The following is a 70,183-nucleotide window of genomic DNA, read 5'->3' on the forward strand; positions in this document are numbered from 1 at the left end:
AATTGATGGAGAAATATAGGGAGCAGAAGAAGGACTTGCACATGGTCTTCATTGACCTTGAGAAGGCATATGACAAAGTACCGAGAAATGTCATGTGGTGGGCTTTGGAGAAGCACAAAGTCCCAACTAAGTACATTACCCTCATTAAGGATATGTACAAGGATGCGACGACGTTTGTCCGGACATGTGATGGCAACACCACTGACTTTCCTATTAACATAGGCCTACACCAGGGGTCAGCATTGATCCCTTATTTATTTGCTTTAGTGATGGATGAGGTCACAAGGGATATACAAGGTGAGATCCCTTGGTGTATGCTCTTTGCTGATGATGTGGTGCTAGTTGACGAGAGTAGGGTAGGGGTTAATAGGAAGTTAGAGCTGTGGAGACGCACGTTAGAGTCGAAAGGGTTCAAACTTAGTAGGACCAAGACCGAGTACATAATGTGCGATTTCAGCGCGACTAGGCATGAGGGGGGAGACGTTAGTCTAGATGGGCAAGTGATGGTCCAGAAGGATACTTTTCGGTATTTAGGATCGGTACTACAAAAGGATGACGACATTGATGAAGATGTTAGGTATAGAATTTCAGCTGGCTGGTTGAAATGGCGGCAAGCTTCTGGCATCCTTTATGACAAGAGGGTGCCACAAAAGCTAAAAGGCAAATTCTATAGGACAGCAATTCGTCCGGCGATGTTATACGGTGCTGAATGTTTGCCTACAAAAAGGCGACATGTGCAGCAACTGAGTGTAGCAGAGATGCGGATGTTGCTGTGGTTTTGCGGGCACACAAGGAGGGATAGAGTCCGGAATGAAGTTATTCGGGATAGGGTCGGGGTGGCACCAATTGAGGAGAAACTTACTCAGCATCGGCTGAGATGGTTTGGACATGTCCAAAGAAGGCCTCCTGAGGCGCCAGTGCGTAATGGGGTTCTTGAGCGGGTCGATAATGTAAAGAGGGGTAGAGGTAGACCTAAACTGACGTGGGATGAGTTGGTTAATAGAGACCTTAAGGATTGGAATATCTCTAAAGAGATAGCTTTGGATAGGAGCGCTTGGAGACTAGCTATCAATGTGCCTGAACCTTGAACTTATTTCTTTCGGGTTTCATCTCTAGCCTACCCCAACTTGCTTAGGAAAAAAGACTATGTTGTTGTTGTTGTATAAAGAATTATCTCAGACAGCTTATTAGTAGATAGAAGAAGAAACAGATGTTTTTATGCAGGAGATTACTGAACTTGCAGTTAACTTGCTTATTCTCTTATGCAGGAGATTACTTGTTTGGCATGAAGGGGTAAACTTTGGAATTGTCAGGGCTAATGGCAACAAACTATACAAGCAAATGGACCATGCGTCTGCTCTTTCTTTTACTGCCCTGTTCAGGAGATTAATCTCAGCTAGCATCTCCATAGTTTCCTCTGATAGTTCATCGCTGACCAAGCTTCTCTTGGCAAGGATATCCAGAAGCTTCTCTTGACCAAGCTTTCTCATAGTACCTGGATAATGTATGGATGTAATAGTGGTTCACGAAAATAATGTATGGATGTAATAGTGGTTCACACTGTATACCTGGATCCTTCTTTGCCTGTAACTATTGACCTTCTTCGCTTGTAACTGCTGACAGAATGTGTTACTGAATTCTGAGCAGAAATAATAGTCTAACAATGGTTTTGTATGAGCTTACTGGTAATTACTCACATGCTTCTCCTTGGCTTGCATCCAGCTTTTGTACTCCTGGGTGTCACTTAAAGCATGATTAGCATGTCTAAAGAGTGCCAAACTATTCCTGAATCTCCACATCTTGTACTGCTGTCTTGGATTCTGTGTGCACCCAGATCCACGTATTGTCGGTTGAGATATGGATGTTGCCTGCTTGGTTATGAATGAAATTTCTGTGGTAACTTACTATTGTTAGTACCTGAAGTGCATGCTGGAAGTACAAACGAAGACCAGACTGCATTGCAAGGAGGCTGTGTTACAGCTTTAAACTATGTTTGCTGCCAAGAGTAATTGAAATGGGCTGTGCTTCTGTATAATTTAATTTGCTTTACTAGGTATATATACCAGGCGCCAAGGAATCAAATTAAGTTGTGCTTCTGTGCGTTATGCGTGAGAAATAATTTTAGGTGACAAATAATTTCAGTGAAATAATTTCAGTAACTGAAGTGCGTTACACTTGGTGATTGCACTTGTTCACATTCACACAGACAGGTACTTGATTCAGCCTTCCAGAAAATTACATTCAGGTGACAAATAATTTCAGTGGCAAATATAAATACTGGCAATAGATTCAGAAATAGTACTTTCTGCTCATGATCATTCAGTTGACAATCCACATATACATTCAGACCACAAAATCTCTGAAATGGGAGATACTCAAACATTCAGCTTACAAACATTAGTACCTAAATCTCTGAAATGTTTCAGCCACAAATGCAAAACCTATTCAGCCTAAATCCTTTTTTTTTTGCCACAGCCTGTCCAATAAACTTAATTTATTGCTCAGCTCAGCCTGTCAGCATAACCTGCAAAACAAAACAATCACAGGCCCATCAAATGCAATACAGCATGCATACTAAAAAGAGTAACACAGAATTTCGGTTGCTCAAATATATGCAACTGAACAAAATAGTACTGAACAAAATGCTTCTCTGCAGCATCACTATTAAGAAAACAAAATCTGAACACAAAGAGTAACCCAGAATTTAAGTGAGGATCTCTCATACCTCGGGAAAGTATCACGCGGAGCTTGCGTCATCCCCAGCCGCCCCGCTGGCATGCTCGCTTGCCCCCGAATTGAGTGAGGCAACCTTTGCCGCTGCAACCTGTGCCCTCATCACTCGAACGTTGGCTCTCTGACTCTCGTCCATCGAGCTGAGATCACAGAACATAATCTTTTGCTCTTGCTCCCACATCAACCGCCGCTCCTCTATCTCGAGCCTCTTCTCCTCAAGCCTGGTAGATTCTTCAAGCTTCTTCTCCTCAATCCCGGAACTTTCTTCAATCTTCCTCTCTGCAAGCCTGGTTGATTCTTTCCATCTTTCTTCTTTTTGTTTTGCTTCTTCCACCTTCATCTGAACAAAGATGCCCCAGACCTCTATGCACTCATCAACTCCTCGTCCATTCCTCTTCAGTTTCTCCTTCGACTGTTTTCGACCCGGAGGTCGATCTTGCTTGGCAGGTGTCAAGTCTTGACCTCCTTCATTTTCTTCAGCTTCAGCCGGTGTAGCATGCTTATCTGATGTGCTTGGCCTCTTGGATTGCTTCATGGCCTCTTGCAGAGATAGAAACTTCTCGGTGTGCCTAACCTCCAACCAGCAGTGGATGAAGGCGAAGGACTTGTTTTTGGAGTCACATCGAGCATATAGAGCTTGAGCTTCTTTTATCTGCAAGAAAGAGAAAACAATGAATCAATTATTAGAAGATAATAAGCATTCGAACATTGAAAGTAACAAAGGCGATGTTGGATGCCACTTACATGCTCAGTGTAAGGAATACCACTTGGATGTCGACGCTGATCTCGTCATAGAATCCTTGAAATCTCATGCAATCCTTCAGTATGCCTCCCATTCTTTTCTCGAGCGAAGCAACAGTCCTATTAGACTCAAAACATTTGTTGTCATGGAAGTGGTCAGCGATCCTTGCCCAATACGACTTGCTCGGCTGATCATTTGCAGTGATGGGATCGGTTGTGATGTCGCTCCAAGATCTGCAAAGCTGGATATCCTCATCATGGTGGTAATTGCCACCTCTCTTGCTTCCACTGCCTTGATGTTGCGTCAGCACATCCACCCCCGTCTCAATTTCTTGTGTCTTAAGATTGACAACCTTCTAGGGGTATTGAATCCTACAAAAAAATCGACAAGTTAGAAGGTAATAGAAATGTGAAAACATATAACTGGATTTATGAACTGAAATGGTCGACAAGTTAGAAGGTAATAGAAATGTCGAAACATATAACTAGATTACCTGGGTGGAGTCCGAGGTGGGGGTCCAGTCAAAGAGGTTGGGTGCACTGAAGTCGTCCACGGTGGCCTCATAGTCGAGTGCTGGTGTTGAGGAGGTGCTTTGAGTGTCCCCGTCAGCGGCATGGCCGAAGGATGACATCGAGACTTGGTACCCTGGCAGAGATGGTAGGCGGGCCAGCTCGGAGATGCTTGGCATCAAGGCCTTCATGGTGCTTTGATTGTTGATCCCTGTGACAACAATAAGGAAGATAATTTGAATCAGGAATGCTTATCATTGAAATGCTTATCACTGCTCTGTAGATCTTGTTCTGCAACAGCAATGCTTATCACTGAAAAATGAATTGGAGAATCAGGAACTTTATGATGCATAGTAGATGCAGCAAAGAATAACTGCATTGCGCTACAATTAAGCCTAAACTAACAAGATAGAGTAGACAGAAGACAAGAGTCAGCTGGTTTTTCAGAAGCGAAACGCTCAAGAACACTGCAGCGTCTCAAAAATGAATATCACAAAAATTTGACTTAAAAGATGTAACATTGCACTTGATTGAGCTCCACTTATTGCTGAATGACGACTTTATACATAGATATATTGAATCCATAGGATCATTTCGACCTCCAATAATGATCGATACTGTTCTTGAAACGGTAATCGACAAAGCTACAAATAGTTTGAAGAAAGAAGCTAAAGCAGTAATCAAACAAAAGGAGAGCACCTCTAGTATTGGTATGCTGGAAGCCGCCGGGAGAGTTGTTGGGAAATGGAGGCAGGCCGCCGCTGGTACTTGGTGGAGGAGCTGTCTGTCGGGGAAGCGGTACGACGAAGGACTGGCGCGGTTTCTTGGAAGGGGTACAGGTCGTCGGACAAGGAGGCTTGCGGCCGCTGGAGATGGCGCGGGCCTGCGGCGCCAAGTTCATGGAGCTCGCCCCGACGCCGGTAGCCTGCTGCAGATGGCGTCTTTCCCTGGCTTGGAGGTGCAGCGCGTCGCGCGGCCTGACTTGGGGTGCCGGATCCTGTTGGTCTCCGGCGGCAAGAAGCAGGGGCAGGCAGGTCCGGCGGCGGATCCGGGGAGGACGAGGACCACGGTGTGCTGCTGCTTCGGCGGCGGGAGAGGCGCCGGGGCCGAGAGGGCCCGGTGGCGGCGGCGGGGCGCGGAAGCGCGGGCGGCGGTGGCGTGCGGTGTGCGGCGGCGGCGTCGGCGGGGGCGCGCGGCGTCCGGCCGGAGCCGGGGAGGAGGAGGCGTACTGGAGGCGGGCGGGTGGCGGCGGGATGGAGCGCAGCCGGCGATGGCGGGATAGAGCGCAGCCGCCGCCGGCGGGATCGGGCGCAGGCGAACGAACCGAGAGAGAAGAAGGAAAGGGAAAGAAGTGGGGCCACGCAGCCCAAATAGAGGCCCCAAATTGGGGGTGGGGAGGGGAGAAATTTTAAATGCCTATTAAAATGACAGCCTATTTGTTTCTCTTGCTGGAGTTTGATTTTTTATGTCCACCACTTAAATCTTAATTTGGTAGCCCATTTGCTCATCTTGCTGGACTTGCTGTTAGCTATTAAGGGCATGTTTGGCAGGGCTCCGGCTCCGGCTCCTCGGAAAAAAGCTCCGGCTCTGGTTCCTCCGGTGGAGCGGCTTCTCTGATGGAGCTGGAGCCGTTTTAAAAAATATTTGGCAAAACAGCTTCACCATTGCATTGAGGTTGTAAAATGTCTAAATTGCCCTTATTCTTTTTTTCTTTTCCTTTTTTCTCCTCTCCTTTTCTTTTTCTTCCTTTTTTTTCCTGGACCCACATGTCAGTTTTCTATATTTACCCATAGCCCTCTCCCCTCCCATTCACCCTCTCTCTGTCCAGCGTCGGACTGCTCCGCCGCCTTTCTCCCTCCTCCGCCTGCTCCGCTGCTTCGTTCGGGCCTGCGCCTCCCTCTCCGCGCCCCTCCGCCGCCTCCTCCGGCCTCTAGCTCTGCAGATCGGGCGCGGACGGCGGTGGATCGGGCTCCATGCTCCCTCCGCCCCCATCCCCTGCTTGCGCGGCGGCCGGCAGGCCGGCGAGCCGCGAGCGCGTGGCGGGCGGGCGGGCAGCGAGAGCGTGGCTCGAGGGTGGCTCCCATGGCGACGTCGAGCTCCGCCGCCGCCTCGAGCTCCTCCCTCCCCATCCCTCGCTGCTCGCGGACGCTCGCCTCGGACGCGCGCGGCGGCGGTGGCGCCATACCCCATCTGCGGCGGCGCAGCCCCACCCCGCGCCCTAGTCCCCCTGCGGAGGCGCGACGCGGCCCGTCCCCTGCTCCCTCCCGACCAGCGACCCGCGCGCAGTCCGTGCCCAGGGGCAGAGATGGGGAGGGGGAGGAGGAGCCGTGCAGAGCCACGTTCCCGTGGCTTCGCCTCCCATGTGTAAGCCGAAAACGGCTCCAGGTGCTGCTCCTAGGATGGAGCTGCTCCGTTTCCACCCCTTTGGCAGGGCTCCGCTCGGAGCCGGCGTTGGAGCCGCTCTCGGAGCCCTGCCAAACAGGGCCTAAATGTCTTGGACGCCAGGGACGCCGGCCACTTCCAGTTGCATTGCAGCTCCCATGGGCCATGGCGCACACGGAACGGGGCAGCCAGAATCCTTGGGGCCGACGCAGGCGGCAGCGGGTGCCTCGCCGGTGCTCCTAGTGTTTACTTCAGACCATTCTCCCCTTCGCGGCCTCGCTAGAGGGCTCTCGGCTCGTCAGCAGGCGGCCTTGCCGCCGGACTAAGGGTGGTAACGGGCCATGGCTCTAGTAGATTTTTCACAACCCAATAAGACCTTTAAATTTTTTAGCTCAAAATTATATAGGATTAGAGCCCGGCTCTTTTAGCGTCCGCCCTTTAAATTTTCTAGTTTAAAATATTGAGCCCTTTACCACCCTACGCCGGACACGGTGACTAGGGGGTGGACGGTATCTTAGTCACCGTCCGGGGCGGACCGTATTTCATTGACCGCCCCTCCCTAGGCAGCCGAGGGCCGTTGAATTCGCAACCGACGGCCAGGATAGAACCGATTCGGACTCCGAAGCGAACTGGGCTCTTCCCCGCGGCCCCTCGTCGAGTCGTCGTCCCGCGGCGCTGCCTCGCCGGCCTCCGGCGGCGAGCTCCCGAGCCTTGCGTGCACGAGCCGGTGTCAGCTCGATCCGGCAGTGAAATCGCGATTGCTTCCGGGAGAATTGTTGGATCTCATCGATGCAGACCCTCCTGAACACATCGCAGCTCCTTTCCGCTTTGGGTCCATGGCCGATCGGTCGTCGGATACTCGGATGCTGCCGCCATGGCGAGCTGGAGTAGGACAAGAGCAATTTGTAAACCTTCGACCGGACAAGCATGGCATGGAAATCACTCCTCAAAAACTGCAGATATGCAAACAATTTACATTTACTTCATCTTGCGGTAGTCGAGAAGCCAGAAAATTTTGAGGCAACTTGAGGTGAAAAAACAATCCTTCATAATCAGTTCGTTCACTCTTCTTTGCAAAGACCAGTTGCTCCCCACGCCTCACTCTGCCATGTTCATCCAGTCGAAGTCAATACACATGGAAGCAATCCAACCACTCTCGCATGATGATGACAACAATCCTGAAGTGTAGATTCCCACGTGGCCCTGAAGTCAATACACATTTCCCTGACGAAGTCAAGCCAAAGTATAATACTCAATTCAGTTAAAAAAAATCCCATGTATATGCCAAAGTCCTCCCCACCCTCGGTATCATACTCTTAACTTGATGATGAAATCACCCTGTTATTGACTACTCCATCTGTCCCAATTTATTAGTCGTCTGAGTTTTTTTGTGCATAGACTTTATTATGCATCTAAATATACATTATGTTTGGGTGCATAACAAAATTTATATGTCTAGAAAAAATCAAAACGACTAATAATTTGGACTACTAATTTGGACGAAGTGAGTAATTGCCTGCTGCCTTCTTCTCTGGAAAGTCCATATCACTTTATTTATAGGTGCCATCTTAATTACCACACAACATTACTCTCCACAGATAGCTAGTAACCACTTCCATGAAATTCAATCAAGGGTAGTTTCTTACCGCCCGGTATGCAAAACCTTCCTGAGCAGGGAACGGATGCTACAAGTGCTACAAGTACCGCATTATATTCATCCATGTATCTTACCCGCAAAAAAAAAATATTCATCCATGTATCCAGTGTCTCATGTATACCGGTATGTATTTCTTTTCCCGAGCGACAAGTGCTTCAACCGTCCTAATGGCAGAGGTGGTCAGTTCTGCAGTTGTCTAGCAGACAGTTTGCCAAGTCCTATCCGGTCTGGTTCAGAGGTAACAAGGAATCGTAAGCCAACTAGGGTAACACAACAGCAAAGCCAGTAAATTAAACAGGGGTGGTATAAACCGTCCATGTTCCGTCAAATAAGCACAGCATACACAAAAAAGCTTTCATACAAATAACAAATTTAGAATATCTGTTTGCTCCTCCACAAGCATTTGCCTTTCATTCCTTGTTTAAGTGTGTTCAAGTTTGTCATTTGCTTTCTTGTCCTTTCTTTGTAAAATATCAGTGCTGTCACAACCACCCACCATTTGGTTTTTGGCACGGTTGTTCAGTGTTCACTAATTTATGCCTTTTGGGCAATTCTTTGAGCCAACGTTAAGACTAGCTCTCATGTTTCAGTCAAGTCAAAAAAGCAGTCCTTTCAGTAAAAAGTTAAGATAGAAAAAGAAACAAACCTGCCTTGATCAACAGTTTTCCATTGTACAGGCCAACTGCTCCGCACCCATCACGATCAGACCCATCTATATTAATGATCCATCTACCTCTTTTGGCTCTTAACGTGTTGGGCCGCATTCTCTTCCAACTCCAACACACTTTCTCTTCTCTATACAGAGGTTAGCTGCCCTTCGAACCGCTAAGCTAAATCATCTTTCTCAATGATCCAAAGTTCATCATCTAAGCTCTCATGCATACTATTATATATTAGTTGTTCTGAGCAGGGACTGGAGGCTACAGATGCTTGAATTCTGATGGCGGAATTGGTCAGTACTGCGGTTGTCCAGGAGACAGTTAGCCAAATCCTATCTGGTATTGTTCAAAAATATGAGGAGAAAGAGGAATCAAATGCGAACAGAAACTTGGAGAGGCTAGAGATGGCTCACATCAGGCTGGAGGCTGCTCTTGAGACATCTAATAAGTGGCAGATCACTGATGCATCCTTATTGCGCTGGCGTAGAAAGCTGAAGCGTGCTTCTCAAGAGTGTGATGACACTCTGCACAAATGCAAGCAGAGAATCCTAGAAGATGAACAAATGGAATGGGAGGTAAAGAACTCCTCCCTTCCTAACCGTATTGTGCTGTGGCGAATCTAGCCTAAAAATGTAGAGGGGGATCATGTCCGCTTTCTTCTTCTTTCTCCTCTTCTCTTCTTCTTCCTCCCCTCTTCCTCTTCATTGTTTCATCCAAATAATAAGGGGGGGGAGCTTAGGGGGTATCCATGGGTATTAGGGAGGTAGGGGGGGCTTAATCCCCCCTAGCCCCCCATGTGGATCCGCCCCTGGTATTGTGCATGCTACAAAGTCATTTGTTTTCTCCATCCTTAATCACAACAACAATGAGTTGAGCACATCCATTGTTCAAAGATTTGAGTGGTATGCAAATGGTGCTAGTGAGTTTCTTAGATTCATAGAGATTGGTGGTATACCACGCTGTCACATGTCCTTTGACTCCCTTGTCAAGAACCTTTTTGCAGGCAAGGAACTACACCATAAAATCTTTCGGGGAAACAAGTATCCCTCCTTTCGGTTCATGTTGGTGCCGATCCGTATTTCACATAATGGAGCGAATGTTGTCTTGACATTTGACCAATACGATGGTACACCAGAGGGTCATATATTCTTTAGTTTGATCATACAGCTCTCGGAGATACAGATATACTTGGTGTCGCACTTAGATGCTTGCAGTTTTTTGCCCCACATTTCAAGTGTAATTTTGAAAATATATGGAATGAACTTGCTCAACTTTCCGCTCAAGACTTCTCATGGAGGCCACCTATGTACTTATCATACCATAAGGAACAATGGGAACAATACTACAGCTTCATGTGGCAGTGGGCTCGGCCAAACCCATTTTGTTGCAAGCAGCATGGTCAGCATGAGGTTCGGCGCTTTGGCAACCTATACATGGCAGGATTATCGGAAGTTTTGCTTGAACCAGTAATTAGTTTTTATTTGAATTGTCAAGTCTCAATGTCTGTTTACAGCAAGCAGAAGACCTCACTGTCTGAAGACATAATTTCTACACAAGAATATCCATATTTGAAAGCCGGAATCTCCTTTGCGCCCCATGTCTCTTTAGGGGATATGCTACCAGCGAATAGGAGTTCCGAAATAGCATTGATAGTCCACAAGGAGCAACATTGCTTGCATACAGACATTACCCTGGAACAGCTGGAAGACATTATGCTACCAAAGGCAATAGATTACTTCCACCAGAATGCTGAAGCGACGGTTTGCAAGATGCTTTGGAAGTCTAAACATGGCTATGCACTCATTCAGGTTGAGAAGCCATTCATGGGCACACGGTGATCAAACATCAGAAAACAAAGAACTTTTGGGGGAGCTACTAAAAGGAAGCTATTGCAAGGGCATGACAAAGAGCTAATCAGGAATCGGATACGTGCCTGTCACTTACTCGACTTATGGGTTACACATGCTCCTATCCAGTTGCAAAGGTCCATTATGAACTGGAAGCAGAAAGAAAAGAAATTTCTGTCAGCAGCACGGGATAAGGGAAACAAGAAAACAATAAAGGACCCGAAATAGAATGCTATAGGGAAGAAATCAAATATTAGTAGATTGCCAAACATAACTTCAATGGCAGCTTCTTCATGGAAATCTTCATTATTGCAGCCTGGCAAATCTGGAAGCAACGAAATGGACTCATTTTCGAAAATAGCCCAATCAGCATCAATAGTTGGAAAAATAACTTTGTGGATGAATGCCTCAATCAAGCCCATAGAATGAAAGAGTCACTTAAGATTCCTTTTCTTTCTTGGGTCAACTCCTCTGTATAGCTTTCTTGTACTTAGAGCTCTCTTTTGTAACCTATCTGCTTTCTTCGTACAGCTTAACAAGCGTCTGTAAGTAGTTGTTGTGACTGGTGGTGACCTTTCTCTTTCATTTGTTTTAATAAATTTCTTTACAGTGGGGGCCTCCCTCGCTGTGTTTCCTGTTCAAAAAAAATCAAATATTAGTGTTAATATTCACAAGTCACAACCTAGGACAAAATCTGTCACAAGCTTGCAATGAATTCCCTATTCCATTCTCATATCTTCATTTCTTTGTTTTGCGTTGTAATCACGAATGATAACCATATTTCACGCATTGCAAGCTTCCACAAATAAGACCAATATATCTAGCTCACAAGTGTATGTCTCTTTTTATGTTTATTGAACCATGAAGTCTTGCAATAATGCTTTCAACAATTTGAACTTCAAATGTGCCAAGCCATGAATAGAGACCATTTGATAATATTTCATAAATACTTGTCTCTTGCTTTCCTTCACAATATGCTTGACTTTCAACAATAAGCTTCTCTTTTATTTGATCCTTTTTCACATGAGTCAATGCATAAATGATATACAAACAAGTCCCTGCTCATGATATCTCAAATAAAGTGTTAGTCCTTTAATCATGTTTGTCATTCAATTTACCAAAACCCATTAGGGGCCTAGATGCACTTTCAGGTAGTCTTGTACTCTGTAGTCGATAATATTTTTGAATTTTGCTGACCCACCATCAAAAATGACCAAAATTTGATCATATTTTAATTTCAAAACGACCAAATTTTAGCTTGGCCGGTTGGGATCACAATCCGAAACACTCGCCCAATCTCTTCCACTAACTCACTAAGTGGTGGTAGCCTGGACAAACCCAGAGTCAACATTTTTTTTCTTGTTTTGGTCCAATGTGTTTGCTTCAAATTTCATGGCATTCTTCCGAAATGCTTTGCAAATGTCTCCTGACTTGTTCTAAGTTTATAGCCTTCAACACTATTGTAGGTACAATGGTTCTCAAAACGACGTGCAAATCTTAGTATGATGTTTCTATTTGGAGGCCTAGGATGAGTGTGTTCAACTCACTTGATGGTGCCTCGTGAGTGAATATGATGTCACAGATGCATATATACTTGTTGGCAACTGGGCAGAGATATACATAAATGGTTATTTCTTTTAGAGTTTCAAGGGACAAAAGACGCCGAGGCCTGTTTTGCATTGCACAGGACCAAGCAACATTCAATTTACATCAGAATTCAGCTTTCAAGATGCACACCCAACAGCAGCTAATAAACCAGGATACAGAGTTGAAAAGTTCATCAGACCTCAGGCAAGGTACCGAGCACCCCACCTGCTTGATCCTTTTGTCATGGACCTGAACATCTTCAGAACCAAAACGCATACACCAGAAAACGCCTACCGAGGACATCATATCAATAATAAAGATTTCAATAGCCTCCAGAACCAAAACATGTTTAGATCAATGCAAAACAGAAACATACAAGCGAAGAAATTGAAAAACAGTAAATCACTAACAATGTAACTGTAGATCAGACATATATAAGTCCATAAAGCAACTGGCAATAGTAACTCAAATTTCTTATCTATTCGCTAGAACAGGTCATTTTTATTCTTCTATTGCATGGTCGGAACTTTCAGGTGTAGCTGCAGTGTTTTTTCAGCTTCCAGTTCATGAGCAAGCTTTGCAGCCTGGCAGGTGCATGTGCGCCCCATAAGTCAACCAAGAGAAAGATCAGACGTGTCCGATTCCTAAGGAACTGATCATGTTCTTGCAACACCTTACTTTTTATAGCTCTCCAAAAAGTTCTCCGTGTTCTCATCATGTTTGTGCTGTGTGTCGATGTTAGTCTTCTCAACCTGAATGAGTGCAGAGGCATGTTTAGACTTCCAAATCATTTGGTAGACTGTGGCTCCGGCATTCTGGCCGAAGTAATCTATAGCCTTTGGCAGCATGTTAAAAAAAAACTTGTTTGTGGAACATAGCCACTATTGTTTCAATTCGAGTCCTTAACATTGGAAAGGCATTTAAAAGTGAGGTCAAGTAATATAAAAATGAGGGGGGGGGGTACGAAGTGTCAACTCATTATTGATTCTTCAATGTCTAGATGAAGTTAGCCAAAGGTACCAGTAGATGTTCTGGAAATAAAGTTATTTCCTAACTAGCCAAGTTAACCAGCCGAGAATGATCAATTCTATTTTTTAGTATGACTTGACATGTTAATTATACAGGTGAGCACTCATGAGATTCATAAACAAAAACACTTGACAGTCAGCGAAGTGACAAGTAAACTTTCAGTAAATTAAAATTGTTGCTATCTAGCCACCTCCTCTGAGCATTACCTTAATAGTCCACTTCTTCATCTTCATCATCGTCTCCATCGTCCTCCGAGACTTTGAAGTCCTCATGCTCCACTTCCTCGAAGTCTTCATCTTCATCAGTGTCCACATCATCCTCCTCTAGGTCTTCATCTTCATCTGTGTCCACCTCGTCCTCTTCCTCCTCTAGGTCTCCATCTTCACCACCAACATGGTAGTCATCATGAGAATAATCTAGCACCAGATGCTTATAGAAATTAGTTGTATAGAAAATTTCCTTTTATGATAGCATGCAAGTGCAGATACACAGAAAGGATAAAAACACTATCTAGCAAATACTAAGGAGCACCTTCGTACACTATCCAGCAAATACTAAAGAACAACTGTGTACACTTCTTCATCTGTTTATAAAGAAACCATCCTAGTGCATTCCATGAGTAACAATGCAAGAAAATAGACAGCAAGTTAACTCACCATGTGTTGTGTTCCTTTTCTGATCAGGAAGCAAATCATCCATGCATGGGGTGTAAATGAATGACTCATGGGTAGCTGCAACCTGACTATGGCAGCACCCTGCAGGGTAAAATGTCCCTAGATATTGTAACTTGAAGCTACCTAGGTAGTAAGCAAACCCTTCGAAACGATCGCCCAAGAAAGCGATCTCTTTTCTTGGATGGTATCCCAAAAAGTCCATGCGATAGCTTATATTACAGTACCTATCACCATTGTCGATTCCATCTTCTCCTTCCACACTAATAGCACTATCATCACTAGAGTCCCATCCGCAGTCTACTCGATCATCTGATCCTCCTTTTCCACGGTCCAAGCTCCAGGACGTCCTGATTTCTTCTCTATCTTCTCGCATGTAGTGCCGTAAAAAAGAAGGCCTGATGTCAGCCTTATGCTTCAACTCCCACTCTGGCATTGGACGAGACTCTGATGCTTCACGCAACACCCATACTCATAGCTGGTGCCAAGAAACAGCAGTGTAGTAAATCCCATGCTCTGATTTCCCAAGATGCGTAGCAGGTTTCTCTCTATCCAATGATTCCTGTTCCATTTGAAATTCTCTCAAACAGTATGCCTTACTCCGATATGGTCCTTCTTGGCTCAAAAAATCATTGATATCTAATTTCGGTTGCGTAAACAAATTATCTAAGCTCGGTGTTTTGATCACTTGATACTTGTGCTCTAGCAGTGACAACCTGTACGTATACCATGCATCAGAGATTGTTTAGTAGCAGCAAGCATATTATTAGATCTAATAATACAACATGGATCAAATCAAACAAAACCTCCAATAGCGCGGTGCTTACCTCATGACGAAACCACCATGACAATGGAGGTAGAATGCTCCCCGCCAGAGTACGGCGTTGCGCCGAGGAGCATAGTAAGTCAATGTTTCACTATCTGGTCCCTATGGGTCTGACCAGACGTCGAACAGTGTAACTGCGACTTCGTCTTCCCGGACATAGGCTCTTTCCTCCCACCGGCCGGTCCTTGATGAGAACACTTGCACCGTGTACGTGGAAGGTGGCCATTCTACCGATCCCTTGGTCTCCACTTCCTGATGGTACCTGGCCCTCAGAGATGATGGCAAGCCCTCGATTTCCTCAGCAGTGTATACACTGAGTCATTGGCACCATGATGGTCTTGGGTTGGGATACCAGGCTGGATTGGTAGCTTTGGCTTGCGAGGCACCTTGGAGAAGGAGATCACCTCGTAGTGCAGCGAGACTGTTGGATCGAAGACGAGGTGCGCGGCGTCATCGCCGCTGCCCTCCGGCCGTGGGGGAAGCCGCGCCCACCTCCGTGTCGCGGGGTTGCACACGTACAGGGTGCTCCAATCCATGAAGAGGAGGAGGCCGTCGCAGTGGTGCGCGACTGCTCCCCATTCGATGGGTTCCAGGAAGCGGAGCTCGGCGTCGATGCGCGGCCGGCGCTCGGGCCGGGAGAAGAAGTAGGGGCGGTCCTGCCCGACGTAGTTGATGAAGACGCCGCGCAGGCCGCGGGGCACGCGGCGCGCGAGCACGGCGAGGAGGCACCGGCCGTCGACGACGGCGCGCAGGTCCCTGGACACGCTCCGGCACACGGCGAGGGGACGCGGCGGGAGGCGCCGGAGGATGTCGGTGAGCAGCTCCTCAGGGAGGAGATCCATGGCGGCGGCGGCGGCGTGGTCAGGACGATCTGGGTATCTGGGGGATGCACGTGGTTTTTTGGGATCAGGAAAGCCGAAGAAGAATTGAAAACCTGTACTCCTAGGCCCAAGGCCCAAGCACGCAAGGCCCGTTAGTAATGCTAATTACTAATACACTTTTTTTCTTTTCCTTCCATAAAACAATAATGCTAATTAGTCCTTCCAACTAAAATAATGACGCGAATTATGGGTCCTAACGTAAAACAATAACATCAGTTATTATCCTTCCAAAATAAATAATGATGTAAATTATGGGTGAATCATATGCAAAGGAAGGTAAAGTGTGTGCCAAAGGAAAATAAGAGTAAAATGCACCCTGGGTCCTCAAACTTTTCGCCGGCTCCCATCTACGTCCTCGAACTTTAAAAGTGACTATCAAGTTCCCTTATCTTTTGCCACGGCGCACGGATGGTCCAAAGTGAGCCACGCCAGCTCCATAATCCGATGTGGCCATGCCACCGTGTGTCCGCCCGTGCCCTTTTAACAAAGGGTCAGTTGGATCCATGCCACTACAACTTCTTGAAATTGGATTTCATGTTGAAATCCATGTCATTGAGTGGCATGATTTTCAACGTGAAACCCAATTTCACGGAGTTGTGGTGGCATGAATCGAATTTTCCCTTTAACAAACCCCCCTACTCCCGCCGCTCATTCATTCCCCATTCTCCTCCATCCTCTTCCCCTTTCTCCAGCTAGGGTTCTTGGCTCGTTGTGCCGCCAGTCCCTTGCTGCACGCCGCCCGCACCTGCAGTTCGTGGCACGCATCCTCCTTCGCCACGCCTCTTGCTCGAAGACACAAAGCCCCTTGCTGCACTCGGCAATGACGTTCGGTGGCTCGTCCTCGGCGCAGTTGGTGGTGGCTCCCAAATTTGGGAAGTGCACAGGGCTGCCGCTTGTGCCCTGCCCCAAATGTGGTGAGGATATCATGGAGCTCACTTGCGGTGAATGATATAAGGTTCCGGGTGCCATCTTCTTCAAGTGTCGGCTTCATGAAAGAGATGTAAGTCATGAGGTTCTACCCTTGATGTAGTTGTACATTTGTGGTTAACTTTCTGATTTGGATGAACCCTCCTGTATCTATTGCAGTTGCCTGGGTCTTGCCCATGGTATCTATTTGCTGACAAGTACGAGAAAATGCTCATTGCGAAGGGGATTATTGAGAAGAGTGGGACTGCTGGGGCCGCCATTAGGCCTGACGGATCCTTGCCTGAAGTTGAGCATATGAGGATAGGAATTGGATGCATTGAAGCACTAGTTGAAGCAAACAAGACTGAATTAACACCTTTGCTTGATGATGTAGTATCTCTGAAGAATAGAGTAGATGAGAAGCTAGAAAAGCTTGTACTCATAGGCAAAATTGCAGCTCTGTGCCTTGTAGTTCTTGCTGTTTTTGTTGTTGTGGGTGTAATAATTATGGTAATCAAGTGAAAGTGTGACCTGAACAATAATGCTAATCATGTTGTTTATGTGAATGCAAGTGTGACCTTTCTGTTTTTGCAAGTCAGTGATGACATATGAGCATACCAGTATTTAGAACTTGACAGATTAACTCCCAGAATAATATATGATTACCATATGAGCATACCATTAACTGGAAATTCCCAAACCACATGTCAAAGTCACTGAAATTACTGCACCATAGTTTTGGCCATTCCTACTATGAACATGAAACTGCCAGTAGACCACTATATATGATCACTGCACAAAAGGCAGCCATTTGCTGCTGGACAAAAGGCAGCACTGCTGCTGGACAAAAGAAAATTATAGCTGTTTCACAAAAGGAAGCTATTTGTCATTTACAAAATTATGACCGTAAACTGTCTTCACTTCATTTTTGGATTGGCAGTCTTCTTGGACTTGGTAGGCTTCTTCTTCTTGTCTGCAGGTACCCTGCTAGCCCTCACAATATTGGATGCTGTTGTAAGTCGCATGTGTCTTGCTGGTGGAAGGTTAGAGGTGATGTAGGTAGAATCTGGAGTTGGTTGTGTCACTGCAGTTTGCCACACAGCTTGGGCAGCCTGCAAACAAAAGGGATCCAATTAGTAGTGTTACAAAGGAAAAATAGTGGAAGGAGTTGGGAAGAAGGTGTTGTCTCATCATGCAGTTGTGACACCATTGGGTTCTCCAAAGTTGATATAAGTGGTTGTGTTTCACTCCCTTGCTGGTTCACTTCCTGAAAAACCTAGCACATAAGTTTGATATAATGATTTACTCTGGCATTTAATTGGGTGTGCACAAACCTGGACAGTGGCAGATTGATCTGGCTGAACTGGAGTAGGAATAGGTTGCTTAGCTTTCTTCACTGCTGGTTCTCCACTTTTCTTCCTAGCACAAGTAGCTGAGTTGTGCCCTGGTTCTCAACAGTGGCCAGAATGGATGATGGTGCCATGTTTGGTTAGTCTTGGACCATTTGGTCCACCAACTTCATGTGCTGCTTTCCTTCTAGCTTTACGAGGCCTTCCTACACTCTTCTCATAGACATGTGGTTTCACTTCTGGGCCACCAATATCTTTCCAAGCTGACTTGTCATTGCATATCAAAATGTTCCATCCATATGCTTTATTAAATGCTTCGATGGAGTAACACCAGGGGAGCACTGAATCCTCTGAAATCCTCTCATGCCTCAAGCAAGAAATTGTATGGCTACAAGGTATTCCTGTCAAGTCCCATCTCCTACATTCACAGTGTCTTCCTCGAATGTCAACATTAAATTGCCACTCCCTGTCATGAACTTCAAATATACCATGTCCACTTGGTATTGCATAGCATGTGTTTGCCATATCTGCATGTCTTGCCAATTTCATCATGATCTTTGGACAAATCTGCATCCCTGCCCACTTTTCAGCAACGTCTTTCTGTTTGTTGTAGTGTCGACTCATGAGTTGTCCCTTGATCCTTTGCAAAATGCTCAAGATAGGAAGTTCTCTAGCATCTAAGATATATCTATTGAATACTTCACATGTGTTGTTCAATAGAATATCACATTTTGGGTACTCACTGAAGAATGTCCTTACCCAAGTGTTTGGGGGCCATTGTTTCCAACCAAGCATGGGCATCTTTGTTGAGTACCTTAATTTTCTCCATCTCTTCATTCCATCTGGGAACTGTACTTGCTCTTGCACATGCCCAAAGTTGATTTTCAGATTTTCCCCTTTGAATTTTCCTTGGAAGTTAGAGCAACGATGCCTAACACAAAACCTATGTTCTGAATCTGGGAAAGTTTGTTGCATAGCAGGGATTAAACCCTTCTGTTTACCTGTCATGATGGTCCATGGTGTAGTGTTTTCTATTCTAAGTTCCCCTTTCAAGGTCTCTAGGAACCACTTCCAAGAAGCAAGACATTCCACCTCAACCACTACCATTGCAACAAGAAATATGCAGTCATTTGGGTCTATTTCTACAGCAGTTAGCAACTGACCCCCAAATTTAGTCTTGATGTGACAACCATCAAGACAAATAACAGGCCTGCATCCACTTAAAAATCCCCTTTTGCATGCATCCAATGAGACATACAGTGAACTGAAACAACCATAAAGCAATTTTAGATACAAAGATCTACCTGGATTTGTCTTCCTAAGTTCATGCCCATAGTTCCACAAGTTTGTAAACTGCTGCACTTCATCTTCATTTATCATGTTCCAAGCCAGTCTTCTAGCTCTAGATAATTTGTTCCTAGATGGGGTCAAATTTAACTCTAGCTGCACAGTCCTTGCAAAATTTGTCGAAGTCATCTTCTCATCAGCTTTGAACTTGTCTACATACTTCTTGGCAAGCCATTTTGCAGTACACCTTTTCAGTACCCATTTCCTCTGACAAGTGTGCTCCCCAACATAAGTCTTGATCACAAAACAATTCACCCTTTTGTCTTCTGAAGCATACAAGTACCAAGGACATTCTTCATCACAATGAGCTTTGATTCTTGTCCTATCATTCTTGGGCATCTTTATCTCCACTCTATTCTTGATACCATATTCAGTAATAGCCTTTCTAAGCACCTCTACTGAGTCAAACTTCATGCCAACTTTGAAAATTGAGTTTTGCAAATCTTCTGGTCTAAAACTTCTCATGTTGTGTGCAGCATGACCCTCTTCATCAGATTCTGGTAGCTCTAATTGTTCTTCATCAGAGTCCAACTCATCCCATTCTCTGCCTGCTGGGTCATTGTTTCTCTCAAATGGGGCAAATCTTTTCCTCCCAGCTCTGACTATTATGCCCTTTGCTGCACCCTCATCAATGACCCCTTCATCAACATTGTCACAAAACAGGTCATCGTCATCATCATCAACTGCATTATCACTGTCAACAAAATCCACATCCGAACTGCCTTGACTATCATCACCTTCAGAAGAGACATGCATCTTTCTTGGACTAATCACTTTGGGTAAGGTTGCAATTGGATTCAACACAATGTCCTCCAAGTTGTTATCATCAACAGTGTTGTAATGGTCCATATAAAGCACATAGTTCTTGACCTTAAATGCAACTTGCTTCATTATCTGTGCTTCTTTGTCTGATTCAGTCAAACACAAACCAGTAGACAAGTCCAACTCAGGCAACAACCAAAACACTAGGACACCCAGATCATAACCTAGCAGCAGCGTTATCTCATCAACTACAGTAAAAGACCAGTACTTCACTTTGACATGATCGAACCAATCAACCTTGCCATGGAGGTACACTCTATCTACACCAGTCCCATAGAAAAATCCACCATGATGCACTTCCACTGAAAACTCTTCTTCGTCAGGCCCTAACCAATGCAAATCAACCCTAAATTTAACCACCGAACATGACCATTGCCACCAAAACAATTTCCTGCCTACAAAGACCAACTACTACGGCCCCAAAACAACTGTGATTGGATGCATTGAGCTATAGCTATAGAACTTACCATAGATTGGTGCCGCTGCGCCTTTAGGTCGTCGACCACCTGATGACATGGTGCTGCCGCGCCACAATCCCTATCCGCCGTCGAGTCAGGCCGTCCTAGCACCTCGAGTCACACCGTCGCGTTCATTTCTCCCTACCCGTGACTTCGCCGTCATCTCGCATCGCCTCAACCCGCCCTCGTTATCAGAACAGGAGAAAGGGGAAGAGGATGGAGGAGAATGGGGAATGAATGAGCGGCGGGGGGGGGGGGGGGTGGGGGTTGTTAAAAGGGCACAGGCGGCCACACTGTGGCATGGCCACGTCGGATTATGGAGCTGGCGTGGCTCACTTTGGACCGTCCGTGCCCCGCGGCAAAAGATGAGGGACCCTGATAGTCACTTTTAAAGTTCGAGGACGTAGATGGGAGGAGGCGAAAAGTTTGAGGACCCAGGGTGCATTTTACTCGAAAAATAATATGCAGGTACAAGAGGTGGGTAGATGAATGACCGGTGTAAAAGGAATTAAAATTTGGGTGGAAACATCTTCTTTCTATCAATTTCGTGGGTCTACACCCTCTTTCATCGAACCTTTGCCCTGAAAAGTAGGACCTTTGTGAGGGGTACGGTGGACCTAATTTTAGTGAAAAAGAGTTTTAGTTGTTTCAACTTTTATAGTATAGATATAGATATATCGAGTGCAAATCTGCTAGAAACCTAAATGTACGGATATCGTCGGAGCTACAATTTGTATCAAATGCTCCAAATACAGGGGGCATGGGGGGCAACCCAATAGCATGAAAGGGAGCAAAGTTACATCTCAAAAGGCTGTGATATGTTGTTCCTACAACTAGATAAAATTATGAAGATAATTTTTCGTTACTTCACGTAATTCTCTGTAGCTAGGAATAATTGCATCATATGAAATTTATTTTTCCTGAAATTTCTTAATTTTATGATCTTCTGCGCCTGATAATCTCAGGAAGAAGATGGAGCTGCAGTTTACCCAAGCATGATTTTGGTATGATGCTTTCATTTCTTTTTGGCATCTTCTTGTTGTTTCGCTGTTACCAGAAGATGATGCACTTGTTGTAACTTTTCACAAATTCCAGCATTTTTAGTTCAAAAATCGTAAGTTCCAGCCGGAGTTAAAATCATTGGTACCATTGCCTTTTGTTTTTGGCGCTGCTGTTTGAATGTGAAATGTACTTGGGCCAAGCTGAGCCAGCCTGGCCCAGGTACATTTCTGGATTGTCGCCATGGCGGGCTCAGACAAAGGCCTGACAAAGGCCCCGACCTGAGTGCCCAATTCTTTCGTCTTCCCGTCGTCGGCGAGCCAGTGGAAAGGAGACGACCGGCCGACGATGAGGTCGGCGAGGAAGGTGGTCCCGCGCCGCCGCTGCCGCGGTGACCGTACGGGTGTATCGTCGAGGAGGAAGAGGATTACTAGCCAGCCGTCAGGAGGCACCCTGACGACCTGGCGGCCCAGATGAGGTGTGGCACCACCCGACCTGATCCCATCTCTCTGCCTGTTCCGCTTAGATTTAGTTCCAGTCACCTCCTAGCCGGTTGAGATTTTCAGCGTAGGTTGCGTCGATCACTGGAACTTCTTCCTTTAGTTCCTTTCCTAGGGCGATTAGTCGATTAGAAGGCTGTGAGACACGAGCTCTTCTCCAACAGGGCCACCACAAATGGTCCGTCACTGGCAAGCACAAAAGTCAATGGCACGAAACTGGTATGTTTAGGCTTCTAGCACGGCGTATATGGGGCAAATCTTTTTCCTTTTCAGATATTCAATTTTCCTCAACGATGATTTTACAAGTGAAAAGAGCATCCAGATGTTAGTGCTAATTGTGACTACTAGTTCCTTTGGGAGCATCAGTGTTATATGTTCAGAACCTCCTATGCTGAAACTGAATCCTCAAAGGAAAAATAGGGGCCATGTGGGGACAAGGATAAACACCCAAAACCAATACTAACCACGAAAGCCAACATCCATGACTTGCAAAACACTGGTCAGACAAGCAACACCGATTTGTTACGTTCCCTGCAGGAAGCAATGCAGCTGTCTGCCGCGTTGCAATTTCTGGATTAGAACCTGATAGTGATGTAAACAGTTTTATGATCGTGACACTTGCTGCTGACAATGAGCTTGAGATGGAACTTAGTGGTTCATAACGGTGATCTCGCAAAGTTGATGAGAACTAGCTAATACTTGCAGGAAAAAAAACTTACCTAGCGATGAGCCATACATTTGTTTTACTCCTATACAATCATATCGTTTATTTGTTGGATCTCAATCTTCCTTTGACTTTTGACTTTAGACACACCTGTGTGCTTTGTTGTACACTTGTACAAATAAATAAGATCACCAGAGTGCGACTTCTTAACAACTCTCCTCTGCCTTTCGCATAGCTTTACGAGTCATTTACATTTGTCTTACACCTATACAATCATCCTTTATTTGTTGGATCTCAATCTTCCTTTGACTTTAGACTTTAGACATACCTGTGTGCTTTGTTGTACACTTGTACAAATAAATAAGATCACCACAGCACCGATTCCTGCACTCTATTTGTACACCAACTTCAAGCTTGCTTCATAGAGTTGGTCTCAGCACACTTCGGCACTATACACAACAGTAAGAGGAACAGGTGAGGATTTTGCATTCCAATAGTATGCTCAGCTCGGTACTCAAAAAGGATAATAGTAACCTTATTGTTTTTCTCAGCAGGGAAATCCCAGAAGAGACTGCACTTGTTCCTCATGGATGGAATGGCAACTTCAGCTGTTGTTCAGGAAACTGTCAGCAGAGTGTCTTCGTTCATCTTCAACAAGCATGAGGAAAAAGTATCCAAAGGCCACAACTTGGAGAGGCTGGAAATGGCTCATACCGAGCTGGAACTCGCGATTGAAAGGTCAAGCAAGTTGCCTATCACCGATGTAGCACTGCTTCGTCGCAGGAAGATTCTGAAGCGTGCTTTGAATGAGTGTGGTGATGTCCTGCTGAGGTATAAGCTGCAAGCAATTGAAGATGAAGAGAGCCAGCAAGGAGTAATGGTAACACATCCCTCTTTCCCTAAACGGATTGCTTACGCTACCAAATCATCCATTGCTCATTTGTTTGGCTTGGCAAAAGATGGCCCGAGTGGCTTGGATGTCCAAAGATTTGAATGGTTTGCAGGTTGTGCCGGAAAGTTGGTAAAAGACCTGGAGTCTGGCTGTTCGCTTTGGCAGTACACCTTCTCCAACCCTCTTACCCGGCAACTTCTTGAAGGGAAAACACTCTGGTATGAAATGGAGAAGGGAACTATACAGCGAGGGTTTTTTATATCGCCCATATGCTTTGAGGACCGTGGTTTGGAGGCAGCACTAGCATATCGGTATAAGGATCAAGAAATGCCAGAGAAGAATTTTCGTTTAGCATTGAACCTAAGACTGTCAGAAAGCACAGACATAGTTGGATATGCTATTAAGTGCTTGCAGCCATTGACATCTCAGTTCAAGGTAGTGGCTGAATTTGCAAAGGAAGAACTCACCCTGCTACCTAATTTACAAGATATTTCCCATTCATTTGCTCCTCCAGCTATCATTCAAGAGTCATATACCGAAATCACTCAATCATTCCGCCCAGATCCACTATGCTGCAAAACCAATGGGCAGAGGCCTTTTGCCAACAACATCATGTCATCCGAGTTGGCGCACATATTTCCCGAACAAGTCATTGGCATTTGTCTTACACCCAACATTTCAGCACTAGAATACAGCTTTCATAGCTCAATTGATGGAGCCAGCCGGTACACAGTCACATATCGGCCACCACCACTGGAGTTTGCAGCTTGTTTCATTCCCCATCTCTTGAGCGAAGGTGTGCAAAAGAACTATGTAGTTGAGAGATTGGGAGGCAAAATAGAACATAAGAATGGTGCTAGCATACAACAAACGTGTGAGATGTTCAGATCAAAGACTTTTGATTGTTTTGTCCGCCAAGCAGATCTGACAGATTACTCGGTGTCCTGGATGTCTAAACATGGTGCTGCGTACTTTTGTCTGCGAACCCCAAGCTCTGAGAGAGCAGGTGCGCCCAAAACCAGTGGAAGGTCCAGTACCTGGAAAACTGCAAACAGGACGCAGTATGTCTCATAGTTTGTTTAGGGTTGTTTTCGTTTCCTAGTATAAGTTTGTTTCCATGTTTCATGGCATTGATGGACTCCATAATTTAGACGTTGTATTGGTTGTATAAATATTTCATGGTATATTCAGGTCTTAATTTTCTTTCAGACAAACAGATGTCCATGCTCTTATTGACATTTGCAACATTCACATAGCATTGATTGATATTGATACAGACAGAAAAAGATTATGGGGTGTAGTAACCAGTAGATTGTCCTGCAAATTACAAGTACTCTATATTGCTTCATGTTCAAGTAATTTTCACTAAAAAGGGGAAGATATTTTTTCATTCATCAGATACAGCTTTTCAAAGATAGACCCTGCTGAATAAGCTTACACTGATGCATTATGCATAGATGAAGTTGTTCAGAGTTGTGTTTTGATTTGATTCGTTCTCGGTGTAGAATTGTATAGGGCAACTGGACAATTCTATTCATCATCAATGTGTACAAATATATAGTATACATCAGTGCCCTTGGGCCATGCCGTGATGGAGTCCGGGCAGCAGCTTAATCCGATCCTCTCTCTTCCGCTTCCATGGCGCACTCAGCCCACCCACTCCGGCCTCTCCTCGTCCGACGATGAACTTCCCGTCGCCCCAGCTCCTCCTCTGTGATCCAAGGCATCTCCATCCGTCACCACGTTCCTGTCATCCTTGACATGGACGACGGCAACTACAGTCAGTGGCGCCTCTTCTTCGATCCACCCTCGGCAAATTCGGCCTCAAGGGCCACGTTCGCACCACCACTCCGCCCGCGGACCGCGATGGCGAATGGCGCATGGTGGACTCCTGCATCGTCAACTGGATCCTTGCCGCCGTCTCCACAGGCATCTTCGACATGGTTCGCCGCGATCGCCACGACGCCTTCCTCCTGTGGCACGCCATTGAAGGCATGTTCCGCGACAACAAGCTGCAGTGCGCCGTCCTCCTCGAAACCGAGCTGCGGTCCTTACAGCAAGGAGACATATCCTCGAAACCAAGTTAACTCACCATGTGTTGTGTTCCTTTTCTGATCAGGAAGCAAATCATCCATGCATGGGGTGTAAATGAATGACTCATGGGTAGCTGCAACCTGACTATGGCAGCACCCTGCAGGGTAAAATGTCCCTAGATATTGTAACTTGAAGCTACCTAGGTAGTAAGCAAACCCTTCGAAACGATCGCCCAAGAAAGCGATCTCTTTTCTTGGATGGTATCCCAAAAAGTCCATGCGATAGCTTATATTACAGTACCTATCACCATTGTCGATTCCATCTTCTCCTTCCACACTAATAGCACTATCATCACTAGAGTCCCATCCGCAGTCTACTCGATCATCTGATCCTCCTTTTCCACGGTCCAAGCTCCAGGACGTCCTGATTTCTTCTCTATCTTCTCGCATGTAGTGCCGTAAAAAAGAAGGCCTGATGTCAGCCTTATGCTTCAACTCCCACTCTGGCATTGGACGAGACTCTGATGCTTCACGCAACACCCATACTCATAGCTGGTGCCAAGAAACAGCAGTGTAGTAAATCCCATGCTCTGATTTCCCAAGATGCGTAGCAGGTTTCTCTCTATCCAATGATTCCTGTTCCATTTGAAATTCTCTCAAACAGTATGCCTTACTCCGATATGGTCCTTCTTGGCTCAAAAAATCATTGATATCTAATTTCGGTTGCGTAAACAAATTATCTAAGCTCGGTGTTTTGATCACTTGATACTTGTGCTCTAGCAGTGACAACCTGTACGTATACCATGCATCAGAGATTGTTTAGTAGCAGCAAGCATATTATTAGATCTAATAATACAACATGGATCAAATCAAACAAAACCTCCAATAGCGCGGTGCTTACCTCATGACGAAACCACCATGACAATGGAGGTAGAATGCTCCCCGCCAGAGTACGGCGTTGCGCCGAGGAGCATAGTAAGTCAATGTTTCACTATCTGGTCCCTATGGGTCTGACCAGACGTCGAACAGTGTAACTGCGACTTCGTCTTCCCGGACATAGGCTCTTTCCTCCCACCGGCCGGTCCTTGATGAGAACACTTGCACCGTGTACGTGGAAGGTGGCCATTCTACCGATCCCTTGGTCTCCACTTCCTGATGGTACCTGGCCCTCAGAGATGATGGCAAGCCCTCGATTTCCTCAGCAGTGTATACACTGAGTCATTGGCACCATGATGGTCTTGGGTTGGGATACCAGGCTGGATTGGTAGCTTTGGCTTGCGAGGCACCTTGGAGAAGGAGATCACCTCGTAGTGCAGCGAGACTGTTGGATCGAAGACGAGGTGCGCGGCGTCATCGCCGCTGCCCTCCGGCCGTGGGGGAAGCCGCGCCCACCTCCGTGTCGCGGGGTTGCACACGTACAGGGTGCTCCAATCCATGAAGAGGAGGAGGCCGTCGCAGTGGTGCGCGACTGCTCCCCATTCGATGGGTTCCAGGAAGCGGAGCTCGGCGTCGATGCGCGGCCGGCGCTCGGGCCGGGAGAAGAAGTAGGGGCGGTCCTGCCCGACGTAGTTGATGAAGACGCCGCGCAGGCCGCGGGGCACGCGGCGCGCGAGCACGGCGAGGAGGCACCGGCCGTCGACGACGGCGCGCAGGTCCCTGGACACGCTCCGGCACACGGCGAGGGGACGCGGCGGGAGGCGCCGGAGGATGTCGGTGAGCAGCTCCTCAGGGAGGAGATCCATGGCGGCGGCGGCGGCGTGGTCAGGACGATCTGGGTATCTGGGGGATGCACGTGGTTTTTTGGGATCAGGAAAGCCGAAGAAGAATTGAAAACCTGTACTCCTAGGCCCAAGGCCCAAGCACGCAAGGCCCGTTAGTAATGCTAATTACTAATACACTTTTTTTCTTTTCCTTCCATAAAACAATAATGCTAATTAGTCCTTCCAACTAAAATAATGACGCGAATTATGGGTCCTAACGTAAAACAATAACATCAGTTATTATCCTTCCAAAATAAATAATGATGTAAATTATGGGTGAATCATATGCAAAGGAAGGTAAAGTGTGTGCCAAAGGAAAATAAGAGTAAAATGCACCCTGGGTCCTCAAACTTTTCGCCGGCTCCCATCTACGTCCTCGAACTTTAAAAGTGACTATCAAGTTCCCTTATCTTTTGCCACGGCGCACGGATGGTCCAAAGTGAGCCACGCCAGCTCCATAATCCGATGTGGCCATGCCACCGTGTGTCCGCCCGTGCCCTTTTAACAAAGGGTCAGTTGGATCCATGCCACTACAACTTCTTGAAATTGGATTTCATGTTGAAATCCATGTCATTGAGTGGCATGATTTTCAACGTGAAACCCAATTTCACGGAGTTGTGGTGGCATGAATCGAATTTTCCCTTTAACAAACCCCCCTACTCCCGCCGCTCATTCATTCCCCATTCTCCTCCATCCTCTTCCCCTTTCTCCAGCTAGGGTTCTTGGCTCGTTGTGCCGCCAGTCCCTTGCTGCACGCCGCCCGCACCTGCAGTTCGTGGCACGCATCCTCCTTCGCCACGCCTCTTGCTCGAAGACACAAAGCCCCTTGCTGCACTCGGCAATGACGTTCGGTGGCTCGTCCTCGGCGCAGTTGGTGGTGGCTCCCAAATTTGGGAAGTGCACAGGGCTGCCGCTTGTGCCCTGCCCCAAATGTGGTGAGGATATCATGGAGCTCACTTGCGGTGAATGATATAAGGTTCCGGGTGCCATCTTCTTCAAGTGTCGGCTTCATGAAAGAGATGTAAGTCATGAGGTTCTACCCTTGATGTAGTTGTACATTTGTGGTTAACTTTCTGATTTGGATGAACCCTCCTGTATCTATTGCAGTTGCCTGGGTCTTGCCCATGGTATCTATTTGCTGACAAGTACGAGAAAATGCTCATTGCGAAGGGGATTATTGAGAAGAGTGGGACTGCTGGGGCCGCCATTAGGCCTGACGGATCCTTGCCTGAAGTTGAGCATATGAGGATAGGAATTGGATGCATTGAAGCACTAGTTGAAGCAAACAAGACTGAATTAACACCTTTGCTTGATGATGTAGTATCTCTGAAGAATAGAGTAGATGAGAAGCTAGAAAAGCTTGTACTCATAGGCAAAATTGCAGCTCTGTGCCTTGTAGTTCTTGCTGTTTTTGTTGTTGTGGGTGTAATAATTATGGTAATCAAGTGAAAGTGTGACCTGAACAATAATGCTAATCATGTTGTTTATGTGAATGCAAGTGTGACCTTTCTGTTTTTGCAAGTCAGTGATGACATATGAGCATACCAGTATTTAGAACTTGACAGATTAACTCCCAGAATAATATATGATTACCATATGAGCATACCATTAACTGGAAATTCCCAAACCACATGTCAAAGTCACTGAAATTACTGCACCATAGTTTTGGCCATTCCTACTATGAACATGAAACTGCCAGTAGACCACTATATATGATCACTGCACAAAAGGCAGCCATTTGCTGCTGGACAAAAGGCAGCACTGCTGCTGGACAAAAGAAAATTATAGCTGTTTCACAAAAGGAAGCTATTTGTCATTTACAAAATTATGACCGTAAACTGTCTTCACTTCATTTTTGGATTGGCAGTCTTCTTGGACTTGGTAGGCTTCTTCTTCTTGTCTGCAGGTACCCTGCTAGCCCTCACAATATTGGATGCTGTTGTAAGTCGCATGTGTCTTGCTGGTGGAAGGTTAGAGGTGATGTAGGTAGAATCTGGAGTTGGTTGTGTCACTGCAGTTTGCCACACAGCTTGGGCAGCCTGCAAACAAAAGGGATCCAATTAGTAGTGTTACAAAGGAAAAATAGTGGAAGGAGTTGGGAAGAAGGTGTTGTCTCATCATGCAGTTGTGACACCATTGGGTTCTCCAAAGTTGATATAAGTGGTTGTGTTTCACTCCCTTGCTGGTTCACTTCCTGAAAAACCTAGCACATAAGTTTGATATAATGATTTACTCTGGCATTTAATTGGGTGTGCACAAACCTGGACAGTGGCAGATTGATCTGGCTGAACTGGAGTAGGAATAGGTTGCTTAGCTTTCTTCACTGCTGGTTCTCCACTTTTCTTCCTAGCACAAGTAGCTGAGTTGTGCCCTGGTTCTCAACAGTGGCCAGAATGGATGATGGTGCCATGTTTGGTTAGTCTTGGACCATTTGGTCCACCAACTTCATGTGCTGCTTTCCTTCTAGCTTTACGAGGCCTTCCTACACTCTTCTCATAGACATGTGGTTTCACTTCTGGGCCACCAATATCTTTCCAAGCTGACTTGTCATTGCATATCAAAATGTTCCATCCATATGCTTTATTAAATGCTTCGATGGAGTAACACCAGGGGAGCACTGAATCCTCTGAAATCCTCTCATGCCTCAAGCAAGAAATTGTATGGCTACAAGGTATTCCTGTCAAGTCCCATCTCCTACATTCACAGTGTCTTCCTCGAATGTCAACATTAAATTGCCACTCCCTGTCATGAACTTCAAATATACCATGTCCACTTGGTATTGCATAGCATGTGTTTGCCATATCTGCATGTCTTGCCAATTTCATCATGATCTTTGGACAAATCTGCATCCCTGCCCACTTTTCAGCAACGTCTTTCTGTTTGTTGTAGTGTCGACTCATGAGTTGTCCCTTGATCCTTTGCAAAATGCTCAAGATAGGAAGTTCTCTAGCATCTAAGATATATCTATTGAATACTTCACATGTGTTGTTCAATAGAATATCACATTTTGGGTACTCACTGAAGAATGTCCTTACCCAAGTGTTTGGGGGCCATTGTTTCCAACCAAGCATGGGCATCTTTGTTGAGTACCTTAATTTTCTCCATCTCTTCATTCCATCTGGGAACTGTACTTGCTCTTGCACATGCCCAAAGTTGATTTTCAGATTTTCCCCTTTGAATTTTCCTTGGAAGTTAGAGCAACGATGCCTAACACAAAACCTATGTTCTGAATCTGGGAAAGTTTGTTGCATAGCAGGGATTAAACCCTTCTGTTTACCTGTCATGATGGTCCATGGTGTAGTGTTTTCTATTCTAAGTTCCCCTTTCAAGGTCTCTAGGAACCACTTCCAAGAAGCAAGACATTCCACCTCAACCACTACCATTGCAACAAGAAATATGCAGTCATTTGGGTCTATTTCTACAGCAGTTAGCAACTGACCCCCAAATTTAGTCTTGATGTGACAACCATCAAGACAAATAACAGGCCTGCATCCACTTAAAAATCCCCTTTTGCATGCATCCAATGAGACATACAGTGAACTGAAACAACCATAAAGCAATTTTAGATACAAAGATCTACCTGGATTTGTCTTCCTAAGTTCATGCCCATAGTTCCACAAGTTTGTAAACTGCTGCACTTCATCTTCATTTATCATGTTCCAAGCCAGTCTTCTAGCTCTAGATAATTTGTTCCTAGATGGGGTCAAATTTAACTCTAGCTGCACAGTCCTTGCAAAATTTGTCGAAGTCATCTTCTCATCAGCTTTGAACTTGTCTACATACTTCTTGGCAAGCCATTTTGCAGTACACCTTTTCAGTACCCATTTCCTCTGACAAGTGTGCTCCCCAACATAAGTCTTGATCACAAAACAATTCACCCTTTTGTCTTCTGAAGCATACAAGTACCAAGGACATTCTTCATCACAATGAGCTTTGATTCTTGTCCTATCATTCTTGGGCATCTTTATCTCCACTCTATTCTTGATACCATATTCAGTAATAGCCTTTCTAAGCACCTCTACTGAGTCAAACTTCATGCCAACTTTGAAAATTGAGTTTTGCAAATCTTCTGGTCTAAAACTTCTCATGTTGTGTGCAGCATGACCCTCTTCATCAGATTCTGGTAGCTCTAATTGTTCTTCATCAGAGTCCAACTCATCCCATTCTCTGCCTGCTGGGTCATTGTTTCTCTCAAATGGGGCAAATCTTTTCCTCCCAGCTCTGACTATTATGCCCTTTGCTGCACCCTCATCAATGACCCCTTCATCAACATTGTCACAAAACAGGTCATCGTCATCATCATCAACTGCATTATCACTGTCAACAAAATCCACATCCGAACTGCCTTGACTATCATCACCTTCAGAAGAGACATGCATCTTTCTTGGACTAATCACTTTGGGTAAGGTTGCAATTGGATTCAACACAATGTCCTCCAAGTTGTTATCATCAACAGTGTTGTAATGGTCCATATAAAGCACATAGTTCTTGACCTTAAATGCAACTTGCTTCATTATCTGTGCTTCTTTGTCTGATTCAGTCAAACACAAACCAGTAGACAAGTCCAACTCAGGCAACAACCAAAACACTAGGACACCCAGATCATAACCTAGCAGCAGCGTTATCTCATCAACTACAGTAAAAGACCAGTACTTCACTTTGACATGATCGAACCAATCAACCTTGCCATGGAGGTACACTCTATCTACACCAGTCCCATAGAAAAATCCACCATGATGCACTTCCACTGAAAACTCTTCTTCGTCAGGCCCTAACCAATGCAAATCAACCCTAAATTTAACCACCGAACATGACCATTGCCACCAAAACAATTTCCTGCCTACAAAGACCAACTACTACGGCCCCAAAACAACTGTGATTGGATGCATTGAGCTATAGCTATAGAACTTACCATAGATTGGTGCCGCTGCGCCTTTAGGTCGTCGACCACCTGATGACATGGTGCTGCCGCGCCACAATCCCTATCCGCCGTCGAGTCAGGCCGTCCTAGCACCTCGAGTCACACCGTCGCGTTCATTTCTCCCTACCCGTGACTTCGCCGTCATCTCGCATCGCCTCAACCCGCCCTCGTTATCAGAACAGGAGAAAGGGGAAGAGGATGGAGGAGAATGGGGAATGAATGAGCGGCGGGGGGGGGGGGGGGGTGGGGGTTGTTAAAAGGGCACAGGCGGCCACACTGTGGCATGGCCACGTCGGATTATGGAGCTGGCGTGGCTCACTTTGGACCGTCCGTGCCCCGCGGCAAAAGATGAGGGACCCTGATAGTCACTTTTAAAGTTCGAGGACGTAGATGGGAGGAGGCGAAAAGTTTGAGGACCCAGGGTGCATTTTACTCGAAAAATAATATGCAGGTACAAGAGGTGGGTAGATGAATGACCGGTGTAAAAGGAATTAAAATTTGGGTGGAAACATCTTCTTTCTATCAATTTCGTGGGTCTACACCCTCTTTCATCGAACCTTTGCCCTGAAAAGTAGGACCTTTGTGAGGGGTACGGTGGACCTAATTTTAGTGAAAAAGAGTTTTAGTTGTTTCAACTTTTATAGTATAGATATAGATATATCGAGTGCAAATCTGCTAGAAACCTAAATGTACGGATATCGTCGGAGCTACAATTTGTATCAAATGCTCCAAATACAGGGGGCATGGGGGGCAACCCAATAGCATGAAAGGGAGCAAAGTTACATCTCAAAAGGCTGTGATATGTTGTTCCTACAACTAGATAAAATTATGAAGATAATTTTTCGTTACTTCACGTAATTCTCTGTAGCTAGGAATAATTGCATCATATGAAATTTATTTTTCCTGAAATTTCTTAATTTTATGATCTTCTGCGCCTGATAATCTCAGGAAGAAGATGGAGCTGCAGTTTACCCAAGCATGATTTTGGTATGATGCTTTCATTTCTTTTTGGCATCTTCTTGTTGTTTCGCTGTTACCAGAAGATGATGCACTTGTTGTAACTTTTCACAAATTCCAGCATTTTTAGTTCAAAAATCGTAAGTTCCAGCCGGAGTTAAAATCATTGGTACCATTGCCTTTTGTTTTTGGCGCTGCTGTTTGAATGTGAAATGTACTTGGGCCAAGCTGAGCCAGCCTGGCCCAGGTACATTTCTGGATTGTCGCCATGGCGGGCTCAGACAAAGGCCTGACAAAGGCCCCGACCTGAGTGCCCAATTCTTTCGTCTTCCCGTCGTCGGCGAGCCAGTGGAAAGGAGACGACCGGCCGACGATGAGGTCGGCGAGGAAGGTGGTCCCGCGCCGCCGCTGCCGCGGTGACCGTACGGGTGTATCGTCGAGGAGGAAGAGGATTACTAGCCAGCCGTCAGGAGGCACCCTGACGACCTGGCGGCCCAGATGAGGTGTGGCACCACCCGACCTGATCCCATCTCTCTGCCTGTTCCGCTTAGATTTAGTTCCAGTCACCTCCTAGCCGGTTGAGATTTTCAGCGTAGGTTGCGTCGATCACTGGAACTTCTTCCTTTAGTTCCTTTCCTAGGGCGATTAGTCGATTAGAAGGCTGTGAGACACGAGCTCTTCTCCAACAGGGCCACCACAAATGGTCCGTCACTGGCAAGCACAAAAGTCAATGGCACGAAACTGGTATGTTTAGGCTTCTAGCACGGCGTATATGGGGCAAATCTTTTTCCTTTTCAGATATTCAATTTTCCTCAACGATGATTTTACAAGTGAAAAGAGCATCCAGATGTTAGTGCTAATTGTGACTACTAGTTCCTTTGGGAGCATCAGTGTTATATGTTCAGAACCTCCTATGCTGAAACTGAATCCTCAAAGGAAAAATAGGGGCCATGTGGGGACAAGGATAAACACCCAAAACCAATACTAACCACGAAAGCCAACATCCATGACTTGCAAAACACTGGTCAGACAAGCAACACCGATTTGTTACGTTCCCTGCAGGAAGCAATGCAGCTGTCTGCCGCGTTGCAATTTCTGGATTAGAACCTGATAGTGATGTAAACAGTTTTATGATCGTGACACTTGCTGCTGACAATGAGCTTGAGATGGAACTTAGTGGTTCATAACGGTGATCTCGCAAAGTTGATGAGAACTAGCTAATACTTGCAGGAAAAAAAACTTACCTAGCGATGAGCCATACATTTGTTTTACTCCTATACAATCATATCGTTTATTTGTTGGATCTCAATCTTCCTTTGACTTTTGACTTTAGACACACCTGTGTGCTTTGTTGTACACTTGTACAAATAAATAAGATCACCAGAGTGCGACTTCTTAACAACTCTCCTCTGCCTTTCGCATAGCTTTACGAGTCATTTACATTTGTCTTACACCTATACAATCATCCTTTATTTGTTGGATCTCAATCTTCCTTTGACTTTAGACTTTAGACATACCTGTGTGCTTTGTTGTACACTTGTACAAATAAATAAGATCACCACAGCACCGATTCCTGCACTCTATTTGTACACCAACTTCAAGCTTGCTTCATAGAGTTGGTCTCAGCACACTTCGGCACTATACACAACAGTAAGAGGAACAGGTGAGGATTTTGCATTCCAATAGTATGCTCAGCTCGGTACTCAAAAAGGATAATAGTAACCTTATTGTTTTTCTCAGCAGGGAAATCCCAGAAGAGACTGCACTTGTTCCTCATGGATGGAATGGCAACTTCAGCTGTTGTTCAGGAAACTGTCAGCAGAGTGTCTTCGTTCATCTTCAACAAGCATGAGGAAAAAGTATCCAAAGGCCACAACTTGGAGAGGCTGGAAATGGCTCATACCGAGCTGGAACTCGCGATTGAAAGGTCAAGCAAGTTGCCTATCACCGATGTAGCACTGCTTCGTCGCAGGAAGATTCTGAAGCGTGCTTTGAATGAGTGTGGTGATGTCCTGCTGAGGTATAAGCTGCAAGCAATTGAAGATGAAGAGAGCCAGCAAGGAGTAATGGTAACACATCCCTCTTTCCCTAAACGGATTGCTTACGCTACCAAATCATCCATTGCTCATTTGTTTGGCTTGGCAAAAGATGGCCCGAGTGGCTTGGATGTCCAAAGATTTGAATGGTTTGCAGGTTGTGCCGGAAAGTTGGTAAAAGACCTGGAGTCTGGCTGTTCGCTTTGGCAGTACACCTTCTCCAACCCTCTTACCCGGCAACTTCTTGAAGGGAAAACACTCTGGTATGAAATGGAGAAGGGAACTATACAGCGAGGGTTTTTTATATCGCCCATATGCTTTGAGGACCGTGGTTTGGAGGCAGCACTAGCATATCGGTATAAGGATCAAGAAATGCCAGAGAAGAATTTTCGTTTAGCATTGAACCTAAGACTGTCAGAAAGCACAGACATAGTTGGATATGCTATTAAGTGCTTGCAGCCATTGACATCTCAGTTCAAGGTAGTGGCTGAATTTGCAAAGGAAGAACTCACCCTGCTACCTAATTTACAAGATATTTCCCATTCATTTGCTCCTCCAGCTATCATTCAAGAGTCATATACCGAAATCACTCAATCATTCCGCCCAGATCCACTATGCTGCAAAACCAATGGGCAGAGGCCTTTTGCCAACAACATCATGTCATCCGAGTTGGCGCACATATTTCCCGAACAAGTCATTGGCATTTGTCTTACACCCAACATTTCAGCACTAGAATACAGCTTTCATAGCTCAATTGATGGAGCCAGCCGGTACACAGTCACATATCGGCCACCACCACTGGAGTTTGCAGCTTGTTTCATTCCCCATCTCTTGAGCGAAGGTGTGCAAAAGAACTATGTAGTTGAGAGATTGGGAGGCAAAATAGAACATAAGAATGGTGCTAGCATACAACAAACGTGTGAGATGTTCAGATCAAAGACTTTTGATTGTTTTGTCCGCCAAGCAGATCTGACAGATTACTCGGTGTCCTGGATGTCTAAACATGGTGCTGCGTACTTTTGTCTGCGAACCCCAAGCTCTGAGAGAGCAGGTGCGCCCAAAACCAGTGGAAGGTCCAGTACCTGGAAAACTGCAAACAGGACGCAGTATGTCTCATAGTTTGTTTAGGGTTGTTTTCGTTTCCTAGTATAAGTTTGTTTCCATGTTTCATGGCATTGATGGACTCCATAATTTAGACGTTGTATTGGTTGTATAAATATTTCATGGTATATTCAGGTCTTAATTTTCTTTCAGACAAACAGATGTCCATGCTCTTATTGACATTTGCAACATTCACATAGCATTGATTGATATTGATACAGACAGAAAAAGATTATGGGGTGTAGTAACCAGTAGATTGTCCTGCAAATTACAAGTACTCTATATTGCTTCATGTTCAAGTAATTTTCACTAAAAAGGGGAAGATATTTTTTCATTCATCAGATACAGCTTTTCAAAGATAGACCCTGCTGAATAAGCTTACACTGATGCATTATGCATAGATGAAGTTGTTCAGAGTTGTGTTTTGATTTGATTCGTTCTCGGTGTAGAATTGTATAGGGCAACTGGACAATTCTATTCATCATCAATGTGTACAAATATATAGTATACATCAGTGCCCTTGGGCCATGCCGTGATGGAGTCCGGGCAGCAGCTTAATCCGATCCTCTCTCTTCCGCTTCCATGGCGCACTCAGCCCACCCACTCCGGCCTCTCCTCGTCCGACGATGAACTTCCCGTCGCCCCAGCTCCTCCTCTGTGATCCAAGGCATCTCCATCCGTCACCACGTTCCTGTCATCCTTGACATGGACGACGGCAACTACAGTCAGTGGCGCCTCTTCTTCGATCCACCCTCGGCAAATTCGGCCTCAAGGGCCACGTTCGCACCACCACTCCGCCCGCGGACCGCGATGGCGAATGGCGCATGGTGGACTCCTGCATCGTCAACTGGATCCTTGCCGCCGTCTCCACAGGCATCTTCGACATGGTTCGCCGCGATCGCCACGACGCCTTCCTCCTGTGGCACGCCATTGAAGGCATGTTCCGCGACAACAAGCTGCAGTGCGCCGTCCTCCTCGAAACCGAGCTGCGGTCCTTACAGCAAGGAGACATATCCTCGAAACCAAGTTAACTCACCATGTGTTGTGTTCCTTTTCTGATCAGGAAGCAAATCATCCATGCATGGGGTGTAAATGAATGACTCATGGGTAGCTGCAACCTGACTATGGCAGCACCCTGCAGGGTAAAATGTCCCTAGATATTGTAACTTGAAGCTACCTAGGTAGTAAGCAAACCCTTCGAAACGATCGCCCAAGAAAGCGATCTCTTTTCTTGGATGGTATCCCAAAAAGTCCATGCGATAGCTTATATTACAGTACCTATCACCATTGTCGATTCCATCTTCTCCTTCCACACTAATAGCACTATCATCACTAGAGTCCCATCCGCAGTCTACTCGATCATCTGATCCTCCTTTTCCACGGTCCAAGCTCCAGGACGTCCTGATTTCTTCTCTATCTTCTCGCATGTAGTGCCGTAAAAAAGAAGGCCTGATGTCAGCCTTATGCTTCAACTCCCACTCTGGCATTGGACGAGACTCTGATGCTTCACGCAACACCCATACTCATAGCTGGTGCCAAGAAACAGCAGTGTAGTAAATCCCATGCTCTGATTTCCCAAGATGCGTAGCAGGTTTCTCTCTATCCAATGATTCCTGTTCCATTTGAAATTCTCTCAAACAGTATGCCTTACTCCGATATGGTCCTTCTTGGCTCAAAAAATCATTGATATCTAATTTCGGTTGCGTAAACAAATTATCTAAGCTCGGTGTTTTGATCACTTGATACTTGTGCTCTAGCAGTGACAACCTGTACGTATACCATGCATCAGAGATTGTTTAGTAGCAGCAAGCATATTATTAGATCTAATAATACAACATGGATCAAATCAAACAAAACCTCCAATAGCGCGGTGCTTACCTCATGACGAAACCACCATGACAATGGAGGTAGAATGCTCCCCGCCAGAGTACGGCGTTGCGCCGAGGAGCATAGTAAGTCAATGTTTCACTATCTGGTCCCTATGGGTCTGACCAGACGTCGAACAGTGTAACTGCGACTTCGTCTTCCCGGACATAGGCTCTTTCCTCCCACCGGCCGGTCCTTGATGAGAACACTTGCACCGTGTACGTGGAAGGTGGCCATTCTACCGATCCCTTGGTCTCCACTTCCTGATGGTACCTGGCCCTCAGAGATGATGGCAAGCCCTCGATTTCCTCAGCAGTGTATACACTGAGTCATTGGCACCATGATGGTCTTGGGTTGGGATACCAGGCTGGATTGGTAGCTTTGGCTTGCGAGGCACCTTGGAGAAGGAGATCACCTCGTAGTGCAGCGAGACTGTTGGATCGAAGACGAGGTGCGCGGCGTCATCGCCGCTGCCCTCCGGCCGTGGGGGAAGCCGCGCCCACCTCCGTGTCGCGGGGTTGCACACGTACAGGGTGCTCCAATCCATGAAGAGGAGGAGGCCGTCGCAGTGGTGCGCGACTGCTCCCCATTCGATGGGTTCCAGGAAGCGGAGCTCGGCGTCGATGCGCGGCCGGCGCTCGGGCCGGGAGAAGAAGTAGGGGCGGTCCTGCCCGACGTAGTTGATGAAGACGCCGCGCAGGCCGCGGGGCACGCGGCGCGCGAGCACGGCGAGGAGGCACCGGCCGTCGACGACGGCGCGCAGGTCCCTGGACACGCTCCGGCACACGGCGAGGGGACGCGGCGGGAGGCGCCGGAGGATGTCGGTGAGCAGCTCCTCAGGGAGGAGATCCATGGCGGCGGCGGCGGCGTGGTCAGGACGATCTGGGTATCTGGGGGATGCACGTGGTTTTTTGGGATCAGGAAAGCCGAAGAAGAATTGAAAACCTGTACTCCTAGGCCCAAGGCCCAAGCACGCAAGGCCCGTTAGTAATGCTAATTACTAATACACTTTTTTTCTTTTCCTTCCATAAAACAATAATGCTAATTAGTCCTTCCAACTAAAATAATGACGCGAATTATGGGTCCTAACGTAAAACAATAACATCAGTTATTATCCTTCCAAAATAAATAATGATGTAAATTATGGGTGAATCATATGCAAAGGAAGGTAAAGTGTGTGCCAAAGGAAAATAAGAGTAAAATGCACCCTGGGTCCTCAAACTTTTCGCCGGCTCCCATCTACGTCCTCGAACTTTAAAAGTGACTATCAAGTTCCCTTATCTTTTGCCACGGCGCACGGATGGTCCAAAGTGAGCCACGCCAGCTCCATAATCCGATGTGGCCATGCCACCGTGTGTCCGCCCGTGCCCTTTTAACAAAGGGTCAGTTGGATCCATGCCACTACAACTTCTTGAAATTGGATTTCATGTTGAAATCCATGTCATTGAGTGGCATGATTTTCAACGTGAAACCCAATTTCACGGAGTTGTGGTGGCATGAATCGAATTTTCCCTTTAACAAACCCCCCTACTCCCGCCGCTCATTCATTCCCCATTCTCCTCCATCCTCTTCCCCTTTCTCCAGCTAGGGTTCTTGGCTCGTTGTGCCGCCAGTCCCTTGCTGCACGCCGCCCGCACCTGCAGTTCGTGGCACGCATCCTCCTTCGCCACGCCTCTTGCTCGAAGACACAAAGCCCCTTGCTGCACTCGGCAATGACGTTCGGTGGCTCGTCCTCGGCGCAGTTGGTGGTGGCTCCCAAATTTGGGAAGTGCACAGGGCTGCCGCTTGTGCCCTGCCCCAAATGTGGTGAGGATATCATGGAGCTCACTTGCGGTGAATGATATAAGGTTCCGGGTGCCATCTTCTTCAAGTGTCGGCTTCATGAAAGAGATGTAAGTCATGAGGTTCTACCCTTGATGTAGTTGTACATTTGTGGTTAACTTTCTGATTTGGATGAACCCTCCTGTATCTATTGCAGTTGCCTGGGTCTTGCCCATGGTATCTATTTGCTGACAAGTACGAGAAAATGCTCATTGCGAAGGGGATTATTGAGAAGAGTGGGACTGCTGGGGCCGCCATTAGGCCTGACGGATCCTTGCCTGAAGTTGAGCATATGAGGATAGGAATTGGATGCATTGAAGCACTAGTTGAAGCAAACAAGACTGAATTAACACCTTTGCTTGATGATGTAGTATCTCTGAAGAATAGAGTAGATGAGAAGCTAGAAAAGCTTGTACTCATAGGCAAAATTGCAGCTCTGTGCCTTGTAGTTCTTGCTGTTTTTGTTGTTGTGGGTGTAATAATTATGGTAATCAAGTGAAAGTGTGACCTGAACAATAATGCTAATCATGTTGTTTATGTGAATGCAAGTGTGACCTTTCTGTTTTTGCAAGTCAGTGATGACATATGAGCATACCAGTATTTAGAACTTGACAGATTAACTCCCAGAATAATATATGATTACCATATGAGCATACCATTAACTGGAAATTCCCAAACCACATGTCAAAGTCACTGAAATTACTGCACCATAGTTTTGGCCATTCCTACTATGAACATGAAACTGCCAGTAGACCACTATATATGATCACTGCACAAAAGGCAGCCATTTGCTGCTGGACAAAAGGCAGCACTGCTGCTGGACAAAAGAAAATTATAGCTGTTTCACAAAAGGAAGCTATTTGTCATTTACAAAATTATGACCGTAAACTGTCTTCACTTCATTTTTGGATTGGCAGTCTTCTTGGACTTGGTAGGCTTCTTCTTCTTGTCTGCAGGTACCCTGCTAGCCCTCACAATATTGGATGCTGTTGTAAGTCGCATGTGTCTTGCTGGTGGAAGGTTAGAGGTGATGTAGGTAGAATCTGGAGTTGGTTGTGTCACTGCAGTTTGCCACACAGCTTGGGCAGCCTGCAAACAAAAGGGATCCAATTAGTAGTGTTACAAAGGAAAAATAGTGGAAGGAGTTGGGAAGAAGGTGTTGTCTCATCATGCAGTTGTGACACCATTGGGTTCTCCAAAGTTGATATAAGTGGTTGTGTTTCACTCCCTTGCTGGTTCACTTCCTGAAAAACCTAGCACATAAGTTTGATATAATGATTTACTCTGGCATTTAATTGGGTGTGCACAAACCTGGACAGTGGCAGATTGATCTGGCTGAACTGGAGTAGGAATAGGTTGCTTAGCTTTCTTCACTGCTGGTTCTCCACTTTTCTTCCTAGCACAAGTAGCTGAGTTGTGCCCTGGTTCTCAACAGTGGCCAGAATGGATGATGGTGCCATGTTTGGTTAGTCTTGGACCATTTGGTCCACCAACTTCATGTGCTGCTTTCCTTCTAGCTTTACGAGGCCTTCCTACACTCTTCTCATAGACATGTGGTTTCACTTCTGGGCCACCAATATCTTTCCAAGCTGACTTGTCATTGCATATCAAAATGTTCCATCCATATGCTTTATTAAATGCTTCGATGGAGTAACACCAGGGGAGCACTGAATCCTCTGAAATCCTCTCATGCCTCAAGCAAGAAATTGTATGGCTACAAGGTATTCCTGTCAAGTCCCATCTCCTACATTCACAGTGTCTTCCTCGAATGTCAACATTAAATTGCCACTCCCTGTCATGAACTTCAAATATACCATGTCCACTTGGTATTGCATAGCATGTGTTTGCCATATCTGCATGTCTTGCCAATTTCATCATGATCTTTGGACAAATCTGCATCCCTGCCCACTTTTCAGCAACGTCTTTCTGTTTGTTGTAGTGTCGACTCATGAGTTGTCCCTTGATCCTTTGCAAAATGCTCAAGATAGGAAGTTCTCTAGCATCTAAGATATATCTATTGAATACTTCACATGTGTTGTTCAATAGAATATCACATTTTGGGTACTCACTGAAGAATGTCCTTACCCAAGTGTTTGGGGGCCATTGTTTCCAACCAAGCATGGGCATCTTTGTTGAGTACCTTAATTTTCTCCATCTCTTCATTCCATCTGGGAACTGTACTTGCTCTTGCACATGCCCAAAGTTGATTTTCAGATTTTCCCCTTTGAATTTTCCTTGGAAGTTAGAGCAACGATGCCTAACACAAAACCTATGTTCTGAATCTGGGAAAGTTTGTTGCATAGCAGGGATTAAACCCTTCTGTTTACCTGTCATGATGGTCCATGGTGTAGTGTTTTCTATTCTAAGTTCCCCTTTCAAGGTCTCTAGGAACCACTTCCAAGAAGCAAGACATTCCACCTCAACCACTACCATTGCAACAAGAAATATGCAGTCATTTGGGTCTATTTCTACAGCAGTTAGCAACTGACCCCCAAATTTAGTCTTGATGTGACAACCATCAAGACAAATAACAGGCCTGCATCCACTTAAAAATCCCCTTTTGCATGCATCCAATGAGACATACAGTGAACTGAAACAACCATAAAGCAATTTTAGATACAAAGATCTACCTGGATTTGTCTTCCTAAGTTCATGCCCATAGTTCCACAAGTTTGTAAACTGCTGCACTTCATCTTCATTTATCATGTTCCAAGCCAGTCTTCTAGCTCTAGATAATTTGTTCCTAGATGGGGTCAAATTTAACTCTAGCTGCACAGTCCTTGCAAAATTTGTCGAAGTCATCTTCTCATCAGCTTTGAACTTGTCTACATACTTCTTGGCAAGCCATTTTGCAGTACACCTTTTCAGTACCCATTTCCTCTGACAAGTGTGCTCCCCAACATAAGTCTTGATCACAAAACAATTCACCCTTTTGTCTTCTGAAGCATACAAGTACCAAGGACATTCTTCATCACAATGAGCTTTGATTCTTGTCCTATCATTCTTGGGCATCTTTATCTCCACTCTATTCTTGATACCATATTCAGTAATAGCCTTTCTAAGCACCTCTACTGAGTCAAACTTCATGCCAACTTTGAAAATTGAGTTTTGCAAATCTTCTGGTCTAAAACTTCTCATGTTGTGTGCAGCATGACCCTCTTCATCAGATTCTGGTAGCTCTAATTGTTCTTCATCAGAGTCCAACTCATCCCATTCTCTGCCTGCTGGGTCATTGTTTCTCTCAAATGGGGCAAATCTTTTCCTCCCAGCTCTGACTATTATGCCCTTTGCTGCACCCTCATCAATGACCCCTTCATCAACATTGTCACAAAACAGGTCATCGTCATCATCATCAACTGCATTATCACTGTCAACAAAATCCACATCCGAACTGCCTTGACTATCATCACCTTCAGAAGAGACATGCATCTTTCTTGGACTAATCACTTTGGGTAAGGTTGCAATTGGATTCAACACAATGTCCTCCAAGTTGTTATCATCAACAGTGTTGTAATGGTCCATATAAAGCACATAGTTCTTGACCTTAAATGCAACTTGCTTCATTATCTGTGCTTCTTTGTCTGATTCAGTCAAACACAAACCAGTAGACAAGTCCAACTCAGGCAACAACCAAAACACTAGGACACCCAGATCATAACCTAGCAGCAGCGTTATCTCATCAACTACAGTAAAAGACCAGTACTTCACTTTGACATGATCGAACCAATCAACCTTGCCATGGAGGTACACTCTATCTACACCAGTCCCATAGAAAAATCCACCATGATGCACTTCCACTGAAAACTCTTCTTCGTCAGGCCCTAACCAATGCAAATCAACCCTAAATTTAACCACCGAACATGACCATTGCCACCAAAACAATTTCCTGCCTACAAAGACCAACTACTACGGCCCCAAAACAACTGTGATTGGATGCATTGAGCTATAGCTATAGAACTTACCATAGATTGGTGCCGCTGCGCCTTTAGGTCGTCGACCACCTGATGACATGGTGCTGCCGCGCCACAATCCCTATCCGCCGTCGAGTCAGGCCGTCCTAGCACCTCGAGTCACACCGTCGCGTTCATTTCTCCCTACCCGTGACTTCGCCGTCATCTCGCATCGCCTCAACCCGCCCTCGTTATCAGAACAGGAGAAAGGGGAAGAGGATGGAGGAGAATGGGGAATGAATGAGCGGCGGGGGGGGGGGGGGGTGGGGGTTGTTAAAAGGGCACAGGCGGCCACACTGTGGCATGGCCACGTCGGATTATGGAGCTGGCGTGGCTCACTTTGGACCGTCCGTGCCCCGCGGCAAAAGATGAGGGACCCTGATAGTCACTTTTAAAGTTCGAGGACGTAGATGGGAGGAGGCGAAAAGTTTGAGGACCCAGGGTGCATTTTACTCGAAAAATAATATGCAGGTACAAGAGGTGGGTAGATGAATGACCGGTGTAAAAGGAATTAAAATTTGGGTGGAAACATCTTCTTTCTATCAATTTCGTGGGTCTACACCCTCTTTCATCGAACCTTTGCCCTGAAAAGTAGGACCTTTGTGAGGGGTACGGTGGACCTAATTTTAGTGAAAAAGAGTTTTAGTTGTTTCAACTTTTATAGTATAGATATAGATATATCGAGTGCAAATCTGCTAGAAACCTAAATGTACGGATATCGTCGGAGCTACAATTTGTATCAAATGCTCCAAATACAGGGGGCATGGGGGGCAACCCAATAGCATGAAAGGGAGCAAAGTTACATCTCAAAAGGCTGTGATATGTTGTTCCTACAACTAGATAAAATTATGAAGATAATTTTTCGTTACTTCACGTAATTCTCTGTAGCTAGGAATAATTGCATCATATGAAATTTATTTTTCCTGAAATTTCTTAATTTTATGATCTTCTGCGCCTGATAATCTCAGGAAGAAGATGGAGCTGCAGTTTACCCAAGCATGATTTTGGTATGATGCTTTCATTTCTTTTTGGCATCTTCTTGTTGTTTCGCTGTTACCAGAAGATGATGCACTTGTTGTAACTTTTCACAAATTCCAGCATTTTTAGTTCAAAAATCGTAAGTTCCAGCCGGAGTTAAAATCATTGGTACCATTGCCTTTTGTTTTTGGCGCTGCTGTTTGAATGTGAAATGTACTTGGGCCAAGCTGAGCCAGCCTGGCCCAGGTACATTTCTGGATTGTCGCCATGGCGGGCTCAGACAAAGGCCTGACAAAGGCCCCGACCTGAGTGCCCAATTCTTTCGTCTTCCCGTCGTCGGCGAGCCAGTGGAAAGGAGACGACCGGCCGACGATGAGGTCGGCGAGGAAGGTGGTCCCGCGCCGCCGCTGCCGCGGTGACCGTACGGGTGTATCGTCGAGGAGGAAGAGGATTACTAGCCAGCCGTCAGGAGGCACCCTGACGACCTGGCGGCCCAGATGAGGTGTGGCACCACCCGACCTGATCCCATCTCTCTGCCTGTTCCGCTTAGATTTAGTTCCAGTCACCTCCTAGCCGGTTGAGATTTTCAGCGTAGGTTGCGTCGATCACTGGAACTTCTTCCTTTAGTTCCTTTCCTAGGGCGATTAGTCGATTAGAAGGCTGTGAGACACGAGCTCTTCTCCAACAGGGCCACCACAAATGGTCCGTCACTGGCAAGCACAAAAGTCAATGGCACGAAACTGGTATGTTTAGGCTTCTAGCACGGCGTATATGGGGCAAATCTTTTTCCTTTTCAGATATTCAATTTTCCTCAACGATGATTTTACAAGTGAAAAGAGCATCCAGATGTTAGTGCTAATTGTGACTACTAGTTCCTTTGGGAGCATCAGTGTTATATGTTCAGAACCTCCTATGCTGAAACTGAATCCTCAAAGGAAAAATAGGGGCCATGTGGGGACAAGGATAAACACCCAAAACCAATACTAACCACGAAAGCCAACATCCATGACTTGCAAAACACTGGTCAGACAAGCAACACCGATTTGTTACGTTCCCTGCAGGAAGCAATGCAGCTGTCTGCCGCGTTGCAATTTCTGGATTAGAACCTGATAGTGATGTAAACAGTTTTATGATCGTGACACTTGCTGCTGACAATGAGCTTGAGATGGAACTTAGTGGTTCATAACGGTGATCTCGCAAAGTTGATGAGAACTAGCTAATACTTGCAGGAAAAAAAACTTACCTAGCGATGAGCCATACATTTGTTTTACTCCTATACAATCATATCGTTTATTTGTTGGATCTCAATCTTCCTTTGACTTTTGACTTTAGACACACCTGTGTGCTTTGTTGTACACTTGTACAAATAAATAAGATCACCAGAGTGCGACTTCTTAACAACTCTCCTCTGCCTTTCGCATAGCTTTACGAGTCATTTACATTTGTCTTACACCTATACAATCATCCTTTATTTGTTGGATCTCAATCTTCCTTTGACTTTAGACTTTAGACATACCTGTGTGCTTTGTTGTACACTTGTACAAATAAATAAGATCACCACAGCACCGATTCCTGCACTCTATTTGTACACCAACTTCAAGCTTGCTTCATAGAGTTGGTCTCAGCACACTTCGGCACTATACACAACAGTAAGAGGAACAGGTGAGGATTTTGCATTCCAATAGTATGCTCAGCTCGGTACTCAAAAAGGATAATAGTAACCTTATTGTTTTTCTCAGCAGGGAAATCCCAGAAGAGACTGCACTTGTTCCTCATGGATGGAATGGCAACTTCAGCTGTTGTTCAGGAAACTGTCAGCAGAGTGTCTTCGTTCATCTTCAACAAGCATGAGGAAAAAGTATCCAAAGGCCACAACTTGGAGAGGCTGGAAATGGCTCATACCGAGCTGGAACTCGCGATTGAAAGGTCAAGCAAGTTGCCTATCACCGATGTAGCACTGCTTCGTCGCAGGAAGATTCTGAAGCGTGCTTTGAATGAGTGTGGTGATGTCCTGCTGAGGTATAAGCTGCAAGCAATTGAAGATGAAGAGAGCCAGCAAGGAGTAATGGTAACACATCCCTCTTTCCCTAAACGGATTGCTTACGCTACCAAATCATCCATTGCTCATTTGTTTGGCTTGGCAAAAGATGGCCCGAGTGGCTTGGATGTCCAAAGATTTGAATGGTTTGCAGGTTGTGCCGGAAAGTTGGTAAAAGACCTGGAGTCTGGCTGTTCGCTTTGGCAGTACACCTTCTCCAACCCTCTTACCCGGCAACTTCTTGAAGGGAAAACACTCTGGTATGAAATGGAGAAGGGAACTATACAGCGAGGGTTTTTTATATCGCCCATATGCTTTGAGGACCGTGGTTTGGAGGCAGCACTAGCATATCGGTATAAGGATCAAGAAATGCCAGAGAAGAATTTTCGTTTAGCATTGAACCTAAGACTGTCAGAAAGCACAGACATAGTTGGATATGCTATTAAGTGCTTGCAGCCATTGACATCTCAGTTCAAGGTAGTGGCTGAATTTGCAAAGGAAGAACTCACCCTGCTACCTAATTTACAAGATATTTCCCATTCATTTGCTCCTCCAGCTATCATTCAAGAGTCATATACCGAAATCACTCAATCATTCCGCCCAGATCCACTATGCTGCAAAACCAATGGGCAGAGGCCTTTTGCCAACAACATCATGTCATCCGAGTTGGCGCACATATTTCCCGAACAAGTCATTGGCATTTGTCTTACACCCAACATTTCAGCACTAGAATACAGCTTTCATAGCTCAATTGATGGAGCCAGCCGGTACACAGTCACATATCGGCCACCACCACTGGAGTTTGCAGCTTGTTTCATTCCCCATCTCTTGAGCGAAGGTGTGCAAAAGAACTATGTAGTTGAGAGATTGGGAGGCAAAATAGAACATAAGAATGGTGCTAGCATACAACAAACGTGTGAGATGTTCAGATCAAAGACTTTTGATTGTTTTGTCCGCCAAGCAGATCTGACAGATTACTCGGTGTCCTGGATGTCTAAACATGGTGCTGCGTACTTTTGTCTGCGAACCCCAAGCTCTGAGAGAGCAGGTGCGCCCAAAACCAGTGGAAGGTCCAGTACCTGGAAAACTGCAAACAGGACGCAGTATGTCTCATAGTTTGTTTAGGGTTGTTTTCGTTTCCTAGTATAAGTTTGTTTCCATGTTTCATGGCATTGATGGACTCCATAATTTAGACGTTGTATTGGTTGTATAAATATTTCATGGTATATTCAGGTCTTAATTTTCTTTCAGACAAACAGATGTCCATGCTCTTATTGACATTTGCAACATTCACATAGCATTGATTGATATTGATACAGACAGAAAAAGATTATGGGGTGTAGTAACCAGTAGATTGTCCTGCAAATTACAAGTACTCTATATTGCTTCATGTTCAAGTAATTTTCACTAAAAAGGGGAAGATATTTTTTCATTCATCAGATACAGCTTTTCAAAGATAGACCCTGCTGAATAAGCTTACACTGATGCATTATGCATAGATGAAGTTGTTCAGAGTTGTGTTTTGATTTGATTCGTTCTCGGTGTAGAATTGTATAGGGCAACTGGACAATTCTATTCATCATCAATGTGTACAAATATATAGTATACATCAGTGCCCTTGGGCCATGCCGTGATGGAGTCCGGGCAGCAGCTTAATCCGATCCTCTCTCTTCCGCTTCCATGGCGCACTCAGCCCACCCACTCCGGCCTCTCCTCGTCCGACGATGAACTTCCCGTCGCCCCAGCTCCTCCTCTGTGATCCAAGGCATCTCCATCCGTCACCACGTTCCTGTCATCCTTGACATGGACGACGGCAACTACAGTCAGTGGCGCCTCTTCTTCGATCCACCCTCGGCAAATTCGGCCTCAAGGGCCACGTTCGCACCACCACTCCGCCCGCGGACCGCGATGGCGAATGGCGCATGGTGGACTCCTGCATCGTCAACTGGATCCTTGCCGCCGTCTCCACAGGCATCTTCGACATGGTTCGCCGCGATCGCCACGACGCCTTCCTCCTGTGGCACGCCATTGAAGGCATGTTCCGCGACAACAAGCTGCAGTGCGCCGTCCTCCTCGAAACCGAGCTGCGGTCCTTACAGCAAGGAGACATATCCGTGAACGACTACCGCACCAAACTCAAGCGCCTCGCCGACAAGCTGCGCGACATTGGCCATCCCGTCTCCAAGCCAAGCCAGGTCCTCAACCTCCTCCATGGCCTCAACCCCCGCTACCGCTACGTCAAGCGGGTGATCACCTCCAAGTACCCGCCACACTCCTTCCAGAGCGCTTGCTCTTTCCTCATCCTTGAGGAGCTCGGTGCTCAGCACGATGCCAACGCTAAGGCCAGCCAAGCACTCACCGCGACGCATGCCGACTCTAACTCAACCTCCACTGGCGCCAAGGACGGATCGTCTTCCTCATCTTCGTCCCGATCCAACAGCGGCGGTGGTAAAAGTGGTGGTAGCAACTCCCACACCAACAACCGATCTGATCAGCGCCGCGGTCAGGGTCGCGCCAACGGCAACGGCAATGGCAGCGGGCCACGCTCCAACACCCAGTCCCGCACCAACACTCAATTGGCACCATGGGCCGCGGGCTACAACCCTTGGCAGGCCATGGTGCAGACCTGGCCAATGCCTTCCCGCGCGCCCGACGCTGGCGTTCTGGGCCCCCGCCTACCATTCCAGCCGCAGCAAGCGATGACGGCCGCCCACCAACCTGCTCCACCACCCGGCGGCACCTTCGACACCAGCGGTCTCTATGCCGCCCTACAGTCCACCGGCGTCCAACATCAACCACCCAGTGCCTTTGACTGGTACTTTGACACCGGCGTGTCGTCGCACATGTCCGCCTCCCCTGGTAACTTTAACCCCTTCTCCATTCGATCCTCCTCCTCCAGCATCACAGTAGGCAATGGTGCTCAGTTGTCAGTCACACACCAAGCACACACCCTCATTCCTACTACCACTTCTCCTCTCCACTTAAATGATGTTCTTATTTCCCCTCATCTCATTAAGAACTTGATCAGTGTTAGCTGCTTAACTCGTGATATGTCGTTCACGGACATGTCGCCTTGCTGTAAGGAGCGCAGCTTGGTTTCGAGGAGGACGGCGCGCTGCAGCTCGTTGTCGCGGAACAGGCCTTCAATGGTGTGCCATAGGAGGAAGGGTGGCGATCGCGGCGAACCATGTCGAAGATGCCCGTGGAGACGGTGGCAAGGATCCAGTTGACGATGCAGGAGTCCACCATGCGCCATTCGCCATCGCGATCCGCAGGCGGAGTGGTGGTGCGAACGTGGCCCTTGAGGCCGAATTTGCAGAGGGTGGATTCGAAGAAGAGGCGCCACTGACCGTAGTTGCCGTCGTCCATGTCAAGGATGACAGGAACGTGGTGACGGATGGAGATGCCTTGGATCACAGAGGAGGAGGCTAGGGCGACGGGAAGTTCATCGTCGGACGAGGAGGAGAGGCAGGAGTGGGTGGGCGAGTGCACCATGGAAGAGGAAGAGAGAGGATCGGATTAAGCTGATACTATGTAGAATTGTATAGGGCAACTGACCAGTTTTATTCGTCATCAATGTGTACAAATATATAGTATACATCAGTGCCTTTGGGCCATGCCGCGATGGAGTCCGGGCGGCGTGCAGCCGAGGAGTACGGGCGCGCATGCAGCGAAGGAGCGTGCTCAGCGGACGCGGGGTGCGCGACGTGCGCTGGTCGTTGGAGATCCGCAGGACGCGGCCAGGCTCTAGCCGTTAGCGCTGGAATTCCCTTGTCAGTCATCCAACCACCCTCCTCTTCATTTTCCACGAAACTGAAGTCCTGGAATCCTACGTGGCAGGACACAAGGTTGCTCTCCAAGCTATCCCAATACTACGGTAGGATAGCTTTGACTCAAGGGCTCTGTTTGGTTCATTCTTGTGCTAGGAATAGTAATAGTTTGATCCTAATGAGGTCTTTGACCACGCGATTAGAAGATAATTACTGTAACATTATTGTAGCCAATCATCGATTAATTAACGTCATTAGATTCGTCATGAAAAGTTACACTCATTTCTAAAGAGGTTTCGCAAATATACTTTATTTAGTACTCTATGCATGCGAGATTTTTTTATCGGGAAACGTGCGCACTAGGTTCCTAGCAGGAACCAAACACGGCCAAGAGAAGCAGAGCACCAACGTTGAGTTATTTTGGTCTTTGTTGCTTCTAAATCAGGAACCAATGTAAGCGAAGTGTAGCATTCGAAATGTGTGTTCGGTGTGTGGCGGTGTTTGCTTCCACCAGTTGATCTTACTGGGGCAGTTTCATGGTTAATGCATCTTATTTGTTTTTAATTGCACTGTGACTAAACATATATAAGTTGCACCTCCATGGTGGATGAAACTTTTATTGTAGTTACCTACCCATTCCTAAATATTTATGAACGTTTTGCTTTGGATCATGTTGTTTGACTATTCATCTTATTCACAAATTTTAACGCAGACATGTGTAAAAATATAAGTCACGTTTAAAGTATCTTTTAAGGGAAAAGTCTATTTTATACACTCGAACTATCACAAAAGTTTATTTTTCAACCTTCAACTACAAAACCAAATAACAGAGGCCATCCAACTATCGAAATTGGGCAAGTTCGGCCCTTAGAGTAGTTTTAAAGGTGGTTTTTTTTATTTTATGACAATTTAAAATATTCAAATTTAAAACAAAAATTTATAAGTAATTTATTTCAAATTAGAAAATATGAAACTAGTACCAAGTTTTTTCTAAAAATTTAACCTATCTATTGGCACTCTACTTCTCAATTATTTGGATCCATTTTTTCATATTTCTAGTATTTTTTGCTTGTAGTTATGACTATTATTTTTGAATAAATAAGATTCAAATAGATCAATAATAGATATGTTATATTTTTAGAAAACTTTACCCATTTCATATTTTTATAATTTAAAATGAATTAATTTTGATTTATAGGTCTAATTAGAATTTTTAATTTAATTTTTAAAAATACAAAATCACCCGTCAGTGTTTTACGGTCAGGTCTACCTAAAGATATCCTCAGGTAGAGAGATGATCGTGGGGAATCGTCGAGATCAGGAATACGATGGTGCAAGCAACACAAGGGTTAGACAGGTTCGGGCCGCAGATGTCACGTAAAACCCTATGTCCTGTGTGGTTTGTATTGCCTTGGAGGAATAATGATCTGAATGGAGGGGTCCCTGCCCGCCCTTATATAGGCCAGGGGAGTAGGGTTACACAGAAGGTTCTAGGTCGGTTTATCTCCTAGATCTTATCCCAAGTAGTTTTTGGGTAGATTCTAACTGATCTGACTAGTATAAGATAAGTTACGGGTGGTTACATGTTACATGCGATATTTCCTACTCTATATCTCGCACAGGACCATACCACATGACATATCCTGTGACCCGGGGTCTGACACCATCTTTGAAACCCCACTAACCGTCAAATGTGTCTGGTTTCGACAGTTGGATAGCCCTCGTTATCCAGTTTTGTGAAAGTTGAAAAATCAAACTTTTATGATAGTTCGAGAGTGTAAATTGAACTTTTCTATCTTTCACGTTAAAACGAGGCACAAAAATAAGAAATTTATATTTATATAATATTCTAAATAGGAAGATTGGTCAAACGTCATATGCTGGACATCTATGACAATTAACAAGCATTTATAAACGAAAGAAGTAGTACCATTTTAGCCATTACAACAGAAAAAAAAAACTAACTAACATGTACAAGAAGCTAACTTAACGTGTACAAGATTTGATGAAGCTAACAGCCTGCAATTTGATCCACTTGCTGGCGTTACTGATTACTGAATCGGCCTGCACATTCACTTTGACTGGAAACTGCCGATTGCAAATTCTCTATATAGCAGGTGGGAACGAACTTAATCTTCCCTTACAGCGGCGTCATCGTCATCGCCTGTGACATCCGTCCACTTTTTTTTAAATAAAAGGCAGGAGCACTGCCACATTATATAAGAAGAAGAAGCAATTGTACATAACGCGCCGAAGCGAACACCACCACCACACGCAAACAACGCACACAACAAAACACTACACTGCCACAACCTGGGAGAGGAGCCAAAAGAAATCACCCGCGGACTGTGCCGTCGTCACTAACGCTGTGCCACGCCAAATGCCGCGGCCCGCTGCAGGCCTGAGCGGCAGCTCGAACTCCTTCACCATGGGACTATCACCCTCAAGCCGCGCACACATGACCGTCGATCCCCCTGCTCCAGTGATGCTTCAGCATAACACTCCCGTCGCAGCGCCGATGGAAAACACTGAACCTGGCCACTCTGCGTGGGGGCCTCGCCTTACCCACCACCTCACACTCCTCTGCCAATGACTCAGATATCTGAAACCGCTCTGCCAATACGTGGGTGGTAACACCAACCGGGACAAAAGGGGTTCTTTTGTTCCGGTTGGTGTTACCACCCGGGACTAAATGTCTAGAGCCTTTTGTCCCGGTTGGAGCCACCAACCGGGACAAAAGGCCACTGTCCCCCCCCCCCCCCCCCCGCGCGCTGGCCTGGCTAGCCGTTGGACCCGGGACAAAAGCCACCTATTGTCCCAGGTCCAAAAGCAGCCGGGACAAATGACCTGGAACAAAGGCCTATTATGTAGTAGTGAACCTCTGCCCAGTCGTCTCCGGGATCACCACTGCACCATGTGCGCCAGCTTAAGACCTCCAGCACCCATGGGTCCTCTGCACATCCCTTGCAGCATGGACCATGCGCACCTCCTCTGCAGCTGCGCGCGGGCACCACCACCAACCAACCACCACCGCAGCCTAGACAAGGCGGAACTCCAGATGCGGCGCCTCCAACGAGGGCACGACACCAATGGCGCTGCCGTCGACCGTCCATACAGGAGGAACATGGTGCCTCCTAATGGTGCGCCCAGCAGGGGGAACAACGCCACAAGGGCGCCGCCACCATCGTCACCGACAAAAGCATTAGTGAAGGCTTTCGCCTGACTCGACACCCTACCTGCCGCACAATCTTGGACAAGCCTGTAGTCTGCTCCAACTCGCCTTCGCAACGCCTCCACCGGAAGAAGCCCGGCACAGCCCCCCAGCCCCACCACCAAAGCGGCGCCGGACCAGCATCGCCGTCGAGGAGAAAGGGAGCACCAGCCACCTCACTACAACCTCCGTCACCCGAGCGCAGGTACGCCCCCAGCCCCACCCTCTCCAAGCCGCATGCCCCAGAACAAGCGGAGCCGGCGGCACCTGGCAGCAACCGCCACCACCGCGACAGCCACAGATCCGGCGGGACCCGGCTGCAGCCGCCCCATGCGCCAACACACTGGCAGCCACCGAGCCGCCGCCGCCGCGGCCGCCAAATCCCAGCACCGGCCGCCACCCCTCCACGCACGCCCACGCGCCCCAGTCACGCAGCCAACAGATCCGGCCGGGGCGACGCCAGATCTGGTGGCCCTAGCATCCGCCACCGCGAGAAGGACCGCCGGCGACGAGGGAGCTCGGGAGGGGGGGGGGGCGCCCGCCCCGAGCTACCGGAGAAGAAGGGGAAGAGCCTCGCCGCCGAATTCACCGCGAGCCACACGAGCCACCGGCGGCCCGCTAGGGCGGCGGCGAGGCAGGAGGAAACGACGACGGGGGTGGCGGCGGCAAGGGTTTGGGGGCCGCTCAGTCGTTCGCGCGGGGGGCGATGCGAGCGGAGCGGCGCGGTTATGAGGAACCCATTTACACACATCCGTCCACTATCGTTACCACCACACCGTGCGACGCGCCGACGCCTCCTACTACAACCAGCGTCTGCGACGACAGGGGCATGTTGGCTTCTCTAGTCGACCGGTCATCGCGCACACACATGCTCGAGGGCGGGCGGCGAGGGCTCTGGGCTGGGAGGAGAGTAGCTGCGGAGGCTAGCGGCGGTCAGCGGTCGGCCGGCGACCGCGTCTCCCTCCCGGTCCCGGGTGTCCACGGCGTTGATGTTGAATGACGAGGAGGAGCTCTGTGTGTGGCTTGCGCCATGTCTGGCATGTTGGAACTAGCCCTAGGATCACTCACGCTCGCATACGGACGCAAGGAGAAAGATAATGAGCAGAAGACACTCAGGTTTGGCGACGAACGCCGCGGCCGCCGAACGGCTGTATCTTGGCTGTTTACTAAACTCAAAGGACTCGAACAACCTGAACACACGGGTTACATCCGGCTTTATAGCCACGACAGCACACCACGCACGCAACCACTAAGCTGATCTCCATGCGCACGAACGCGAGTTCCTCGCCCAGCCGTTGCTCTCCACGGGACTCGATCTCCAGCTTGACTGCGCCCCCTTGTGCGTGCTGCATCCCGTCTTCATCGCCACACGCACGAAGACTTGGCCTTCCCTGCAACTGCATGCCGCACTAACAGCACACGCCGTACGCCATGATGCACGACCGATCTGGACGCACGACGCGAGCTCACACACGCGCCATGCCGCCATCACACACACGAGCACGAACTCGTGCATGGACCTGCTACTCTACCGGTCGACTAACACATGCTAACTAACTAGCCTGAACCTATGCACGCACACACGCGCAGCTAACAAGCTAACAACCTAAACAGAACATGGCCATCAACGTCCTGGACTCAACACTGGACGCGAGCACAAGCACCAACTCGTGCGCCAGCGAACACAACACACGCGCACGCCACGGCCACGAACACCATGGCGTGGTTTATTCCTAACATGGCATGCCGCGCCCAGCATCGCGTCGGCCCTCCGCCTTCCACAAACTGACGAGGAAGATGCATGACGGAATCTAGGGGCGGGCCGAGTGTGGCACTCCTCCGGCGGCGGCGACCGGCATGCCGTCCCCTGAAAGGCCCCGATTGAAAGACCCCGGGTGGACGGTATTTCAAACACCGCCCCTGGTAGCACGCCCCTGGTAGCTACCAGCCGTCCGATCGGCCCATCTCGGAAGGCGTCTTCCACATCAGGCGCGCGCGCCCTGCAGGCGGTGGCCGTGGTCCGTTGGCCCAAGAGCTACAGCGGCTTGCTCGCATCTCATCGGCGATGCCGGCGGCAGGAGGCGGCGCGGCGCATCGTTGCGCGAGCGCGGCCTGACGTGTTCGTGGGAATAAAACGCCCGCTTGGGGCGGAGACGAGGGTTGTCCTGGTGCCACCGTACGTGTTGATGGGGTTTCTCGGCCAGCCGGGGGAGGAGAGGCAGGGTGCAGTGCACGGGGAGCGGCGCCGTTGAGGCTGAGCGGCCGCCGATGGCAGCCAATGCACCGAGCCACCGACCCCCACTGCAGCCGCGGTCGGGATTCAGCGAAGGGATGCTGTACATCAGGTGTAGCGCCCAGCTGCTTAGTGCTTACGGCGGCGGGCGGCCACCATCGCCGCCGGCCAACACGGCCGAGACCTCGTTCATTGTTGCCCGCGACGCCTGTTCCTGCAACCAGCGTCCGCGTCATCAACAGGGACAGCGGCAGCGGCGGAGCGGCCTGTGCGGCTGTGCCTCCTCTCCGGTCGACCGGCCGTGCACGCGCGTACGCGAGGGACCGGCGATGGTCAGGCAGCCGGCCGGGTCTCTCTCCCCGGTACCCACGACGACGTCGGTTGAATGTCACGAAGGAGCCGACGACGTCGCGGCGGAGCTCGGTGCTCCCGCCATGCATGTCTGGCATTGGCATGCCGTCCCGCGCGCCGCGCCCAGCATCCCGTCGGCCCCTCCTACTTCCAAGCTAGCTTTCACGAACCGGCCGGCGGCGAGGCGCCCACGACTAAGGGGCCCACGAGGAAGGGGATGTAATCGAAGCTAGGGGACTGGCCAAGTGCGCCGCTGCCGCCGCGCCATGGCGTGAAGGCATGGGAGGACGGTATTTGAAATACCAACGAGGCGGACGGTATCCGAAATACCGTCCACCCCCTGGGCACCTGCCAGCCGTCCGATGGACACCGTGCGGTCAAGATCGGCGCGTCGCGGACGTGGAACTGTAGAAGGCTTCTTCCTTTCCACCGTGTCAGGAACTCAGGTGCGCGCGGCGCGCGGCAGCCGGTGGTCGTGGTCCGGGTCCGGCGGCTCAGGAGGTGCGGCGGCGGGAGGCGCCAAACCGTGGCGCGAGGCGCGGCCAGCCGCGTTCTTGGAAGTGCCACGCTCGCTCGGGCCTCCGGCGAGGGTTGCGCCGGGCTCCCGGTGCCGCCGCGTTGAGAGGAGCTCGGCTGGCCGGGGAGGAGAGGGACGGGGGCGGTTCCGCCGTGGAGGACGAGGACGAGCGAACGCGGATGGCCGGCGGTGCGCCGTCTCTCACGACGACGGCAGCGGTCGGGGTTCAGAGGCACGCTCGATTTACTCCCCGACCGCATATGCCGCGACCTGCGGTCGGGCGTTTCCTCTGCGTCGAGGGCGTTTCCTGGCAGGCGGCGCGACGGCCGCCATTACGGCAGCGCGCAGGGAGGTAGGCTCGATTTTACTCCCCCCACCTGTCCCCGCGTCTCGAACTAGAGCAGAGTATCCTGTTAGTTCAAAAGTCCGATGCCACAATCTTCAGGTTCAACAGTGCTACTATCAGTCCTCTGTACTTTGGTGCATCAAATGCACTTCTCTGGACTAACAAACTCAAGCTGAAAGAGGGGCTGCAAACATAGAAAAGCAAGATGTAAGGAAAATGTCGGTGAATCTTAGACTTCAAAGTTGCGAGCGGCAGGACAAGGGCAGTTTCAAGCTGTCTCGTTCATCTGGCAAAGGGCAAGACTTTTCTGAGTTCTAGTTCCCTGTACCATGAGGAATTGATGGATGAAAGATGGTCCAGTTGACATATTTCACTCTGTTCTCGATCGTCATCAGTTAGCATAGCAGCCTCCGTTTGATTCTTCGTGCAGTTTGAAAGCACCACTTCACTGCTGATTGAAGCCGGATGTCCCTTCTTGAATCAGCATTTTCCTCCTCTAGATAGACACCAAATTCTCCAGACCGTCTTGCTGTCACTCCTCTGTTACTGAATAGTCTGCCTATTTCTGATTCCTATAAGTCCTGGACCACACTATATCTTCTTCTCAAAGTTTGTATCCTACCTTGCAGTTCAAAGGTAGACACCTTCATACACAAGACAGCTGACACCACTTCCTTGTGATTCTATCAAAGGTACATTTCTTACAACCGCTAAGCTAAATCTATTCTTGTGATTAAAAGTCCATATATTTAGTCTCTTGTGTATATACTGATACACTTTTATATACCGCATTTCCTGAGCAGGCAAGGGATGCTATAGATGCTTGAATCCTAATGGCGGAGATGGTCAGTTCTGCTGTTGTCCATGAAGCAGTTAGCCAAATCGTATCTGATCTCATTAATAGGCATGAGGAGAAACAGAAATCAAAGACCGACGAAACCATGGAGAGGCTAGAGTTGGCGCACATTAAGTTGGAGGCTGCTCTCGAGACATCTGAAAAGTGGCAGATTGTGACGGAACCGCCAAATTAAAACTCTAAATTAAACGTAATGGTCGTCATTTGAACACATCAGGCGTATTAGCTTAATGGCTTAATTTGACGGTCTTTTCTCAACCCACGGTCCAATCGAAACATCACCGGTAGTCTCACGTGAAGGTGAGCGCAGATGGTACAAGCACGACATAATACTTAAAATACAAGTACAATACGATTATAAAACATTAAGTTTTACATACCATTTTACAGATATTTACATAATTTATAAATTTTTACAACATAAGAAACCTAAGTTTGGAAATAAAAAGGTCTACCCCTCCTTCATACTGACCAAAAGCGTGCACCCCGCCAACTCCAGGAACTACTCCTCAGGCTCAACTACTACCCAACCTTCTACATCTCGACGGATAAACTTGGCACGGCAGGGACAGAAATCGACGTGGGAAGTACCTGTAATAAATTTTGCAGCAAAGCCATGAGCAACTAATACTCCGCAAGACTTACCCGCCTATTGGGTATAGTTAGCCCAATATCTAGACATGCATGACTATCTGGCTAGTGGTTTGTTTTGCAGAAAAATCATCTATATGTGGATCCTTACTTTCCATGTTTTATCCGCATATTTATATAGATAGACTATCAACAATTGTTTGCATATCTAAAGCAAGCATGTTGGAGCATTCAATAATGATTCAAATTAGTATCATCATGTATCACTAACATTCTAGCTCATTTCTACAAGGAGACAAAGAGATCAAGGCCCTCATATCCGCGAGACACGGCGAATCGATCCATTTTAACCTTGCAAGGTGGACCTAACCAACACGGCACGCATAAGCCCCGTCGGACCACATGCACCAACCATTCCCCTCCCTGCCTCTAACTACAGGACCGCCCCACCATCATATAGTCAGTCGAGCTCAACGTGAGACCACCAAAAGTAAATACATGCATCCCATTTCTCCGCGACTACTCGACTACCCTAGGAGATGAGTTGGAGTCATGTACTTTCGAAGCGAGGCAGTACTAGGCTTACCGGTTCCGACTACCTCCTACTCCCGGCATGCGGTTAATACAATTCAATCCCCGATCAGCACTGCCACAACGACCGGTCCTTAATCGACACAGACGGGGCTAAGACAACTAGGAACCCTATCTTGCTGCCATACCTATACACCATCTTCATTCCTCGTCCGGTCTCAAATTTCCATCAACTTCACATTTGCATTCCACAACTCACTACTCAAGTACATAAATAATTAAACGTCTTGCGAGTAACCAGAAATTACTCGACTTCTGAAACATCCTATATCTCGCGAGTGACAAGAAGTCACTCGGCTTCTACCGAGTCCTATTAAGCATTGTATCGCTAGCGACCCCTATATACTAGTATAAACTCAAGGTATCCTATGGATCATGCAATTATGGTTCCAATTAACTCCTAAAACATAATGCACAAGCAATACATAAACATATATATAGTGAATCATAAGTTGAACTAATAGGACATGCACCGGGGCTTGCCTTCGGGCTGCTGCTCGACACTGAGCTCAGCTGGGCCTTGGGCCGGGTGCTCACAATTCTCCTGCTGAACTTACCCCTGCTGCTCATGTGGCCCGGCGATCACCTCGTACATGGCTCCCTCGGCGGCAGTGTCTACACGTATGCAAATGATATTAGAATGCATGCAATATAATTTGTAACTTTGAAATAAACCTTAACCGATCATAAATACTGCTAATCGAACAACCCGACGCCCAACAGTTCTGCAGAATCCGGATAATCCGGATTTTATATCCAGAATATCTGGATTTTCCGGAGTATCCGGGTTAATACCCGGAGTATCCGGGTTTTGCACAGCTTTCGCCTCCAAAACTGAAATTCTGATTTCTAGCAAAACCAACCTACAAAAATCGAAACCCTTCTAGACCCTAATAGAGGGACTCGTATGGAGATGATTGACCCAAAAGAAATCGCTTAAAACATCCGAGAACGATCACTCCCTTAAACCCTAGCTCGAGTACCTTGAGTAGGTTTCCCTTGCACCAAGAGCTTGAACCGAAGCCACCCCAAGGTGAAGCTCATAGAAAGGATGATTCCCCACGCTGGTAGAAACTTGTTGGGCCTTGGAATGGATTTGTAAGGAAGGATTTGGAGTTTAGGGCTAAGGAGAGAGGGAGAGCTCGTGGGGGAGTGAGGAAGAGAGAAAAGCTGATGTTTTATCGTTTGGAAACAGTAAAAGGACCCTAACACGTGATATAGGATTTCAAGTCCGAACTATGCGGAAGAAAATCCGGATTATCCGAGTTAATCCGGAGTTTCCGGGTTAAAACCCAGAGTATCCGGGTCCACCCGACTCTAGAAAATAAATCTGAGTTTTGATTCGATTTGTGACTCGATTTGCGACGAAACGAATTACTTGCTAAGTATCTAGTTAATCCCAAGTTTAACACTCGAGTGTTACACAGATCACCGATGCATCGTTGTTGCGTTGGCGTAAAAAGCTGAAGCGTGCTTCGCAGGAGTGTGACGGCACGCTGCACAAATGCAAGCATAGAATCCTAGAAGATGAGCAGATAGAACAAGAGGTGAGAAATTCAGCCTTTCCCAAACGGATAGCACATGCTACCAAGTCATTTATCTCCTCTGCCTTTGGCCACAATAACCAGTTGAGGAGATCAATTGTTCGAAGATCAGTTGAGGAGATCAATAACCATCTTCCAGATGGCCACAATAACGCTGCAAATGCCACCTTCACCTCCCGCGGGGCCTATCAGGCATTGCACCCGATCGCCTCCTCCTCCTCCGACTTCATGTACATCTGGAAGATGAAGCTCCCCAATAAGGTCAAGTTTTTCGGATGGCTGCTCTTCCATGGGCGCCTCAACACCCGCGCGCACCTTCACCACAGGAACCTCCGCCGGTTGGATGAGTCAAAATGTGAAACGTGCCCCTCTGAACTGGAAACGGATACACATATTTTCGTTGGCTGTCCCAGGGCACGCGCTGTTTGGCTCCGCATTGGTCACCTGCCCCTGCCTGGTCAGCACCGCATGCACTGGACCCTCGGCTGTAACCTCCCTCCCCCGGATCGGACACGCCCTGATGTCATGCTCCTCCTTCTTTGGCATATCTGGAAAGCTCGCAACACCTTGATCTTCAACCACGACAACCTATCCACCATGGACGTCCTCCGTCGGGTTCTCCATGACCTTGAAGTCTGGACGTGCAGATACGGCCGCCTCTCCCCTGCCATTGACCTTTGGAAGAACTGGATCCGCTCAAAACTGTAGTCTACAAATTGTACTCGATTGTCTCCTCTTGCTTCTCGATGCCCTTGTAATTCTCAGCCTGGAATGCCAGGTTCTACCTTGTACCATTTGACTTTGCCTTCGATCAATATAATTCAGTAGGTGGGGCGTCTTGCCCCCCCCCCCCCCCCCCCCCGGATATTGCTCAAAAAAAAAGATTTGAGTGGTATGCAGATGGTGCTAGTGACTTCTTGAGATTCATAGAGTTTGGTTGCACATCATACTGTCATATGCCCTTCAACCCTTTTATCGAGAACCTTTTTGCAGGCAAGAAGATGCAATACAAAATCGATCAGGGAAATGAGCGCACTTTTTTTGTACTGTGGTTACCCTTCAGTAATGCAGAGCATGGAATAGAGGCTACCCTATTTTTCATCCAGAAAGATGGTAATGCACCAGAGAACAATTTTTACTTCAGTGTCACGCTACAAGCTTCCGAGAGTACAGACATACTTGGGATTGCGATTAAGTGCTTGCAGTTGTTTACACCTCTCTTCAAGTCTAAAGTTGAAATTATTAGAAATAAAATTATGCAACTGCAAACACACACTACTACAGAATACATCATCGCAAACGCCCCGTCACCGCCGGTTTGTTTCGAACCGGCGGTGATAGTCTATCACCGCCGGTTCAGCATCACCGCCGGGTCGTATTACGAACCAGCGGTGATATGTTAGCATCACCGCCGGGTTGTAATATGACCCGGTGGTGATGTGTTCTCCACCTATTTTAATTTTTCTCTTCCTCTCTTTCACTCATCTCCCTTCTCCTCCCCTCTCCCACAGCGCACGCCGCCCCTCTCCCATCATTCCTTCTCCTCCCTCTCATTCCCCATCTCCTCCCCTCTCTCCTCTTCTCCCTTCTCTCCCCAGTGGCGGGGAGATCCACGTGCGGCCAGCCAGCCGCCGCGGGAGCTCGACCGCAGGCCGGCGTGGGAGCTCGGTGCAGGACATCCACGCGCGGGAGCTCGATCACGGGCATCGCGGGAGCTCGACTATGGCCGGCGCAGGAGCTCGGCGCGGCCGCAACCACGGTGGCCGGCGCACGGGCCGTTCCCCGCCGACCCTTCCCCTTCCCTCTCTGCTCCTTTCCCCTGCTAGCTCCAACGCTGGCTCCCCTCCGTCCCTTCCCGCTGCTTCCCCTAGCTCTCTTACCCTACAGATCTGCAGCGGCGGCAGGAACGGCAAGCTCACGGCGAGCGTGGCGGCGTCGGAAGTGACGAGCGCGGCGGCGGTGGGAGCGGCAAGTGCGGCGGCGGGAGCGGGGAGATCGGATGCAGTGCCGTGCGAATCGACCTCTGTGAGGTGCGGTGCCCCTCCCCTCCTCACGACTGCACCTAACCTCGCCTCCCCTCTCTTCCCCTGCAGGTAGGGACTAGCCGCGGCTACCCTGGTTTTGCCCTTCTCTGCCGGGGCCGGCAGCAGCAGCGCAGGAAGCGGCGAGCGCGCAGCAGCAGCGGCAGCGGCGAGCTCGCAGCGAGGGCGGCGGTGGCGGGAGCGGCAAGCGCGGTGCTGCAACGGCGGCTGCAGCAGCATGACGAGCAGCGAGCGGCGAGCAGCAGCAACGCGGCGGCAACAACGCAGCCTATTTTTTTTTTGTTTCCAAACGGGGCAACACCGCCGGGTCTCAAACCGGCGGTGATAGTTCGGACTATCACCATAGGGTCTGAAACTGGCGGTGATGGCCCCGTCCATCACCAATGAGTTAAATCCAACGCCCCCCAAAACCGGCGGTGATGGGGGGCGCTGGAGTAGTGACAAGACTTCTCATGGGTGCCATTTGTTGATTCACGCCAGAAAGAACATTGGGAAAATCTGCACGGCTGTGTTTCTCAATGGTATCGTCCAAACCCATCATGTTGCAAGAAGATTGACCAGCATGAAGTTTGCCATAGCAGCAATACAGACAGCAGATATTTCCCTAGAACCAGTTATTCAAGCGCATTTGCAGTGCCAAGTCTCACTGGATGAAGGCGAAATTTGTCTGCAAGATTCACAATGTCTGATTGCTGGACTCCTCTTTATGGCGCACGGCTCTTCAGAGGACCAGCCGCTTGCTGATAAAAGTTCTGCTATAGTGGTGAATCACAGGTATGAGCAACATTGTGTGCATACCAACATTACCTTGGCACAGCTGGAAGGGATCATCCTGACAAAGGCAGTAGAGTACTTCCTCCAAAACGCAGATGCATTAGTCTATCAGATAGTTTGGAAGTCTAAACAGGGCACTGCATACATTCTAGTTGTGAAGGCAAGAAGGAAGATGCAAAGCACACAGCGAATGATTCAGGGAGGAAAGATCGTTCAACGACAGGATGGGGAGCTGCAGAACTGGCCATATGTGATCCCTCACTTCCTCAACTTATGGGTTGCACATGCGCCCATCCGGCTGCAAAGCTCGATCATGAACTGGATTCAGAAAGATGACAAAAAATCAGTTTGCAATTTCACCACTACGCCTGACATTCTAGATCATTAACATGCATCAATAATTTTTTTTGGAAATGACCTGGCAGGAGAGCTGCCTGTTATATTAAAAAGAAGGAGAAAAGCCAAACAAGGCTAACGGTACAATAGGTGTACAGAAACGCCATCTATTTACAGCGGAAGCAAAGCGAGACAAAACTTTTACGATCAGCACTTAAGCTCTGCTCACTAAATTAGCCAGATGCTTTGCTCCAGCAAGACTCCAAGTCAAAATTTCATCTTTAATCTTTGCTATGACCATGAAAGAAGGTGCCTCCAAGCGATCGAAACTCCGTGCATTACGTTCTACTCCGTGCATTACGTTCTTTCCAAATCTCCCAGCATATGAGGATGACTAGAGATTTAATCCCCTTTTGCGAAACTCCCGTTGTCCTCGCTAGTGCTGTCCACCATGTGTGATGTGAGTTGACAGGAAGTAGTGGTGGCGCCGCTATCCAGCTAGCAAGATCAGTCCAAATATGTCTCGTAAATCTGCACTCAAAGAATAGGTGGTTTCCAGTCTCACGTGCTCTTCGACACAGCGAGCACACCGGGTTGTGGGGCCAGCCTCTCGAGTGCAGTCTGTTAGCCGTCCAAAGTCTATTTTGAATAGCTAGCCAACTGAAAAACTTGCATTTCAGAGGCGCCCAAGCAGGGGTGAAGCCAGGAATGGAAGGTAGGGGGCTGGTGACCCTTCTTCTTCCTTGATCCCCCCCTTCCTTCATCAATGGCTCCAAAATTTTAGGGTGGGCTGTGGGGGGGCTCCATGGCGTTTTGGGCACTAGGGGGGCTGGAGCACCCCCCTAGCTCCGCCACTGCGCCCAGGCTCTCCAGATGAGTTCAGTGAAGTTTGTACTACTAGCACCCAAGAATTGTGCATGGTAGGCTGAGCTTGCCGAATATTGCTTGGATTCAGTTAGCTTCCAAGCAATTTCATCCTGTACACCTGGCCTTAGATGTATTTGCTGCGTCTCTTTCCAAACCTGCACGAACTCGGCAAAATGATGAGCTGAGAAGGATGGGTGCTGGAGATCAATGTCTCGGATCCAAGTGTTAGCATGTAAAGCTTCATATAGTGTTCCATTTTTTCTCTTTGAAATTTCAAACAATGATGGTGCCACATCCCTTGGCCTGTGGCCTTGCATCCATGCGCAGTCCCAAAACTGTGTTTTCCTCCCATGTCCCATCCCCAATTATAATAGTTGTTGCTGCAGCAAAAAGAAGTCGATCCGTGTCAGTGCAAGGGATCTCTTCTCCTATCCAAGGCTTATTATCCGGCTTCCAAGCTCGCCACAACCATCGTAAGCGGAGTGCTCACGCAATTTTTTCAAGTGTAGAACACCTAAGCCTCCATTCTTCTTTGATCTTGCCGTCCTTATCCAATTGACTTTGCACTTTCCACCAGTTAACCTTTCTGTGCCGGCCCAGAGAAATTGTCTTCGTTTGTTGTCAATCTCTTCCAACGTAGCTTTCGGGGGCTTTAGTGCTGACAAGCAATAAATAACTTGAGGTGTTAGAACCGACTGGACCAAAGTGAGTCTCCCAGCATGACTCAGATTTCTCCTGTTCCAACCATTGAGCTTTGCCACTGTTTTTGTCTACAAGTGGTTGAAAGTAACTCCTTCTTAGACGAGCAGTGGTTAGAGGTAGGCCCAAATATTTGATTGGAAAATGAGATTGCTTGGCTGGCAGTTGTCCTAAAATGGTGGCCATATTTAAACCAGCGCAGTGGATTGGCACCCTGTGGACTTGTGAAAATTTGTCTTCAGTCCAGTTGCTTCCCCAAATAAGGTGAGTAGCTCGGCCACGGCAGACACCTCATTTTGCCTCGGCACTAGGAACAATGCCGCATCGTCCGCGTACATCGAGATTCGAATGCCTAGTGTTCGGCCTCTGATTTTACTGAGGAACATGCATCAATAATGGAAACAAGCTTCAAAAGAAGAATGGAAATGGAATTGCCAAGGAATCGATTAAATGTTGGGAATTTTACATAATTAGATTATCCTATATGTAATAAAAATAGAGGGAGTATGTTCTACCATAGGAATCTATGAAAGTGTTACAAAGTTAGATCATCACATGCTTGGAAATTGGAATTACATGACTTACTAGATCAACTAATTGGTAAGTGCAGACTATTTACTTTGTATATGAATATTTAGCATATTCTTATGTACCACGATCAAATAAAGTTGACGATAAATTATAAATCTTGTTGTCACAACCCAGAAAAAAAAAGGAAAAAGAAAATGAAAATCCCCGCCGGGCCCCACCTGTCAGCCTCTTTCTCCCTTCTCTCTGTTTTGCTCCGTGCGCAGCCCGCACGCGTCGCCGTCGCCGGCCATCCTCGGGCCACGTGCCGGCGATCCTCGCTTCGCGTGCATCCTTATCCGCACGGCCGCCCGCTCCCCCTCGCCCTCTAGCTCCCGTGCCCGACCGGCCTTCCTCTCCAACCCTAGCGCCCGATCCCCTTCTCCATCGCCGCCGCCCGAGCTCCCTCCCCATCGCCGATTCACCCGCTCCGGTGAGCGCCGCCGCAATTCCTCGCTTGGGGAGCTCCCTCGCGTCGTCATCCTCCGATTTCGCCCCTAATCCGGCCCTTTCCCCTCCCCTGCAGGGCCGCCGGCGAGAGCCTTCGCCCGCCGCCGCCTCTGTTTGCTGCGCCGCCGCCTCGCCACCGTTTCCCGCTGTCCAAGCCGCCGGTGAGCTTCGCCATCACCTAGGGCACGCCATGCGCCCTCGCCCTTCGCCCCTCCAGCCTTGCTCCGCCGCGCCGCCGTTCGCCGGCGCCGCCGCGCGCGCGTGGGCGCGCCCAGGTGCGGGGTCAAGGCAGGCCTTGGCCTTGACCCGGCCTGGTGGTGCCGCCCGGCCCCCTGGGCCCACCTGTCGGTGGCCGGGGTGGCTACCTCGGGTAGACCTAGCGTTTTAGCTAGGGTTTTATTAGGTTTAGTTTTTCTGCAATCTTGCAAAATCCATAGAAAATCATGTGTAGCTCCAAAAATTATGAAACTTGTTTTGTTGAGTTCCTCTAGCTGAGATCTACCTAGGAAAAATATTATTGTACATGGTACTTTGCTGTAGATTTATCTATTGTTTTATCTTGCAAAAGTGAGTTTATTGCTTAGTTATTTGTGTACTGCTTGAAAAATGCCAAACCAAATTTTGTTAGACTCCTTGTGAGGTTTAGTTTCCAGTGGTGCAGCTTGTTCATGTGTTTCCTTGCTGTTGGTTAGGGTTTCATTTCGTTTTCGTGCTTGCTGCCCAAAATATGGTTTATTATAGAACTTTGTGCAGGAAAGTGATAAAATTGCAAAACCAGTTTTGTTAGCCTTGTGTTCCTGCCTAGTTTCCATTATATTTTTCTTAGATTTGTTTAGTTCAGTTTGCATGCTTTTCCCGATTTATCTTGTTTAGAGTGGCTGAAAGCTAAAATATTTATGGTTATTTATAGGAAAATGTTTTTCCTGCAAAACCAATTTTCTTGAGTTCTTTGCATCATCCTCTGCATGTTTAATTTGTTTCATGATTAATGCTTGTTGTTAAGTTCGTTTCTTAATTCGTGCATCGCATTCATGCATTTTAGTGACCGGACCGTCGGAGAACGAACCCGTGGAACCAGCCGAGTCCGTGGAGCCTGAACCTGGAGTCCCGTTCGTGGTCGAGTCGGAAGTGAACCCAGGCAAGCAGCTAAGCATACTCCTTGCACCTATTTAATCTGATTTAGTTAGCTATCTCACCGGGTAATGTTGGGTTATATATTATCTATGTATTGCATGCTTGTACCTACTTTGATGCATTCTCCTGCCTTGATTCGTTTATTCATATCCTTGGCACTAGTTAGATAGTTAATAACTTAATCTGACTAGATGCTTAGCCATGCTTAGAATACTCTTTTTCTTGCTAGAAAGGATTGGATTGGAGTATCACATTTACCTGATTATCCTTGATCGCACTTGAGCATCTGGGGCACGTGGAGTGCAGTATCGAGATTCGAGCGGAATGTTAGGGCCTAGAGAATGAAGTCACATGGGCATAGTCCGCTTGGATCGATTAAGGACCGAGTGGACGACGTCGGTTTTGAGCACCTTTCCGTGCTACCACATATCCAATATAATGGAACGGATAAGCCAATTACCTTCTTTGACTTGCTCATTGATGTGCAGTCCTAGCTACGTGGCTACAGGCTATGCAGAGAGGCTTAGTGTGTCCCCAGGTGGACTTATGTGTAGGAAAGTTTAGAGATGTCCCTGGTGGAACTAAGTCTCTACTCGTAAGCTAGGTGTGAGGTTCAATGATCGAGCCATGTTGAGAACGGTTGACGTGAGTATCCCCTTGCCCGGCGTGATCGGTTGGGTGAGTCGTATGGTCCTCGCGTCGTGTGGGTAAAGTAGTACACCCTTGCAAGGTTAAATCAATTCGAATTGCCGCGCTCTCGGTTATGAGCACGCTCTTTAACCCATGAACTCCTCATAGATTATCGTTTATGTTGAGAATGGTTCATGTTTTAGCTATGAACAGTTATAGTTTATTTTACTCTCTTAATCAACTAAAATTGTTTGGGTTTGGGCAAGATTAATTAAGTTTGCTAGGTGATAGTCTAGGCAGCTTATGCTTATGCAATAAGTACTTAAACTTAAAGCTTTTCCTTGAGCCTTTGCATGATCCTTGTTTATTTAATCGCGTAAGTCTTGCGGAGTACCTTTTGTACTCAGGGTGCTTTCTAAACCTAGTTGCAGGTGAGCCAGAAGTGGTGTTCGGCCATTTCTACCCCGCTGATCCTAATGCGGGGGAAGAGTAGGCTGTTGCTGCTGTGGTGATGTCCTTGAGCAAGGCATCATCATCTTAAGTAAGTTTTATCGTAGCTGAGCTTCGGGAGAGCATGTACTTTCAATAAGCTCTAAATCTCTGTTTAATATGACTCGCGTGAGCCCAAGGCTTGTAAAGTGAAGCGTGAAACCCACCTATATTGAACTTGTAATATTAAGTCTCGAACTCTGGTTTTATATAACTGCTCTTTGTGGATTGTTGGCTATGTATTCGATTGTATACGGTATGTGCATATGCTGATTCTGGGCGTATGTTGGAGCACATACCGGGACTACCGGATTTGGTATTATTTTGAATAAATGTCGTGTCGGTTATTCGTGTCTCTAGATGTGGGATAACACGTGGCACGCTCTACGGCAAGCACGTGTTAACTCTCATCTGGGTGATAATGACCGGCGGTTCGTTTAAAATAGTATCAAATTGGGCGGTTCTCACAACGGGTATCAGAGCTAAGTTTCCATGAAGTGAACCAAAAATTGGCTTAGTGGGTTGAGAGTCAAATAAAATTTGACTACCTGCACTAATGTTTACTTTTGCTAAAACTTTGAACTTAAGGCTGGTTGCTACCTTTCTTCCTTGGTCTTAGAGCTATTTCTTCCTTACTGCTTCACTCGTTTAATTAAGAAGTGCTTAACCTCTCTTGTCTGCATGAGTAGCGAGAGCGTAGGAAAGCCCTTTCACCCTCTGGAAACCTTTTGAGCCTTTTTACCGGAGTTGAGAAGGTGGGAATCACCCATTGTCCTGAGCGCTAGTAGGTGGGTTGTAGCGCTGTTGGACAATGCGGTTGTTGCGGATCGTAAGTGAGTGTTAGAACGTTAAGGCGTGCTCACGCTGTGAGGAGACGTCATGTTGCATTCATACCTCGCATGCATGCATATTTTCTTGTGGTTTTCAAACCTGCATCTAACTAATCTAGTGTGTCGTGGTCTAGTTTTCGCTGATCTCGTTCTTGCTAATCTTAGTGGACCAAATCTGCTCTATCTCTTAGAGTTGCTATTCCGGTGTTGATCATGTGTTAGATTTTTATCTACACATTGTCTTTCCACCCTGCCTTTGTGTATCATCCTCTATCTTTCATTCCTGACCGCTAACCGTTTTGTTTATTAGCAGGATGGTGTTGCGTTCGGGAAATGAAAGGGATGGTGCCAGTGGTTCGAGTGGTAATAACCACCGCAACAACGAGGATCCCCTTCCTAATCCTCCAGTTCACCCAAACCTCGCGGACGTCCTG

At 47.3% G+C, this 70,183-nt stretch overlaps 7 protein-coding genes and 1 long non-coding RNA gene across 8 annotated transcripts; 3 read left to right on the top strand and 5 right to left on the bottom strand.

Annotated features, from left to right (window-relative positions):
• Window positions 1-2,197: 2,197 nt before the first annotated feature.
• LOC120659272 lies at window positions 2,198-5,325 on the bottom strand. The gene is made up of 5 exons (XR_005668962.1): window positions 4,684-5,325; window positions 3,969-4,195; window positions 3,478-3,846; window positions 2,726-3,385; window positions 2,198-2,524 (listed from the first exon to the last, which is right to left on the bottom strand). It is a non-coding gene; the product is annotated as an uncharacterized LOC120659272 (long non-coding RNA).
• Window positions 5,326-13,352: 8,027 nt separating this feature from the next.
• On the bottom strand, window positions 13,353-14,252 carry LOC120659090 (acidic leucine-rich nuclear phosphoprotein 32 family member B-like). The gene is made up of 2 exons (XM_039937151.1): window positions 14,051-14,252; window positions 13,353-13,561 (listed from the first exon to the last, which is right to left on the bottom strand). The coding sequence occupies exons 1-2, from the start codon at window positions 14,250-14,252 to the stop codon at window positions 13,353-13,355; spliced, it is 411 nt and encodes a 136-aa protein (XP_039793085.1).
• On the bottom strand, window positions 13,586-15,512 carry LOC120659273. Its single transcript, XM_039937353.1, has 2 exons — window positions 14,644-15,512; window positions 13,586-14,532 (listed from the first exon to the last, which is right to left on the bottom strand). Exon 1 carries the CDS (start codon window positions 15,482-15,484, stop codon window positions 14,912-14,914), a length of 573 nt encoding a protein of 190 aa, XP_039793287.1. The 5' UTR covers window positions 15,485-15,512; the 3' UTR covers window positions 13,586-14,532; window positions 14,644-14,911.
• A 6,190-nt stretch (window positions 15,513-21,702) lies between these two features.
• LOC120659274 lies at window positions 21,703-24,671 on the top strand. The gene is made up of 2 exons (XM_039937354.1): window positions 21,703-23,042; window positions 23,123-24,671. The coding sequence occupies exon 2, from the start codon at window positions 23,155-23,157 to the stop codon at window positions 24,532-24,534; it is 1,380 nt and encodes a 459-aa protein (XP_039793288.1). The 5' UTR covers window positions 21,703-23,042; window positions 23,123-23,154; the 3' UTR covers window positions 24,535-24,671.
• A 651-nt stretch (window positions 24,672-25,322) lies between these two features.
• LOC120658669 lies at window positions 25,323-27,263 on the bottom strand. Its single transcript, XM_039936919.1, has 2 exons — window positions 26,395-27,263; window positions 25,323-26,283 (listed from the first exon to the last, which is right to left on the bottom strand). The coding sequence occupies exon 1, from the start codon at window positions 27,233-27,235 to the stop codon at window positions 26,663-26,665; it is 573 nt and encodes a 190-aa protein (XP_039792853.1). The 5' UTR covers window positions 27,236-27,263; the 3' UTR covers window positions 25,323-26,283; window positions 26,395-26,662.
• Window positions 27,264-33,454: 6,191 nt separating this feature from the next.
• Window positions 33,455-36,423, top strand: LOC120659275. Its single transcript, XM_039937355.1, has 2 exons — window positions 33,455-34,794; window positions 34,875-36,423. The coding sequence occupies exon 2, from the start codon at window positions 34,907-34,909 to the stop codon at window positions 36,284-36,286; it is 1,380 nt and encodes a 459-aa protein (XP_039793289.1). The 5' UTR covers window positions 33,455-34,794; window positions 34,875-34,906; the 3' UTR covers window positions 36,287-36,423.
• A 651-nt stretch (window positions 36,424-37,074) lies between these two features.
• Window positions 37,075-39,015, bottom strand: LOC120658671. The gene is made up of 2 exons (XM_039936920.1): window positions 38,147-39,015; window positions 37,075-38,035 (listed from the first exon to the last, which is right to left on the bottom strand). The coding sequence occupies exon 1, from the start codon at window positions 38,985-38,987 to the stop codon at window positions 38,415-38,417; it is 573 nt and encodes a 190-aa protein (XP_039792854.1). The 5' UTR covers window positions 38,988-39,015; the 3' UTR covers window positions 37,075-38,035; window positions 38,147-38,414.
• A 6,190-nt stretch (window positions 39,016-45,205) lies between these two features.
• Window positions 45,206-48,174, top strand: LOC120659277. The gene is made up of 2 exons (XM_039937356.1): window positions 45,206-46,545; window positions 46,626-48,174. Exon 2 carries the CDS (start codon window positions 46,658-46,660, stop codon window positions 48,035-48,037), a length of 1,380 nt encoding a protein of 459 aa, XP_039793290.1. The 5' UTR covers window positions 45,206-46,545; window positions 46,626-46,657; the 3' UTR covers window positions 48,038-48,174.
• The last annotated feature ends 22,009 nt before the right edge of the window (window positions 48,175-70,183 follow it).

This window comes from Panicum virgatum, chromosome 2N (genome assembly GCF_016808335.1).
Source record: "Panicum virgatum strain AP13 chromosome 2N, P.virgatum_v5, whole genome shotgun sequence".
Lineage (NCBI taxonomy): Eukaryota > Viridiplantae > Streptophyta > Magnoliopsida > Poales > Poaceae > Panicum > Panicum virgatum.

What these genes read in the sequence shown, in the direction of transcription:
- LOC120659090 (XM_039937151.1), bottom strand. Translation starts at nt 14,252, where the DNA reads ATGCCAGAGTGGGAGTTGAAGCATAAGGCTGACATCAGGCCTTCTTTT. An exon ending in AGAAGATGGAATCGACAATG is followed by an intron (nt 13,562 to 14,050) that starts GTGATAGGTACT and finishes ATCTGGTGCTAG; the next exon opens with ATTATTCTCATGATGACTAC.
- LOC120659275 (XM_039937355.1), top strand. Translation starts at nt 34,907, where the DNA reads ATGGATGGAATGGCAACTTCAGCTGTTGTTCAGGAAACTGTCAGCAGA.
- LOC120659277 (XM_039937356.1), top strand. Translation starts at nt 46,658, where the DNA reads ATGGATGGAATGGCAACTTCAGCTGTTGTTCAGGAAACTGTCAGCAGA.
- LOC120658671 (XM_039936920.1), bottom strand. Translation starts at nt 38,987, where the DNA reads ATGGATCTCCTCCCTGAGGAGCTGCTCACCGACATCCTCCGGCGCCTC.
- LOC120658669 (XM_039936919.1), bottom strand. Translation starts at nt 27,235, where the DNA reads ATGGATCTCCTCCCTGAGGAGCTGCTCACCGACATCCTCCGGCGCCTC.
- LOC120659273 (XM_039937353.1), bottom strand. Translation starts at nt 15,484, where the DNA reads ATGGATCTCCTCCCTGAGGAGCTGCTCACCGACATCCTCCGGCGCCTC.
- LOC120659274 (XM_039937354.1), top strand. Translation starts at nt 23,155, where the DNA reads ATGGATGGAATGGCAACTTCAGCTGTTGTTCAGGAAACTGTCAGCAGA.